Genomic DNA, 72,089 nt, shown 5'->3' with positions numbered 1-72,089 from the left:
CTATATAATTTTATATAATCTCGCGAAAAGTGAAAAGTGAAGTTCAACATTTCATGAAACCTAATACGTAGCAACTGCACTAAACAGGAAATGCGATAACTTGACCAAATTTGTAATTTTCGTGACCAAGCTCTCAAAAAATCCATGATAAGTGATTATAACCGATTATAAGGGAGTATGATGGATTCTATTGATATAGAAAAATGGATTGTAACTCTTTTTTGATGGATTATATTCAATTGTTTTTGTAGTTTAGAGACTGACTAAAAAATGACGAAATAATCCATGGAAAATAATCGATAATTATCCATGGAACTCCAGTGCGGGTACTGGGACCACTTAAACTTCATTAGAAATTATCATACAAACCACAATGAATTTGACGCCTTACAGTTAATACTTTGAGTTCTTATTCTTATATCAAGCACCTTCGATTTTTTAAAATATTTCAAACATTTTTGGCATATTGTCCCATGAGTATCGAAAATTGCTTGCTGAAAATTGAAGCTATGTTTAGCATGTTTAGCGTTTATACTTTACATTTGAAAACCTTTACCTGTTGCACCGTGAAGATGATGCTGATGTGAGCTTGTGTGGAAGCTCTTTTTTGACTCCATTTTCAGTCCTCCATTTCTGATATGTCCGGTAGGTCAATTGTCCTGAGCTTAGCAATCTAATGCAAGGTAAAAATCGCACCGAGCGGCCATGGATTATGATTGATTATATTGTCATAATTTAATCAGTATCTAAAAATTTACCAGTCAATCAGTTTTAATCCACTAAAAGCGGTTTATAATCATGATATTTTTATAATCATGATCCAATATAATCATGATCCAATATAGTCAATCATATTTCATTAAAAATGGATTATAGTTTTTGTATTTTTTATGCCAATATAATGCATTATAATCGATTATTTATTCATCAGTCGTTTTTTAAGAAATTAACAAATTTTTTCAAATTTATCTCATTTCCTGTTTAATGCAGTTGCTTCATACATTTTATAGTATGTTACATTTCACATTAAAATTTGTATGTTTTTTTTCTTTCTATACTCATTGAACCGCCCCCTCCCATTTTTTTTATCCAACCCCAACCCCCCCCCCCCCCCAAATTTACCACAACTGTCATTCACTACCCTTATAGTTGAACACGAAGGAGCGGGGGGTTATTTTTTTGGTTGATTTTGAAGAGGGTTGTTAATGATTGACAAACCCAGTTTAACGCCCCCCTCTTTAGTGAGACGTGATTAAAAAACCTTGAGGGCGAGACGTTGTGACATGGCGTTTAGTAAAAGGTATAGCATACACTTGGCAAATTTCCTGTAAAATTTGTAAAATTTCTGCAAAATTAATCGAAATAATCAACAATTAATCGAATGGATTATAATAGGTTTTAATGGATTATAATGAATTAATTTTTTTTCAAAATAATCGATTCTAATAATTGATTTGGTGGTCTGAATTTTACATCTGTAATGGATTATAATTTTTTTTGTCTCGGGATACCATTATAACCAGTTAGATCTTATGAGCGGGCGGTGCGGGAAACTAACATAACCCGAGCTAAGATTTTTCATCTAATTTGAAGCAAGACTTGAGCGGTTTGAGTGGATTGAGCGGTTTTTTTTAGACAATTGCGCTCAAACTCTTGCTTAAAAATGAGCGGCTTGGAGAGTTTTTGAACGTTTTATCTAAAAAAGCGCTCAAAAACCGCGCAAGATTTGAACGGTTTTGAGCGGCTAAAAGAACCAGATAGCGGGCATTGAAGATTCTCTAACAAAACCGTCGAGCAATTTTTTAACGTTCCAAAGTTTTTAAAAAACATTCAGCGGACTGAAAAAAAAAGAAAGAAATTGATAGTTGAGCAATCGCATGCAGCCCAATTCAGCACAGCGCGGCATAATTTTTCCAGCACTAAAGCAATATGTTGTCAGGCTAAAAGCAATAATGCATAAAAAACGTTATTTTACGATCAAAGCTACATGTTCAAAATGCCTTAAGAAACAGACGATGTATTTTTCTGCTATTTAGCTGGAAAATTTGTATAGCTTAAAAAAACGCTCGTAAATGCTCTTTCGAATTTTGGTGAAAACACACCGGTTCGTGTCAATTGCTCAACCGGGATTATCAAACAGAACCTTGAAGCTGCAGTTTTTTGAGTTCGGATAACGATCTTTTTTTAGAAATTTTAGCGCATTGAATTTTAAAAAATATATAGAAAATCAAGCGCATGCAACATACTCTAGTACAGAATGGTATAATTTTTCTCATCACTAGCCTTTTGATACCAGTATAAAAGCAAAAATGTTTAATTTACGTTACATTACGATCATAGCTACATATTCAAAATGTCTTAAGAAACAGACGATTTTTTCTGCCAATTAATCTGTTTTTTTTATTAATTACAATAACGCCTGTAATTGCTCCTTTAAAATTTTAGCCCAGTAAAAATCTCGGTTGGCATTTGCCCAGTCGGGAATTTCCAACAAAACATCGAAGCTGCAGTTTTTTTTAACTTCGAATATTTACTTAGAACTTTTAGCAAACTGAATTAACCATTGAAAAGTGGTCTAGACATCGAAAAAAATCTTGCTTGAGTTGAGAACGGGTTCAGCTCATTTTTTTAATTGTAGATAGTACTTCAACTTCATCTTAGCGTCACATTACCTTTCCAGGCCTTTTGATGGTTTTAATCGGTTTTCTTCATATGACCGCTCAAAAACCGCTTAAGCAACGCCTTTGTACATAAAATTACAAGACGAAAATTATACTCAATTATAGTAATAATTGTTTATTTGAGGTAAGGTTTCCAAAGAACAGATTTAAACAGTTCGAAAAGTACTGATTTTTTGAATTATTTCTGAAATTTGAAGTCTGTGCCAAAAACTAAATGATGCAACTTTTGAAATCTAACGTTTTTGATTTTGTAAATTTTTTTTTACTGCTTCTTCGCATATCAGCAATTGTAGTGTGTGGAAAACAAAAACAAATTGTAAAAATTAAATGACAACCAAAAATAGTCTGTTCCAAAGAATTAAGCCAAAATTTAATCATTATTTTTTTTTCATTTAAAAACTTAGTCGGTTGCGATGCTGTGCAAAAGATCAGAAATTTTTCATTCAGAGTAATGAGCGCCAAGAAATCAAACTAAAATTTTTTTTGTTCCGAGTGTTTATTTTTGGAAATTTTTGTATCTTTTTTTTATGGAAATTTGAAAAAAAATATAAAAAATGATAGAAATGATAGAAAAAATCCATGGAACTTTATCATCGGAGAAAGACGATGGTGCCGAAATCCTGAGATCAAGGGGAAACCAAAAACAATCGTTTTCATGATCAATAAAAATTGAATGGACACTTTTGACCCAAATTTTCGTTTAAAAAAATCAAATTGAGGATTATGAGTTAGAACCGATGTGGTTAACTCATAGAGTAATTTCGGATAGGGTACACCGTCTGCTCGTCACGCTATCTTATTTTCGGCCGGATAGATTCGTGCAACTTCTTAGTCTAATACCGATCCTAATCTTACTCTTATACTATCTAGTCTCAGGTTGTTTAACTAGTCTCTGCTAGGCTCAATAGATCTAGGGTATACTGGTTTATTTCGGCTGCTGAAGTTCCTTTGGAGAGGCAACTAATTTCTAAGTTAAATTCAAATCTCTCTCTGGTGCTGAAATTACAAGTAATTTCAGCACTTACAAATAAGTGGGTTGTTAGTTAGATTGATCATGATTGGTTAATATTAAATACTTTACAGTGGTAAAATATCTAATTTATCCAATCATAAAATGTAATTTAGATCAGGTTCCACCCATCCGGGTTTTACAGAGTTTTTTAGAAAAGTCTTTCTGCAATTCAAAGGATGGATGATGGACGTTGGTATTTGGCGAACAACATATTTCTTCTGGGTTCTCTTGTTAGAGAAGTTCCAGGTTCAATCGCTGTGTCTTCTCATGACAACGACTGGGTTTTCGCAACAAACTCAAATCTGATTTCAGAATGGTTGGCTTGACAGGTTTTTCTGTTCCATGTAGAGAACTTCTTTTGGGTTGACCTTGTCTGGGAATGGCGTGGAGATTGTGCGTGGAGGGGATGCCTGGTTACCCGGATCTGTACGTATACTTGGACATCGAGGTGGTCATTGTTCTAGTTCAATGAAGTCCTTTTCTGCGAAGTCAAGTCGTACTCTAAATCCTTTGAGTTGTGATTGTGGGCGGCATATTGATTGTGGTTGGCCATTCTTTTTCGAGTGTAGTGGGGTCATTTGTCTTTGGATGTTCGTCTTTGGTGTTGTATGCTGATTTATATACTGCAAGGTGTAATTTACATTTTATAAAATTTTTATTAGTTTGGTGTTTTAATTATGATTTTGTTTAGTTGTTTTCACAAAAGCTTTTTGTTTTAGTTCGGTTATTTTGAAGAGTTACTCACCCTTGAGTACCTCTTATTAAAAATAGGAGTGTGGTCACAAAGCGTGGATGTAGCGCGGTGGGTTAGGCCGGCTATAGAGCATGCTCAGGACGTCCTCTCTGGTGGGTTAGGCCAGGAGTGGGAGTATGATTTCGTGCGTTTTCTGTGAGAGGTCCTGTTATGTGATAACTTTTTATGTTGGGTTTATTGTGGTTTTTCTTATGTTTCGTTGGTTGTGTCCTTTTTTCTAAAATCAAATTGTTTTTGGTATGGGTTTGTCTTTCGACTTTTTTGTGTTTTATTATTTCTTTCTTAGACTTTATAATAGTCTTCAAAAGAATAAATTATCCAGTTTTAAACTGGGTTAATCCGGTTTGGGTACCGTTGGTTTCCTTTTCTTAGTCATGCTGTTTTTCTATGTGTTGTGGTGTTTAGTAAGCTGCGTTGGTTTGTTTTGTTTAGTATATAATTCCTTTCCAACCGGGTTAAAGAAAAGTTTGAAACTTGTTATCGTGTGTTAGAGTTGTTGAGAGTGAAAGCTTGAAACTGAAATTCATTATTTAAATAATTCTTCGTGGGCGAGCTGTGCGAGTTTGGATAGAATTCTTGTGCGAGTGAATGGAAATATCAAAAGGTTAGTACTGCATTTTCGTCTTATCAGTTTACTACATAGAATTTCAATTTTACTGCTAGTTTTGGGGAAAAATTAAGTTACAAATTTTCATCATTATTAGAATTACTGCTTTTAGGGAAATAATTTATAAATTAATTTACTACATTGGTATGAATTTTATTTAATTTAGCTGGTGCAAAAGATTATTAGAGTTTGGAACAATTTGAAGAAGTTTTCTATTTTTTATTTTTCTTTTGTGTATTTTGCAGATGATCGTGAGATGAAGACTAAAAATCTAAATGAGACATGGATAAAGAATGGTTAGTTTTTTAATTTAAATTTATTAGTTAAGAATATGTATAAATTATACTTACCTGTAAGTCGTCGGGGAAAAAACCGTGGGGGAAGATGTCGTGTATTATGTCGGAATTAGTTAGTAATTTTGCTAGTAAGCGAATGATGTTTTTAGTTTGAAGCAGTGGCCAAAGCAATTGAAGTGCTTTAATGGTTTTTAGTTCTTCAGTGCCAACTGTAAAATCATAAGGTGTGTTTTGGATGAGATTATATAGTTTGTGATTGTATTTAGTGTTGTGGATGAATTCTAATATTGGGATTTCTATAGGTTGAATAAATTCATGTGGGATAAGGAAGGGTCTGGATTTATCTGCGTTGAAGGTCTTCGTGATGGGACAAAAAATATACATTTGGATTATGGGATCATAATTGCGAAGAATACCCTGAAGGTTAGTATCTTTGATGCAATATGTGAAGTTAAGAAAAAATGGTGAAGTGTACTTAGAGTTAATAAATTGAAAACGGTGGTGTGGTTGTCTTGATGGAGTGTGTAGATCAAAGTGATTTTGTATGAAGCGATAATATGTATATGTGTGGGTTTGTTTAGTGCGTAACATAATATCGTGTGAGCAGTGCAAATCTCGTTCATGTGGTGCAAGGAAATGAAAGGTTACTGAAAATAATTGAAATTTTTCTTTAAAACTTTCGTAAGCTTGTGTGTCGGTTAGTGCTTCAGAAATGATGTGATCGAATTTGCGATCAAATATATTGAGTGTAAATACATATGGTGTTTTGATGAAGAATTTTTCTGTGATTTGTGGGTTAGCGAAACGGTCATCATCTAAAAATTGGTCTTGGTTAGCTCGGATGATGTTATGATCGTAATATTCTAGCGTATATTCGTTAGCTCGGGGTGCAGTGTATGTTTTAGTGGTTTTTTATATCCTATATAAGTAAATTGTCTATGTGTTAGTGGTGTGGTGAGTCGATATAGCATATCTTTATTTCTTTCTATATCGATGTGAGTATTAGATAAAGGTAGGCAAAGGGGGTTAGTAAAATGATAATATGATGTCCAATGAAGTGTAGGCATTAAAACTTGTTCATCTACAAAACTACGTGTGTCGTTAGTGTTGTTAGGAGTGTTCAAAGTATATTGTGGAAATGAAGGTAGGGTGATTGCTAAAAAATCTTTCGTGTTAGTGTGATTTGGATGATTAATATATTCACGGGCTGTTCCTGGTTTTGTTGGAAATGGATGGTTCGGGAATTTTCTTTTGAAAGTGCGATAAGCTCTATTAGTGCTATTTGATGATTCGGTGGATGTGGATGATGGTGCTAATGATGCGGTATAAGCTGAGGAGGGTGTAGGGATAGGTGGGTTTGATGATTCTATTGTGGATGAAATCTGATTTATAGTGGGGTTTTCAAGGTGGAAGGGTTGTTGTTGTAGGGTGATAAAATTATCTAGTTCCTGGGAGATTTGGGGAGTATCTGGAGAATTGGATGATCGGTCTGAATGAAATGAAGAGTAGGTTGGGGTGACTTGTGAAGCATAAGAGGGTGTAGAAATGGATGGGAGTGGGTTATTTGGCGGGATTGGTTGAAAAGGGGGTTTTGAAAAAACTGAGGAGTTGGTTTGAAAATTATTGGATGGAGATGGTTCAGAGTCTGCAAATTCATCAGGGGTTTCAATATTTGGGTTATTGAGTTGTGAAAGGGAGTATAAAACTGAGATATGTGAATTAGTGTCTGAATTCATGCCTGATGTTACATTATTGGTTGGGAAATCGGGTGGCGGGAAAGCAAAAAGTGGAATTATTGTAATTGGAGTGTTGAGGTTGGTTGGGTGGGAATTTGAGCGGTGTAGGGATCCAAGTTGTCGGCTCATCGTGGGCTAAAAAAATTATTATTTTGAGACTGAAAAGCGGTGGTATGGGGTTGTTCTATAATTTGTTCATATGTATTTTCATCTAGTGAATGGTGTGTCATTATATGTTGAATGGGACTTTGTGATATGATTGGTCTAAAATTTGGATTATGTGTTATTGCTAAATTTCGAAAATTTCGTGGGACTAGTGATAATGGATGGTTAAGTGGTAGGGGTGGTAACTGTGGTGCTGTAGGCGTTATGTCTACATTGTTATGTTCTTCGTCGTATGTGTTCTGTCTTGTTGCTTTTTTGTGTTGTATTCTTTTATTTGTGCGTCTAAAAGAATTTTGTTTATTGATGATGAAAAAATTCAAAAAAATCCTGCAAATAGTATGCGTGCTACACTTGCTTGTCTATTTACTTTTGTGTGTATAGCGCATGTATTGTAGATTCCTTTTAAGAGTGAAAAAAGAAATCCTATAAAGTTAAACATTGCGTATAAAATAGTCAATTTTTCTAAGATGTAGTAGGGCCATCCTAGAAAATCGAGAATTTCATTTTTTAGTGTAAGAAAGCTAAAAATATTTATGGGTGAAATATCTTGTGGTCTGTATTTTTCACCGTTTAGATATATATAGTCTTTAATGTCTTTAAAATATCCGCTATAATCTTGTGTATAAATATCTGCAAATCCTGCGGTTTCGGCAAGTTTGCGTAAGTTTTGGTCAATTGATTGTCTTTGTATAGTGTCCATTTGTGTTAATAATTCTTGGAATTGTTGTGTTCTAATGTGATGTTGGATATCGGATTTTGAATATATTCCAATTGATTGTAGGTCAATATTTGGGTTTCGAGCAATAGCTCTTATGCTTTCAGGTGAACATTTTTTGAGTGATTGCATTAATGTGGGATATGGGGTAAGAAGGTAATATTTATCTTCATCAGGGTTCAGTTGAACTACATTGTGGCTATTTTCTGATCCACATGGGACTGCGGTATCCCAGAAATAGGTTCGTCTTGAAAGTGTGTCAACGAAATGTACTTTATTCTTATAAAAGATAGGGATTCTTTTATAGCATCGTTTATCTTCAAAAACATATAATGGTGATACTTTTTTGGTACAGGTATAAAACCATAAAATGTTTCCTTCGTAGTCTAAAAAATTTGATCTATTTCCTGATAGTAAATATCCTGCGTAGGGTATTTTTAATACTGCTAGTGCAAGTGATTGTAGGATTTGTGTCCTTTCTAATTCGCATAATTGGTGAAGTGTTTCTAATTCAGCGAGTGACATTTCTTGAAAAATGCGGCTAATTGTGTAGTCTAATTTCATATCTAGGTGAATATCACAGTGGATATTACCGAAATATGTACTATTCATTAGTGATAGTTCTTGTAAACGTGTGCTTCTAGTGTCATGGGGTTTTAGATGTCCAACAGGTTGACTTTTACTTTTTTGAAAGTCAACTGATATATATATGATGTTCCTTCGTTTATAGGGTGACTTGTGGCGTATGGGTCGATTTTTACTTTTCCAGTCGTCATGTCGAATCCTTTTTCGTATTCAACTAATATCTCGGAGTATTGTGTTTTGTGAAGTGGATTTCTGTATTTACATGCAAGTTCTGTTTCTTGATATATTTGAAAACGTGTCAATTTATTTTCTATATTGTGTATGTTTCTAAAATTAGAACTTTGTTTTCGTGATGGATGGACTTGTTCATATGGAATTGATTGTATAAAATATTTTTCGTGAAATTTTATCATACGAGCGTGTATTTTTGCTACTTGAAATGTTGTACATGTGTCTTCGGGGAACCAAACAATTGTTGCTTGTGTTCGTGTTGTAGGGTCACATAGCCTTGATCGTTTTTACAAGGTAATCTAATTCCTTGATAGATCATGGTGTTGTCAGATAAATCGCGTGTGAGTTGTATTTTTTCGAGTTGTATTTCCCAATCGAAAAACATTATTTCTTGATATCCTTTATTTTTCGTGTCTGCTTTGCAGTTTGATGGGTTATTTATACCAATATGTGGTATCCAGTGTTCATCGTGTATGTCATAAGTTAATCTTCCGTGTGCGCCGTTTTATGGGTATTTTTCATCTAATTTTATATGTCCTTGATATCTTTCAAGTTCTGCTTGATGTACAGAATCTGCAAAAACTTGGAAATATACTAATTTTCTATCTGTGTTTTTATTTCTTGTGATATTTAGTCATAGTAACTCGTTTTTACAATCTTCGGGATTGAGATGTAAAAGTCGTTCGATATTACTCTGGTAGAATGATTCGTGGTCAAGTCGGTTTTTATTTCCATTTGAGACTTGTGAACAATGTACTTTCTTTTCAGAAAATGTTGCTGTGAATTTATATCCTATAACTGTTGTTCCTCGGGCTTTTGAATAAAGTGTCGCTATTACATTTGTTTTTTCTATAGCTTGTGGTTCTGTTTCGCATTGTGATACTTGATTTATTGCATATTTGTGTAGTGTTTTTTGTTCGTTTTCTTCACAATCGTAATGTGTTACTAATAAATCTTGGGGTCCTGTGCGGGGGGAAGGGTTTATGTTTTCATTGGAGGTTACTAGAAAAAGGAGTTGGAGAAAAATTAAAATTTTTAGAATATACATGTGTATGACAATCCTGAGTATGGGTTATAAAATGTGATGTAACCAATTGTCTTTTTGGTATATCTGTCGTATTTGTATATCACTTCAGTTGTTATAAATGGTGATGGTAGGGATTGACCTGTTATATTTTGTGGGTTTAATGAATAGGGATGTTGAGTAATGTTGTTTAATTTAACCGTGATTTCAAATTTTAATTGTAGACTATTTTGTTGGAGTATTTGGATGTTATGATCACGAATGTCTTCGTGGATGTCTTGTCTATATTGTAGTCTATTTAGTGCCCAGTTGTGGAGTCGGTTACTTTCTGGGTGTTGTCCAAATAATGGTGGAGATGCTGTGAATGTATTCCAGTCTAGTCTTAAAGGAATATTTGTTGATGATTGTTCTCGATATCTAGCGTCGAGGTTTTTTGGGAAATTTAAGTTAAAAGGCGTTGGTGAAATCTGGCTTATTGATGGTGTTGATGGTAGTGATAATGTTTCTGGTAGTGATGAGGATGTTGTTGTATCCGTAGAAATATCTATTGGATCATTGATTAAATATTGTTCACCTTGTGTGAATGAATGTGTTGTCCAATATGGTAGTCGTGATGTTTGGTTTGTGGGGTTAAAGGGGTTTTCACGAATTTGTTCAGATGTTGGTGTTGAACCTAAGTAATCTGAGTGCAGGCTTGAGGTGCTACGTTGTGAAAGAAGCGTAGGGGTTTCTGGTAATATACCAATGGGGTTTTCTGGAGTACTTTGTGATGGGGATTGAGGTATATCAAAATGAACTCGGGGAGTTTGAAAATTTCTGTTTCGTCGAGGATGTATAATTTGTCTATTTATTTCGACTGTATTTTGGTTTTGACTAGGATTTCGTATTCTACTTAATTCTTGTGGTAGTGTTGGGTATAAGTTATATGTTGGTTCGCTTAGAGGTGCTTGTCGTTGAACTGGTTCAAGTGGTTCAGATAAGCGAGCGTGTCGTTCTTCAAAGGTATATGGGTTATCTTGAAAGGCAATTCGTGTGGATGTTTGGGGGTTTTGGGTAGTTGAAGATGGTGTTGGGTTATCTTGGGATGATGTCGGTGAAGACTGACTGAGTGATTGTTGGTTAGCAATTTTTGATGGTTTTTTATTTATTCTTTTAGTGGAAAAATTTATGTTTATTATAGTATTCTTCTAGAAAAAGAATTAGGAGGATTGTTGCTAGGGCGAATGTGATGATTGCTTTCCTTATACATTTGCATATTGTCAAGATGAGGGATGATAGAAATGTTATAAAAATTACAAATAGTAAAAAAATATCCGTTCTACTAAAAATGGTTCGTATCATTTAGATAAGTTTTGTGAATCGTAACTGTGGATATAGTCAATAGCTTTCGAAAGCTGGAGGTATAGTTCAAATATGGAATAGAAAATTAAAAAAATATTGCAAAAAATGATTAAGATTATTACAAAAAATTCAAAGGTATCAAAAAGAAATATGATTAAAAGTTTAAATATCGTTAAAAAGTTTATGAGAATGTTAAGAATTATGTTGACTGGTCGAGAGAAGAGCATTTAAGAAATGGCTTCTCGATCGAATATTTTTTGTTGTTCGAGGCAATTTTCAAGTGTGGTCGAATTATTTATTGGTTTTTTGACAAGTGGGTTGAGTTTTGTGAAAAATTGTTGGGGGCGAATTTTATGGTGATCGGGAGGTCTTCTTTGTCTTTATTTTTATTTGTCAAGTGATCTGGGGTTTTTTTGAGATTTTTATACTTTAGGCTAATTAAAATGGTCGTTCTTTTACTTTAGGCTAATTTAACATATTTGTTTGGGGGGTATTTGAGATCGGAGTTGGGGAAATATTGTTGATCTTTGGGTTATTAGATAAAGGAGGGTTATGATATTATGGTGATATTTATTTTAGTTGTCAAGTTGGAGTGGTTTGCTTATTTTTTGACCTGGAGGTCGCAAAGTTATAGTTATAGATATGCCTGGAGTTTAATATCGTTCGTCTAGTTGGTTTGTGTTAGAGTTAGAGAAGGTGACGGATTGGATGAATCCTATTGGCTAATTTTGAACTAGAATCGTTGCTTGTTTGTCAGCATGTTATTTTGAAAAATGAAAGTTCAAAATATTTCAGAGGTGCAAAAATTATTAAATATAAAACTAAAGCTGTTTTTGAAATTCGACTTTCTTTAATATTTTAGATTGTGGAATGAATGTTTTTTTATAGTTTTTACGTGGTTGATTTCTAAGTCGTGATGACTCTCTATGTTCTGATTTGTCGATTTGTTCTTGGGGTATTATTTTTTTGTCAATTTTCTATTTTTTCTTTCTTTTTGAGGTATATTTTGATCTAGCTTTTTTGTATTGTTTTTCGTTATAGTTGATTTTTTATTTTGGTTCTCGAGATGAATGTCATGTTGTTCCTTTGTTTTATTCTCCGTATGTGGGTTATTTTGAATAACTTTTAAACCTGTGAACGAATATAATTGAGTTAGTTTGCGTAGTGCGTATTCTTTTGCATTGTGCGTTTTTACAAGGTAATCTAATTCCTTGATAGATCATGGTGTTGTCAGATAAATCGCGTGTGAGTTGTATTTTTTCGAGTTGTATTTCCCAATCGAAAAACATTATTTCTTGATATCCTTTATTTTTCGTGTCTGCTTTGCAGTTTGATGGGTTATTTATACCAATATGTGGTATCCAGTGTTCATCGTGTATGTCATAAGTTAATCTTCCGTGTGCGCCGTTGTATGGGTATTTTTCATCTAATTTTATATGTCCTTGATATCTTTCAAGTTCTGCTTGATGTACAGAATCTGCAAAAACTTGGAAATATACTAATTTTCTATCTGTGTTTTTATTTCTTGTGATATTTAGTCATAGTAACTCGTTTTTACAATCTTCGGGATTGAGATGTAAAAGTCGTTCGATATTACTCTGGTAGAATGATTCGTGGTCAAGTCGGTTTTTATTTCCATTTGAGACTTGTGAACAATGTACTTTCTTTTCAGAAAATGTTGCTGTGAATTTATATCCTATAACTGTTGTTGCTCGGGCTTTTGAATAAAGTGTCGCTATTACATTTGTTTTTTCTATAGCTTGTGGTTCTGTTTCGCATTGTGATACTTGATTTATTGCATATTTGTGTAGTGTTTTTTGTTCGTTTTCTTCACAATCGTAATGTGTTACTAATAAATCTTGGATTGCTGTGCGGGGGGAAGGGTTTATGTTTTCATTGGAGGTTACTAGAAAAAGGAGTTGGAGAAAAATTAAAATTTTTAGAATATACATGTGTATGACAATCCTGAGTATGGGTTATAAAATGTGATGTAACCAATTGTCTTTTTGGTATATCTGTCGTGTTTGTATATCACTTCAGTTGTTATAAATGGTGGTGGTAGGGATTGAGCTGTTATATTTGGTGGGTTTAATGAATAGGGATGTTGAGTAATGTTGTTTAATTTAACCGTGATTTCAAATTTTAATTGTAGACTATTTTGTTGGAGTATTTGGATGTTATGATCACGAATGTCTTCGTGAATGTCTTCTCTATATTGTAGTCTATTTAGTGCCCAGTTGTGGAGTCGGTTACTTTCTGGGTGTTGTCCAAATAATGGTGGAGGTGCTGTGAATGTATTCCAGTCTAGTCTTAAAGGAATATTTGTTGATGATTGATCTCGATATCTAGCGTCGAGTTTTTTTGGGAAATTTAGTTTAAAAGGCGGTGGTGAAATCTGGCTTATTGATGGTGTTGATGGTAGTGATAATGTTTCTGGTAGTGATGAGGATGTTGTTGTATCCGTAGAAATATCTATTGGATCATTGATTAAATTTGGTTCACCTTGTGTGAATGAATGTGTTGTCCAATATGGTAGTCGTGATGTTTGGTTTGTGGGGTTAAAGGGGTTTTCACGAATTTGTTCAGATGTTGGTGTTGAACCTAAGTAATCTGAGGGTAGGCTTGAGGTGCTACGTTGTGAAAGAAGCGTAGGGGTTTCTGGTAATATACCAATGGGGTTTTCTGGAGTACTTTGTGATGGGGATTGAGGTATATCAAAATGAACTCGGGGAGTTTGAAAATTTTTGTTTCGTCGAGGATAAATAATTTGTCTATTTATTTCGACTGTGTTTTGGTTTTGACTAGGATTTTGTATTCTACTTAATTCTTGTGGTAGTGTTGGGTATAAGTTATATGTTGGTTCGCTTAGAGGTGCTTGTCGTTGAACTGGTTCAAGTGGTTCAGATAAGCGAGCGTGTCGTTCTTCAAAGGTATATGGGTTATCTTGAAAGGAAATTCGTGTGGATGTTTGAGGGGTTTTGGGTAGTTGAAGATGGTGTTGGGTTATCTTGGGATGATGTCGGTGAAGACTGACTGAGTGATTGTTGGTTAGCAATTTTTGATGGTTTTTTATTTATTCTTTTAGTGGAAAAATTTATGTTTATTATAGTATTCTTCTAGAAAAAGAATTAGGAGGATTGTTGCTAGGGCGAATGTGATGATTGCTTTCTTTATACATTTGCATATTGTCAAGATGAGGGTTGATAGAAATGTTATAAAAATTACAAATAGTAAAAAAATATCTGTTCTACTAAAAATGGTTCGTATCATTTAGATAAGTTTTGTGAATCGTACCTGTAGATATAGTCAATAGCTTTCGAAAGCTGGAGGTATAGTTCAAATATGGAATAGAAAATTAAAAAAATATTGCAAAAAATGATTAAGATTATTACAAAAGATTCAAAGGTATCAAAAAGAAATATGATTAAAAGTTTAAATATCGTTAAAAAGTTTATGAGAATGTTAAGAATTATGTTGACTGGTCGAGAGAAGAGCATTTAAGAATTGGCTTCTCGATCGAATATTTTTTGTTGTTTGAGGCAATTTTCAAGTGTGGTCGAATTATTTATTGGTTTTTTTACAAGTGGGTTGAGTTTTGTGAAAAATTGTTGGGGGCGAATTTTATGGTGATCGGGAGGTCTTCTTTGTCTTTGTTTTTATTTGTCAAGTGATCTGGGGTTTTTTTGAGATTTTTATACTTTAGGCTAATTAAAATGGTCGTTCTTTTACTTTAGGCTAATTTAACATATTTGTTTGGGGGGTATTTGAGATCGGAGTTGGGGAAATATTGTTGATCTTTGGGTTATTAGATAAGGGAGGGTTATGATATTATGGTGATATTTATTTTAGTTGTCAAGTTGGAGTGGTTTGCTTATTTTTTGACCTGGAGGTCGCAAAGTTATAGTTATAGATATGCCTGGAGTTTAATATCGTTCGTCTAGTTGGTTTGTGTTAGAGTTAGAGAAGGTGACGGATTGGATGAATCCTATTGGCTAATTTTGAACTAGAATCGTTGCTTGTTTGTCAGCATGTTATTTTGAAAAATGAAAGTTCAAAATATTTCAGAGGTGCAAAAATTATTAAATATAAAACTAAAGCTGTTTTTGAAATTCGACTTTCTTTAATATTTTAGATTGTGGAATGAATGTTTTTATTATAGTTTTTACGTGGTTGATTTCTAAGTCGTGATGACTCTCTATGTTCTGATTTGTCGATTTGTTCTTGGGGTATTATTTTTTTTGTCAATTTTCTATTTTTTCTTTCTTTTTGAGGTATATTTTGATCTAGCTTTTTTGTATTGTTTTTCGTTATAGTTGATTTTTTATTTTGGTTCTCGAGATGAATGTCATGTTGTTCCTTTGTTTTATTCTCCGTATGTGGGTTATTTTGAATAAGTTTTAAACCTGTGAACGAATATAATTGAGTTAGTTCGCGTAGTGCGTATTCTTTTGGGTAATAAGGTAATAGGTTGTTTCGATGTTGAACAATTTCTTTTTTGTCTGAGTCGGTGATTTTATATGTGACATCAGTGGGTTTGGCAATTATTTGGTATGGTCCTTTACGAAGGGGTTGTAATTTTTAGAGATTCCTTTTTGAGTGTTAAAATTGGGTATTAAAACAAATGTTCCAATTTTTAAATCGGAGGCTGGTGTAAAGCGTGAATTTATTTGTTCATTAATGTTTTGTCTTTGTAACAACTTTTTTGTTACTTTTTGGTAAATTTCATTGTGTTTTTTATCCATTCGGTGTGTGTAACGGAGGCTAATTTAAGAATTTGTGGGTGATGAAAATGATCTTCATCGTGTGTATTTAAAGGTAAGTTATAACAAATTGAGTCTTTATTCGGTTGACAATAACTTTGTGCATTTTTATGAGAGTTTACTGTAAACATAATTGGTTTGCGTGGCTTTTGAAATAAAACCATTTCATATGGTGACATTCCTAGAGTTGTCGTGATTTGTGAAATATATGCTAAGGGAAATAGTTTTACATCTGCTGACCATTCGGTGTATCTTGTATCATTTCCATTGATGATACATCTAAGATATTCTTGTAGTGAACGGTTCATACCTTCGACTAAGCCGTTTGTCCAAGGTGCGTGAGATGTACGTGGTTTGTGTTTGATGTTATATAAATGACTAGTGTGATGATTTCATTATTTATGAATTCTGTACCGTTGTCTGTAACTAAAATTTCTGGTAGTCCGAATTTGGCTATCCAGTGTTCATAGAGTGTTGTGTAAGCGTAATAAGCGTTACAATGTGGTACTGGGTTAAGTGCTACATAATGTGTAAACGCGTCAACAATTACCATAATGTAGGAGTTTCCTTCGGATGAGGGTGAAATTGGTCCTTTTGTATCAAATGAAATACGGTGGTTAAAGTACAAACTTTGTCCTTTAAAATCTTGTTTTTGTGCTATTTGTTTTTGATTTGGATAAGGTTTATTTAGCTGACATACTATACAATCATTGCATAGTACTTTTATCCAAATTGGTGCATTTGGAAAATAAAAGTTTTGTATGAAATTTGAATATGTTTTCTCTGATCCAGAGTGTCCTTTAATGTTTTGTGTATGTGAAATATTAAAAGCTATAAGAATCATACTTAGAGGGAGACAGGGAACTGTAGATTCATTTAATTGGTATTCTAGAAGGTCTGTGTTTTCTTTAATTGTTGTATTATTAAATTTTCGAAAATATCGGAGGAGTGTTTTATTTCCTAAAACAGTTGTATCTGCCTTGACGGGTTTAGTTTTATATTTGTGCCATGATTTTAGTTGTCTAATTACTGGGTCAAGATTTTGATATTGTTTCAAAGTATTAATTATAACTTTATTTGTTGGGGGGAGAAAAATGTTTTCAATTTCTAATTTAGATAAAGGAATTGTATCAAGTGGGTCATGGAGGTCAAAAACTTGATTTATTGTGTATTTTGAATCGTTTGTTTGTGGTCCTGATAAATTTATTTTATCAGTTAGATTTTCTTTTTCAATTAATGGAAAAAGGTCTTTTTTATGCGGGTGTTGTTTTACTCTTTTTTGTTGGGTGTTATTTTTTTATCCATTGTGAGTATGGAATTGGTTTGAAAGTTGATGTTCCAAGTAGATCAACTTCGTAGTGGTTATTTTGGCAATCTAAATAAAGTGGGAAGTGTTGTAGATTGTTTATCTGTGATTGTTCAACGTCAGTTTTTACTGCATATTTGCATTCTAGTCGGGGTGATGTTTCGTTTTCTGCAAGGTAGAATTTTATATTTTTGGGTATTTCAACTGTAGTTTTACGTGTAAGTAATTCAGGTGGTGTATTTCGACTTAAAGTGTCTGGTAATGCAAGATTCTTTCCTGCTGTCCAAACTATATGTAAGTTTGGGAATTTCATGAGAATTAGTTGAAACCTATAAACTCGGTGATTTGGATTGGATTGGATTTTTGTGTAAAGAGAAAGATGATTGGTTTGTGATCTGTAAATAGAACTGTTGGATGTTTTGATCCAAGTATCAGAAATTCATATTCTGTTAGTGTATATATTATGGCTGTACATTCTCTCATCAGAGTTGAGAGTCGTAGCTCTGCTTGAGTGAATAGTCGAGAATTTGCTGATATAAGGTTCATTTTGTTTGTACCATTGTGTGATTGTAATAATGCTGCGCCGATGCCAAAATTTGAAGCATCGCACATTGCATAGAATGGTTGATATGGATCTGGAATTGTATTCGAAATTTGTTCAGTTAAGAGTTTTTTAATTTCTTCAAATCGTGCTTGATGTTCTGTGTTCCATTCAAAACTATTTTGTTGTCTAAGTATATTATAGAATGGTCTTAGGTATAATTGCATTTTATGGACATATTTGCTTAAAAAATTTAACATATCAAGGAATTCTTGGATTTTCTTTTTGTTTGTTGGTGGTTGGAGCTTTTGAATAGCATCAATGCGTGATTTTAATGGAGTGATTGTTTTTCTTTCTATATTGTGTCCTAAGAATTTAACTCGTGTTAAAAAGAAGTGTGCTTTATCGGGGGCGACCTCGTTCTGAAGTATTTTGTGATAGTGTTCTAAAACATTGAACATTTCTTCTTTTGTCTGTGATTGCATAAAAACAACGTCTAAATAGGTGATTGCGTTTTTCTTGAGTATTAGTGGTCTAAAAATTTTGCTCATAAAAGCTGAAAATGCTGCTGGTCCTATGGATATTCCATAGAATAGGCGGTTGAATTCATATTGCTGATTTCCAATAACAAATTGTGTTAAGCGTCGCGATTGTTCATCTAGTGGCATTTGATTATATGCACTATTCATATCTGCGGTTGTAAAGTATTTTCCGTTTATTTTTGTTAAAATAACTTGTATTGGTTCAATAGGCCAATTGCATTTTGATTCGTCTATTAGTGAATTAAGGTATCTAGCGTCTAGAACTATTTTTAATGATTCTCCTTTTGCTAGGATGATAACAGGGTTGATAAATGTGTTACCTTTTGGTTGTTCTTCTTTGTTTACCGGTGAGATAATTTTGTATTGTTCTAAAATATCAAGTAATCTGTTTACTTTATCGTGTAAGTGAATTGGTACTTAACTTGCTCTTTGTTTTTTGAAAACTGCGTCAGGTTTTAATGGGAGATGTAGTGATGAGCTGATTTTGCCAACATCAAATTTGGATGTTGCATAGACTGATGAATATTTTATTAGCTGTTTGGCTAATTTATCAAATTCGTCTTGTGTTATTTGTGAATGTTGGAAGTTAAACATTGTTAAAAATTTCTGTTGATTCTCTGTATAGTTATTTATGTTGAATGTAGGTTTGAAATATGGGGTTTTTGTGAAATAATCTGTATTTCTTTTTCCATTACTTATCATATTATTTATGGATAATTCTTCATTAAGAATTGTGGATTGACAAATATCTAATAATTGGAGTATATTATTTACGCGGTATGCTTTTTCGTGTATTGGTGATATCGTAGCGTTGGTTTCGCAATAGCCTAAAAGTCCTAAAGGTAATGTTACTTGATAGGGTGTATTGTTGTATACGTGTAGAGAAATAATATCTGAATTCGAGTTTTTCAAATATTTTATGGATGAGATTGTGATTTTGAAAAACTTATGGATAGGTTTGAATTCAAAATCTGACATATAGAGTTGTTGTTTATTTTGTTTTTTATCATATTGGTGAACTTGTTTTATTGAAAAATTATATATGTTTCCTGATAGTGGTTTCAGGTGTTTTCTTTGTTGATTATATATTGGATAAAATTTTGAAAAGAATGGTGGTTGTTTATTTAATCTTTGAAAAAATGTTAGGGATGTGTCTTTTGTTTTTGTGTATTTATCTTTGATTAGTATTTTACTATTCAAAATGTTGATTGTTGGTATATATTTAGAGATAAATGGTATTCCAATAATATTGTGTTTAATATCAGTGATATGAACTATTTGTTTAAATGGTTTATTTAAAATTTTATTTTGCTCTATTGTTCTTGTGGGGAGAAGAAATAATTGAATTTTTCCATAGTTTACCAATGTTGATCCTTGTGCTGTTGCTAGTTTACTGGAGGTTTCAAGAGGCGTTAGTTTTGGGTGTAATGTTTTTATCTCATTCCATGTGGGAATGTTTATTATGTTTTTTTCTGCTCCTGAATCAATTAAAAAATCAATTTCAAGATCTGGTGGTTGAAATTCTTTGTTTCTTGGACTTTCTAAAAGAAATGGTATTGTCCAAAGTTTTTCTTTGGGTTATTCTTTTTGTATATTTTGATATATGTGATTTGTATTCAAGCATTTTGTTTTATTATTTTCATTGGATTGATTTGTAGTGTTGATTTCTTTAGTTTCTTGTGCCGTTTGTGTAGAATGGATGGGTTCAATATAATAATTGTGAAGGAGTTCTAATTGATTTTCATATATATGTGATGAAAAAGGTTGTTCATATATAATAGGTTCGTAGTCATTTTCGACTGCTATCATATTTATGGAGATAGTGTTTTCTGTATCACTTTCTGAATCTGATGATTCACAGTTTATTTGATTTAGTTGTAGTTCGTTATTTCCTGTGTCATCAATACCTGGGGGGTCTGATGTTGTTTCTGGATTTGATTGTACTTGATTAATATGTCTTTGATGTTTAGGTGTACTACTTCTGTGGCGATTGTTAGAATTATTATATTGGTTATTATTCCTGTGTGGTGATTGGGAATAATTTCTATAACGGTTATTATAACTTGAATGTTGATTTTGTGAATTATTTCGTGATCTGTTTTGATAATTATTGTTTGGTCTGTTATAGTTTGATCTATTATATGAGTTATTCCTTGATCGATTGTTCGGGTAATTCTGGTTTCGGTTGTTTGAATAACTTCTATTTCGATTATTGGAGTAGTTTCTATTTCTATTGTATGATGAGTTTCGTGATTGATTGTTTGGATAGTAATTATTCCTTGATCAGGAATTAGATCTAGAAACAAATTGTTTTGTATTCGAATTTGATCTGGAGTAGTTATTTCGACTATTTGGTCTATTATAATGATTTTGTGACGAATTTTGTGTATTTCTTCGTTCTGGTGATCTTCCTCTATAACTTGAGTTATATGGTGATTGAGTTCTCGTGTAATTGGTATTGTTCGGAAGTGGTTTTCCTGAACTGTTGTTGCTGTATACATTTTTTTTCGGTAGATTTTGATCTTTTTTCATGTAATGATAGAATGATTTATTTGGTTCTTTATATTTTTGAGGTTTGTTTTGATTGTCCTGTTGTTTTTGTCTACATTCAGAAATACTATGTCCGTATCGTCGGCAATAATTACACCATTTTTTGAAAGATGGTTTGCCTTTAAAGTTTGGGTGTTTTTCATAAATATTGAGTATTTCGGTGATTTTTTCAACGAGGTCTGTATCTGATTCCTGTATATTATTGATATTTGTGGTATTTGTTTCAATTCGGTTAACATATTGTAATTTCAGATTTTCTGTTTCTTCAAGTTTCATTGTGATTTCCGCTTGCTCTAGTTTGTCTACTAGTTTTCGAAAATCTAAATCGGGCTCTCGAATTGAGGAGGGATGGGATGCTCTCTTTTTTATTGCTATTTTCCTTAATTGAGGTGTTAAGGTCATCATTAAGATTTCTGTCATTTTTGTGTTTTTATAGTCGTGTGTATTTAATGAATATGCTTTTCGAACTAGTGTTTCGATACGTACTGCTAATTGTTTGATGGTTTCATTTGGTAATCTGCGAATTTCATTACATAAAACTCTTTGTTGTTGTTTGTTTCTCTCGGAGTCAAACATTTTTGAAAATTCTTGTGTAAATCTTTTCCAATTTGATTTTATTTCTATAGGCAATACTGAAAACCATTTTTGGGCTGCGCCGTCTATGGTTGTCTGTATCAACGCTGTGCGTCGATGTATCCAGTTTTGATGTAGTGGCGTATTAATTGGTTCAGGTCCTATATTAAAAATTAAATTAGCTGTTACTGCATTTAAATAATCTTCTACAGAATATTCAGGGTCTGTTCCTGTGAATACCATTAATGGTTTGTTTGATGTTATTGATGATCCACCCATAAGGTATGGATTCATTGTCATTTGTAATGATTCTGCTGCATTTGGCATTTGTGAAAAATTCGAAAGTTGATTTTTTGTTATTTCGTGTTGTTGAAGGTAATATGGAAGTGGTATTTCATTTTGCATTTGTGTTGGTTGATACGAGTGTGTAATCATTGGGTTTTGTGGCTGAATTGGTTGAAAAGATTGTGTATTATTTGGGTTTTGCATTTGTATTGGTTGTTGATTTTGTGTATCTATTTGAGGTGGAGAAAAAATTCTATGATATGTATATGGTTTCTGCACTCCTTGTCCACGATATTCTTGAGTATATGGTGCAAATATATCTGGTTGTAAATAGTCATCATCAGCATCATCAGAGGATAGGTAATCCGTTTGATGAGGTGCTTGTTTTTTATTTTTATTCTGTTGAAAGAATGGGTAGTTTTCACTACGATCCTGTGGAGGATGTGAATTAGTTTGAAAGTTTACTGAGTTGGTTGTTGCCATTGGACTATCCCAATATCGAGATCTTATCTGATTATTATTATTTTTTCGGGGGGGATAGTTTGTTTTTGATGAATGTGTGTAATTATAATTGTGTTCCGCAAAATTGTTTCTTGTGAACGTTCTGCGTGTTTTTGACGGTAAGTAATGTCATGGGTCTATATGTTTGATAATCCATTTGTGAATATTTTGGAGCAACCGAAGGTTTAACGGTTGATTGTAAGGTTACCTGTGCTAGTGAAGTGTTTGTATTTCTTGGTGTTGTTAAATTTGGACGTATTGGTGAAATACTTTGTTGTGTAGTTGTTGTTGTTTGGACATTTTCTTCATTTATGAAGTGTGATGGTGTCTGAATATCTTGTTGAGTGAGATTCCTAGTTCCATTAAGGTTTTCATTGTGTATGACGGTCGAGTTTAAGCTGTTATTTTGCGTATCAGGTAGAAATGTATTGTAGTTTAATGGTGTTGCATCAATGGTTAATGGTACTACTCTTACATAATCTCTTGTATAAGATATTGTACTTATTGCTTGACTTGCAATTGATTGTGGGATATTTATAAATGCATAATGAGACCATTCGGGGTCCCAAACGTAGTCTGACTGTTCTGTGATGGCGGTATCATCGTTTGAATTTTGAGGTCTGAAATTTTTTCTTGCTTGTGAAATTAAATCTATATTATGTGTGAAATAATCTATTATAAACCATGCCAAAATTTTTTTGTCAATCATGTTTTGTATGTTGTGAAACTTCATCTTTAGTGAAATTTTCTTTAATTATATGTAGGAAAGTTGAAAATAGTGTGATTTCATGTCGTACCCTTATATGTTTAGATGTCTCTGTCGGTGAGACACTTGGGATTGGGATTTCGTTTTCTAATATTGAGATATAACTATATATTATGGCAAAAACTTCATTAGTAAAAATGGAGTTTGCTCTTTGTGAGTTATGATATTGTATGCTTTTTATATATTCTGAGAATACTTTTGAAAATTCTAAATCAAGGTCGTCTGTTTGAATTACATATTTGCGGCGATTCGGGTTTGGTGAGCTGAATTCTATGGTGTAGATTCCGTATTGTTGTGTCAAATTACATATATCTTTCAGATAGTGATCAATAATTTGTCTTTTGATCTTTACATCTGGGAACTCTGCTTTACATGGGCTGATTCCGGGTTCAAATAAATTTAGGAGTAAATTCTTGCAAAATATATGCTGCCCTCTATCATTGGGTGCATCTACGAGGAATGGGTAGATATCGTCATCATCTGGACTATCTTCACTTGGAGTGTGTGTTTGGCTCATTTTTTCGTTTAATGACTGTTAATAGGTAATTATCGATATGTCTAATTGGTTGATTTCAATTATATAAATGTACTGGTTTGTGTTTATATTGCTTTTTTGCTTTTTTATTCTTCTTTTTCCTCTTTTTGATGAATTTGAAGTTGTTTCTGAGTCGGAAAAATATAATTGATCGTGAATGGGGCAATTTTTATCTATAGATTCTTTTAATTTATAAAGTTCGTCTAAATTGCTGGCTTCTGATTCTGAAAATGCGTTTCTATTTTTGGAAATTCTTTTTCGTGTTATTTGTCTTTGTTTGTTTATGATTTTCCTTTTTAGTGTTTGTCGTTTTGTTCTAATATATCCAACTATTAGATATATTTGAAAATCTTTTTCGTGTTATCTGTCTTTGTTTAGTTATTATTTTTCTCTTTAATGTTTGTCGTTTTGTTCGGATGTATCCAACTGTTTGTGTATGAGGTGTGATTACAAGGTCGTTTTTGTTATCTATTTGACAGTTGTGTAAAACGATTGTTTGTTTGTTTCCTAGATTTTTAAATGACATAAGGTTTAGGATGACGGATGCAAAAATTTGTTTGATGATTTCTATTTTCTTAAATTGTTAGTCCTTACGATTTTTTGGTTAGCTTAACCTGAGTCTATTTGTTCAGGGTTGGAGAGAAAAGTATATCGATTCCGAAGAATGATTTTTTACTTTCTCGTGGCTAGTATAAGCTAAGGTGTTAACTTACTTAATCTTACTTAAGGGTAGTGATTGTGTTCAAGGGTTGGAGAATAGTAAATCGATCCACAAGGTTCAGGTATAATTAGAACGCGAGTAGTTCGTTAGATACTTTTTTAAACTTACTAAGTCTACGATTTATCCTGGGTCTGATAAGAGGAGGGTTCAAGTGAAGGATGAATAACCGAAGTTCTTCACTGTTTATCCTAATTTGAATGATTAGTTTTGTTCAAAAATTTCTATTAGTCTTGGGTTTTTTGAAAGGGGTGGATAGTGAATCGACGTTTGAGGTCGTTAGACACTAGCTAAGTGGGTGGGGGAGAACAAAATTGTTCTTTTTGATCCAAGGATAGGCCTTGATGATCAAGTTTTGTAAATTTAATTAAATAGAAAATTAATTAAGATCCAAGGATAAGCCTTGATGATCTGATTTTAAGATTAAGTGAATTTAAGTTTAAAATGGTTTAAATTTATTTAAGAAAAGGTTTAGTGTTTTAATGATATTAGTGAGCTTATGATTGCTGTTATGTTTTAGGTGATGAAGCTGGGACAACTGATGATTTTATGATTACTAACAGTTTATTGTCATGCTACTAATTTTTATTTTGATTTTCAATAAATATTTTCCAAACATGTCTTATATAATACTGCAGAATTTTAGGAAAACGATCTGAGATCTTTTTATCAATCGTTATTGTATAATAATAGTTTTGTTTAGCGCCTGAAATGATTATGAAGATTGACTTCAAGATTTTATGTTTGCAAATGAAAATCTAAATTCATTGCTAATAAAATTCTAAATATAAAAGTCTGTGTTGGCTTTTGCCGTACTATCATATAACTATTTGGTAAGTTTCTATTTTTTCGTATGTCGTCTCTGGTTCGAGGTCTTCTTGCAATTCCGGGTAGTTCTGTTATCGTTCAGAATATTGGCTCTGATCTATTGAGTCGTAGAGACATTTCGATTAAATTATCGTCGTATAACATTTTAAAAATGTTTTGTCTAAATTCTAATCTATTTTTGGTTAATTCTAAGCTATTAAGGTCTTTTTCGATACTTATGGTCGCACCAGATGAGTTAGAACCGATGTGGTTAACTCATAGAGTAATTTCGGATAGGGTACACCGTCTGCTCGTCACGCTATCTTATTTTCGGCCGGATAGATTCGTGCAACTTCTTAGTCTAATACCGATCCTAATCTTACTCTTATACTATCTAGTCTCAGGTTGTTTAACTAGTCTCTGCTAGGCTCAATAGATCTAGGGTATACTGGTTTATTGCGGCTGCTGAAGTTCCTTTGGAGAGGCAACTAATTTCTAAGTTAAATTCAAATCTCTCTCTGGTGCTGAAATTACAAGTAATTTCAGCACTTACAAATAAGTGGGTTGTTAGTTAGATGGATCATGATTGGTTAATATTAAATACTTTACAGTGGTAAAATATCTAATTTATCCAATAATAAAATGTAGTTTAGATCAGGTTCCAATGAGGTGAATAAATTACAATGAAACAAACGATAGAAAGCTAATCAGGGAGTTTCATTCAATATTTATTTTGAAAAAATCAGCGAAAAAATGGATTCTCACACCAAAATTCACTAACTAACGCAGTTATTTTTTACATAATTAAATAAAACTTTGGAAACAATACATCTTAACAATTCTAATTTAAAAAATCAGGCGGCTGCTATCTTAATGTTTATAATGGAATGTTTATAATATCGAAGCAGTTTTTTTGAAATTAAACTTCTTGCCATGGCAATTTAATACGATGCATTCTCTTATCTAATATAGTTTGTGGGTTAGTCCAGAAAAGGAAAGTTTTTCCAATAGATTCATCAAATATTAGGATATTTTGACGAAATTCCTCAACTTGAAAATAATTTTTACCTTAGCGTCTCCTGATCTTTGAGCCAAAAAGTGCCCATTACAGATATCAAAAAATATCAATTTTAACATAAAGTAATCTCGAACCATAATGAAATTTTTCAAAACGATTGATATTCTGCAAATGCTGAAATAAACAAAATAAAACTGAAAATGATCACTATAAGAGACATAACGGGAATAAGCATCGAAGTTGCTCTAGATTATTATAAAGTATCTTACAATGTAATTCAGAAAATCAAGGACTTATTCAGATTTGCAAATCAAATTAACCAGATCACGCAAAAGAAAAGTTTGTATCAAAACTCGAACTGATTGAACCGATTAGTCTCCTTTAAGAAAAAAAAACATCCGGATCTTTTGATCTATCTATAAAAATGAGTGATTGTTTTGCAAAGCACGCTAGCTTGAACGTAGAAACGTTTCTTGAAGAAAAATCAAACGACCCAGTCATTACAGAGGTCAAAGTTTTGCTAAAAACAGGCAAAGCACTTATAAACTAAACCTAATTCATCGTATTTGTCATGATAAAGGGCTAAAAGCCTGTCTACGTTGATGCGAGTTACTGTTTCTTGGAAAAAATGGAGATAAATAGTTATCAATGACCACAAAAGCGATTGCACTCAAAGTCCAAAAGCCTGCCTATTCTTATAATTATTCTAGTTTGCTTTGAATTTGCACATAAACGTCCACTAATTTTCAAAAGGCGAATTCGAAATTTTGTAAAGCATTAAAAGATATTTTTATGAGCCAGGCCTATTTAGGTGGTTTAAAATGTTTCTTCATGATTAAATTGATTGTTAGAAAAATACACCAAAAAAGGTATGAATGAATGAGCTAATGTACAACTTAGGGGACAATTAGAGGCAAATAAAAAAAACAGTACACTTTGACTACAAAGGTCCACTTAGATCAATCCACATAAAACACCGTGGACTAACGGAAAAATAGAAAAAAAATCGAACCAAAAATTTCGTAACTTTGTGTGATCATCCTTTCATTTTGTATCCGACTCAACACCAGTCTATGCTCATAGCTTCTTATCAAGCTTTTAATATGATACCGGTATACAGAAAAAACCCTCGCCCAATACAAGTGTTTCTCATAATACCGGTTAACCGTTTATAAGCATGTAAACACGATTCTGATATGGATACGGATATAATGAGAAAAACTTCGTCCAGTACAAGTGTTATTAGTTATACTGTTAAAACCCACGGCACTCCTGTTACATACTTGAACTCCAGTGCAAACTTCACATTGTCACCAAGTCTAACAAGCAACAAAACACACAAAGGACTCAAACGTGATTAAAATTTGTGCAGACAATTACATATAGATAAATTTTTGTTTATTAAAACTTGATATGTTTTTTTCATGAACTTGATATGCATTTTTCATTTCTCTTTTCATTCATTTTTGCAATTGCTTGACGTTGAACGAAAAAAAATCGCTGGCAAAATTTCCTTTTTGTGTCTCAAACGTAAGCAATGCTTAGTTTTTCAACAACAAATCTAAAAATGATAAGCTAATTTTTTTGTTAGGACCCAAAGTGTGTGCTAAGAAAACCTAAAATTGTAAAAAAAAAGCTACCATAATTAATTGTTGAAAGATTCAAAATACAATTTTTCTTGCTATATACAAAACGTTACGTTCTTTGTATTTATTTTGTGGGACAGTCTAGAAAAAATTTCTTCATGGCAAATCACCGAATGCAGTGTACCTGTGCGGTAACTGCCACTTAACTGCGTTTTTGTGTGCTAGAAAAGCTTGGTACATACTTTTCCGGACTAATTACCAAACCTCGAATCAGGTAATTTTTGTTCGTTTTTCGAAAAGGCCCTGGTCATATAATTTAAGTTAAAAAAAGGTATTTAACACTTTCGTTGTAAAAAAAATTCCGTGTCCCTGCCATAAACTTTTTGTAATAAAGTCGCTGGCTTTTTAATTACAGGAAAAGGAAAAATTATAATACAGAATTTCTCTGTAAGAAAAACTAATTCATTGTCCGACCGTTTGAAAAATGGGCGGAATCTTGTATTCGGGTGTGTTTAACTCGTTTTGATTTCCACGCAAACTCATGTACCACAAATAATCATTGAATGAATCGAGTGCAACATCAATTTAAAACTTCATCAGTTGTGATTCCAACGACATTAAACACATATAAGAAAATGACCCCTTACCGAAAAATCACAGGTTCAAAATTTTTGATTTTTCGTCAAACTTTTATCAAGAAAAGCAAGGGAGAAGGCTTATTTTGTTTTTCAACCCTGAGAATTTCCACAAATGTTCACTAAAATTCTAATATTGATATATCATCAAATCAAAGCCTTTCGGCATTGATTTGAACAACAATGGAAATTTTTCAATCAAATGTCCCCGAGAAAAATTGCTTTAAACTTTTTGTTTTGAGTTTCGCATCGATTCCGATAAAGTAAAGTAAGCAAGCAGACTTTTTTATATAGAAGAACAGGCCCGGCATTGTTAGTTCGGTTCTAGTTAATTTCTTTCAAAAAAGATTGTTCAGCGCGGTCTTTGGAAGGAAATAGTTAACAATTTAAAAATCTGCAAAAAAACCAAAAAAATTAAATTTTTTGGAATAATTTTTTGTTGTCTTTGTTGTCTTTCTAGTCATTGTTTGACAAAGTTTAAGTCCAATTTGCCGGGAAAAATTGTTTGTAATTTTTTGTTGTCTTTGTTGTCTTTCTAGTCATTGTTTGACAAAGTTTAAGTCCAATTTGCCTGTTTACTGTGACTGTCCTATATGATTAAGTTCTAGTCTTTCGTTAAAAATTGTTCATCAAATCGCGCACATTCTATCGCTTTGCACTTTATATGGCGTGTTGAGTTTTACAAAAAATATCTAATTTTGAGAAAAAAATGTTCGTTTTGCTTTACTGCATTTAACTTTTTATTGTTTTTACTGCTTCGTAGACCTTAAAAGGCAGTCGGAACATTCAAGGTTTTGCCCTGACACGAGCAGTCCTGTTTTGTTTTCAACAGCTTAGTTTAGGGACTGCGGCGATGAGCATATTGCGAGTTGTCTTTTAATGCGAGTTGTCTTTTATTGCGAGTTGTCTTTTCTGAGGTGTGAGTGTCTGTGTTTGTAAGTAACCTTTGTGTTAAAGGTTTGCCTTTGTTTGACATTTCAAGAGTAGTGACTACTCTTATAAAGTTCTTTGTGTTTTGTTTGTGTGTCTTGATATGCCTAGTTTTTTTCAATGTTTTTCTTTTTTTTCCGACTTCAGTTTTTGTTTTACTTCGAATGATGCGGAGCTCTGCTTCACCTTTGTGTTCTTTACTAACTTGCTCTCTATCGGCCAAAAATAGTTTTGAAGGTCATCAGAGGATACGTATCTGAGAAGAACTAGTCGAAAGTCAGCCAATCGATGGCATCCAGATACACGTTTTTGCACAGTTTTTACCTTGCAAATCGGTACAATTTGGTGTTTATGTGGCCGACTTCTAAGTGCATCTTCTCATACTTGATTCCAAAAGTGATCTCAAATTTTGATAATTCTCACATGGGAATAATTTAGGATTTTTATGATGTTTGAATGTTTGTTGATGTTTAAATGTTTGTTTCAATTTTTCAACTTATGTGTCAAAAATTGTGTGTTTTATAGGGAACTATTTCAGATGTTGATATCAGATGTGATTGGAAGAGATGAATTCCAGAACATTGATGCCTCTGGTGGACTGTTTCTTGTTTTGGATTCCTCAGCTAGCTAACAGGCTTTTTTTCTGACTTTTTCTGAGGCAGTCTCTCCTGGTTTGGCGTCCACCTAGGATAAGATTAAGAAATGCTCTGCTTTTTCAGCGTGTGAGGAGAATTGACTATGCGAAAACAAGTTTTTTCTGGTTTTCACTGTTCAGAGACTGCTCGTCGTATGGGATGGGAATTAAAGTAGCTTTTTGCCTCATTTTGCTGGATTTGTAATTGTTAAAAAATGCTAGTCATTAAATTTTCAAATATGAATATTTTCTATTTTTACAATTTCTATATATGAAAAAATGCTAGTCATACACTTTCCATAATTTAAAAACACTAGTCATAGAATTTCCACAAATGAAAAAATACTAATCATAGACCTTTCATGCTATTTTCTGTACGTATGGAATTGTATGGAAAGTGTAAGACTAGCATTTTTGGTCAAAATGGATGAAGTAAATAACCGCAACAAAGAAAATGTACCAAAGAAAAACTATATCAATTTGAACAGAAATCTGAAAACACAATTCAAAAGCCAACTATAAAACTTCGTCTTATGAAACTATGTATGAGTCGACTGAATTTGTTACAATTTATCGATAGCATTTCACACATTAGTGAACTTAGGACGGGCGCCCCCATCCATTCAGTGATTCGACCCCCTGACATCACAAAGGATCTCCATTTGATTCTAGTTTAAGACCTCCATTTTTAGCCGCTTCAGCCTAAAAATTCTCTACAGGCACGTTCTTGGCCGATATATTAAAAAATGAGGGGGGATTTCACGCCCAAAACAACGCGGGTTTTTGGTCAACATTATCGTAAAAGCGCCTATGAACGCCTGTTTTGTAACAGTTTGCCTGCGGCGCTAAATTTTGACCAAAACAGGATCTTTTCAGTGCTTTGGGGAGAGCTCGGAAAATCTATTTGTTCGACCTAAAAAAAGGTCAACAAAGTTTTCGAAACCACCATCCTCGCCCTACTCGAGAAAAAACGTAGATCTGCTCCTGCATTTGCAAATGACGTCTGATTCGCATACTGAAATGTATTTAAGATGATTATGTAAAACTACTTTTATGATGTGTGCAACAAAAGTACAACGTCCCGGGTTGACAAAAAATGCTTATCATACAATGTTGATGTATGAAAAAATTGCTTATCATACTCTTTCGTACAATTTCATAGAGCAAAAGTAAGTGTATGAAAAGAGCAAAATAAGCATTTTTTCGACAAATGAAATTGTATGACAACGATTTTTTTCCATGAATGAAAATACAAAAAGTTTTTGTTTCGAACTTTCGTGTTTCATCCGAAACACTAACAAAGGATTTTTTGTCATAAGAAGACCCAGAGTGTAACTGGCAGTTATCAAGCATATAAACTGCATTTGGTGATTTTAGCTATCAAAATATGTTTTAACATTTTCACATGAAATTATGTACCAAAAGAGTAACTTTGCGAATATGCTTAGATATTTTTCAGTTTAAAAATTTGATGTTTGAGAAAAAAAAGTCTGTTTTTATATAAATTTATTTTTATTTTAGCAATTGAAACAAAAGAAAATAATCGTGTTCACAAAAAAAACACTTCCTTGTGATTTTTGGATTTTTGTGTGAAAAACTCATCCTGGACTACGTTATAAACACAAAAAGTCAAATTTTTTTTCGGAAACTTTATCTTTTAGCACAAAAACAAGTTTGCAACTAAAAAAGGGATTAAAATTTTTCTAACTCAAATTTTTGTTTTTGCTTTTCAAAAAAATGGATATCATACAATTTCCTATATGATTAGCATTTTTCTGACCGACTTTAAAATTATGTTTTTGATTGTCGAAATGCCTTCTATCATAGATATAACTGTTCAAATATATTTGAAGTTTGTTACCCAGACACGTTTTTTAGTGATTTTTAAAAAATTTTATTTTTTCAATGACAAATTGAATATCTTGTAATTTTCATACATAAAAACTGTATGAAAAGCATTTTTAATAAAATATTTTAAATCATTTTTTAATGACCAGAAAGCTTGAAAAGAGGCAATTAGACCAAAAAGTATCATTAAAAATTTTTAAAACACTTTTTAAATTTTGTATGAATTTTCTATGATAAGCATTTTTCCATAGACTTCACATATGAAACTGTATGATAAGCATTTTTCTTCTCTGGACGTCAACCCGGGGTGTTTTTAATCAATTTGATACAAATGTATAGCGGATTCAGCACTTCCAGCTTATTTTGGTGGTATATGAATAAGCCAAAGTATAAACCAGGCCAAAAGTCAACCAGCCAAAAACACGTAGTATTATGTAATAGTTACATATCAGCTAAGAAAGTTATGCAAATTCAATCAAATGATGTAACTTTTTGTGCTGGCTTACATACTCTTCGCATTTTCGGTTGGTTTTCATTTCGGCTGGTTTATACTTCAGCTGGTTTATATACTTAATCAAGAGCAAGTTCGAGTTTATTCAAGTTTTAAAAAGTAGCATACATAAGTCTTATAAGTCTGAAGCAGTAAAAATTTTATGTACAAAATAAAACATTTATCTTTATACCAAACTTGAAAATAACCAAGTCAGCATCAGACCAGTCGGCATTGTATAATCAAACCAACATCAGAAACTCATATAAGGCCTCCACTTAACAGAAGAAGAAACGGAAGAATTGAATAAATGTCTTCCCGTATCGCGAATGGAACTAGAGTAGTCAATGGTGAAGGGAGAGGTGGAGGGGATTTTGGAGAAGGGACATGCATTCTGGTGACTGGGGGTGCTGGATTTATCGGCTCAATTGTGACCTTGGAGCTTCTGGTCAAGGGCTTACAAGTGGTCGTCGTTGACAACTGCTCAAACTCATACATTGCCAGTCAGTATATATATATTACGATCTTCAAAAAAAATTTAGGTCTTCGATCATATATTTATGCTGATGTATTTCGAACGTTTATTTTTTTAAAAAAGTTTAAGCAGTAAAATTTAGTTCTTGCAAACTCTCATGGAGGATTTGGTTTTTTTCATTTTTTGTCGAATAAAAACATTGAAAAGTTTCGAATCGCTTTCAAATAACTTCAGAAGAAAGTGAGAAAAAATAATATTTTACTTCTTCATAATCCGCAAGAGAAAGAACCAACATACGAGCTATGTTCAGCTCATTACGGAGAATCACTGTTGTGCCACTGTTCAAGAACTATATATGCAATTTTTTGGGTGTTTTTGGGCTGTGTATTGTTGCCTCAACCTGAAGCAACGAATACGGCTCATTGTGAGCCTCCTACGTCACACCTTTCGATTGACTAACGCTCCACTTGATAGTTTGTTTTTCACGAGATCTTAGTACCAAAATCATTTATGCCTCACTAGTATAGTCTAAGCCCTTTTGGGTTATGATTTGGATTTCAGATTAATACGAGGAGTTTAATTTTATTGCACAAGTAGTTATTATCTTTTGGTCTTCGTATTGGAATTTTTTTGCTGATTTTAACAAAATTGGCAAGCTTACTTTTAACTTTCTCCCTGCAATCAAAACCACAAACACTTCAGAATTGACAAAAACAAAAGAAAAAACATTACGAGACTAAACTGTGCGTTTTTTGGATTGTAAGAGGATTCCGCGACAGGCCAAACAACTGAACACTTGCGGAGATCGCAACGTTGATACTTGTATTTTATCTTCAGTGCTGTTTTGGATTCCAGATACAAACACCTAAAATACTGTATTGCTAAAAATCTCTCCAAAAACAGGCAACTTTGCGGAATCCGCAACAAAATATGTGGAATGCGCAACAAAAATTGAGGAATCCGGAACACTTTGTAGAATCCACAAACAAAAATTATTTTACGTATTTAGTAAACTTGAGCTGTCATGGAATCCGCAACTGTTAGTGGAATCCGCAAATTTTAAGTGGACTCCACAAATTGAAGGCAGAATCCGCATAAATTTGCGGAATTCTCTTACATTTGGGGAGTCCGCTTACGGTTGCGAAATCGGGAACATCTACCTATATTCATTCGTAGCGGAATCCGAATCAAAACTAGTGCCCACAAAAATAACTTTACAGATATTCGAACGCGGAATTCACGGAAATGTTCTAAGTTTTGGAACAATTTCAAAAAATTCTCTGGAATCCAGAATAATGCACACACCAGATTGTGCGCCTATCCAGTGCACAGTTTGGCTGTGCTCGGAACTTTCGGTGCGACTGGAGTGGTAGTGTAAAAGTGGCTAACAAAATGACCGCTTTTGCTCTCTCTTTTTTTTCCGATGTTCCGTTGCAATGACCTTTTTAAATCCCCAAATTGGTTAAAACTCCTACTTTTTTGGGCACATATGTTTTAAGGGTGGTTAAATTTCGTTTTTTCCCTGGCACTCTATGGAAACAGGAATGGAATTCAGTTCCGGTTGGTGCATGTTTTCCCTTGATTTTGACAGTTCATATTTCAGCGTGTTATTATCAACCAGTCTAGAAACTTTTAGTTTGATTTGGAACTTTGCTCTATCTATGCAAAAAGAAAACTTGAAAAAACGGTTCATTTGTCAAATGATATTCTAAAAACTTATTTGACTTCTTGCTCGACTTTGACACTAACTGATTGAAAAAAGCACAGATTGAAAAAATAGTTATTGTAAGAACAAAATGTTTTAAAAAAGGCTGATGGTCTGATCAAATTTATATCACCGAGTTGTATATATCAGCAAATAGCAAATGAAATTGGAAAAACGTAGATATACCTAAGCGGACTTGGAAATCATTCATGAGAATTATTTGACTGTGAAAAAAAAACCTTTCTGAAAAATTCCGACCGTGGAAATTATTTTCTGGCGCGTGTTTTTTGTTTTTCTTTTCTAAAAAAAATGATTTAAAATATTATGTAGCCATCAAACTTAGACCAAATGGAGTTGTTTTTGGCATAGAAGACTTTTCCTTGAACAATTATTAAAAAGGTTCAAAAAAAATGAGGTCTGCATGCAATTTTTCGTGATGCTGCAGGTTTTGTTTACAACACAGGTCCCAGTTACTGCTGTATGCTACCCTGGAAGTGTAACAGCATTCTAATGGGTCATTCAAGCAGTATTTTTTCTGTTTATTTGTCAAACTAACCAGATCAGAACTGTATCAATTGTTAGAATGTTGAGTGAACGATCAGTCGTGATAGATTTGGAAGGATTTCGCTAAAAAAAACCTTCATAGTTAAAGAATTATCATATCTTTTTTTCTCAATAAGAACTGGGTGTTATAGATAGAGAGTCAGAGAGAACTAGATAAAGAAATATAAAATGAACAGCTGAATGTGTGAATTAGCAATGATGAACCTAATGCGACTATAATTATTGATTTTGTTTATGATCAAAGAAACACTGAACAAAAATCTTGGAAGTTTTGTAATGATGTTACCGTCCCAAGATCAGAAATGGTTTTTATGTCTCAAGTGATTTCATTTTTACCTTCTTTTTGTTTCTAGAAAATTTCTTGGACGCAAATACGCTGTAAGGAAACATCAGTTTGGTTTACAAAATTGTCTGGTTCAGTTGGGTACTGCTACCAAACCTGCTGCTGAATAAAATTATTGATACGTCGGCAAGACTGTTTATGGCAGTTGTAGGACCTTCGGCATCCAGAAAAACAGAGTTGAGTTTCAGTCTATTGAGCGGAGGAAGAACCTTTTGTCCCGAAATTGAAAGAGTTTTATTTTTCATAAAGATATTCAACCTGTTTTTAGGGACGAGTTAAACGCTCGCAGAATTCAAATAGAGTTTACGAAGTGTGACTGATTTGATTGTTTGAGAAACCTTGAAAACATTCTGTTAGTGTTTGATGACTCATGCGAGGAATATACAATGATAAAGAATTAGTTAAACTAGAATTAACAGGAAGACACAAGGTCTTAGATGTTATTTATGTTAAATATAATTAATTCCAACAAAGCCGATGGTCACGAGCTATTGACTTGAATACAACTCACATCATTTTATTCAAATCACCTCGTGATATTCAGCAACTTGATCAACTCGGAAGGCAACCTAAATTACCTAAACTCATACGACAAATGGAAGAACTGGCTACAAAGGACAGCTTCGGACATCTAAAAATAGATTTAGAGCGCCGAACATCAGACTGTCTCAGGGAGTGTTCAAAAATAATACCATCTGGACCGTCAATTTCCTATTTAGTTTAGATAAGACAGAAGTGACAGCCATTACAAAAAAACCCAAAAAAGTATCAATTCTGCAGCACATGGTGCAATTGAACCCAACTCAACCACGAGGCTTCATTCAAAAAACAAAACATCAAATAGTCAAAAATATCAGTTGATTGTGAGTGCTTGCTCAATGTAGTCAACTGTAATGTGCATGTCAGTATACCAAAACCTCAATGAATTCGAAAGAGCATACAAACTTTTAATCAATCCAAAAACGAAACCTGAAAAGGAATGAGCTTTTATACTGAGCAAACAAGGACTCAATCTGATCAGACATATACTTTATTTTTGAGTCAAGTACTTGACAGCGTAGAAATGGCAGCAGAAGGATCTCTTCTAATTCCGAAGCATATGTATATCAGAGATCAACCACATGCAATACGTATTTTGCTTGACAATTCCATCAAACATACGTAACCACAACTATCATATTTGAACCTTTTGGGACCCCTAAATGCATCAACATTTAGGGGTCAACATCAAGCGACATTGCCTCACTTCTCGGGACATTACAGACTGCAGGAAAGTGGCGTCGGTGTTGTGGATTTGGGTATTGGACTAGTAGCACTTCCGTTAGCTCGGAAATTTATAGTATCAGGAGCAAAAGGTATTGGAAAAGAAGTACTTAATCAAGCAGCACCAAAACTAATAAATGTAGCAACCAGTAAGGAAAAGTCGAAACAAGCCTTAAACAACACAGTGAGAAATAGAATTAAAAAGTAGGTTGGAGCTGGACGCAGCAAGTCCCGTATGAGCTGGAAAAAGAAGTCGGCAACAAAAACAACGGTAAAAAAAAAGATCTCATTCCAATGGAACGAACTTTACTGAGAAGTCGCTTCACTTTTTTAAACCAAAATACAAATTGCCTCCTAATTTATTACCAACTGCAGCAACTCAGAGCTCATTCGATTTATTTGAAAAGCTCCAATCGATACATTTGAAAATGTATTCACTCAAGTAATTGGTCCATCTTATTCACCTGATGGTCCCATGCTCGAAATTGAAGTTTTAGGAGATAGAAACAACTTCATCGGACTTCAACGAACGTGCTTGTAGATTGTAGCACGCATTGTCCAAAATCATGGTAATGTAGTGCGAACTCATGCTGCAGAGATAGCACAATGAGATACCCCATATTTGGTTAGTAGTCCACCTCATCTTCATTTTCCGAATGCACAATATCCCTGAATGGAGCAAAAAATTTCATAAACTAATGCCAATTATGCCCATAAGGTTTTCATTGAGACCGAGTTTTCAAACGGTAATGATGCAACGAAAACATGGCTTGCTTGTCAAGGTTTTTAGTATAAAGATTTTTCATCAGGTTTTGGTGGTGCTAATGGGCGAGCTGAAGAAGTCGCCGAAGGTAAGCGAATCGTAGCTGCATCAAGAACATTCCGTTTATTTGGTAGAAATTGCTTGCGAGTTCTTATCATGCGAAAATTTGTTATCAGAGGTGTTAAAACTAAATTTTCTCTGAGACGATCTTTTAATGATTTCGTTATAATTTCTGAGCATCGAGATAAACGTCACCAAGTTGAGATCAGTGAGGTTAACCTATATGAGCGCAAAATGACAGTAATATAATTTGTACTATCATCTGTAGAAAAAACTCTGTTAAAAACACCCGCAAATTACAGTTATATTGAAATTTTACAACAAAATTTTTTGGCCACAACTGTTGTGCAAAACTGGCGACAAGAAGACGACGTTTTTGCCAAAGAGCCAGTCGAATGATTTGGTAATGAGCTCGAAAACAGCATACTTGAGTACTAACCAAACAGACCCGTTCCAAAGTTTCAGCTGATCAAAATCATTGTTTACGGAATCAGTCTACGCATTGCAGGCACTCATGTGTCAAAGACTTATAACTAAAGCGAGCGAAAAAAGTTCTTGAATTTATAAAAAATCAGAGCGAGTCAAAATAAAGTTATTGAAAAACTTCACGGTGACAAATTTCCAACCGGTCTTAAAGCATCAAACTTTTTGGTAAACAACAACAAACTAAAAAACTTTACAACCCTGCTTTTATAATGATTTTGAGGTCACTCAAACTTGACGAACAGATTGTTATGAACAAGTATGTCAACGTAGCGGTTCAGTCAACGAATACGGAACAAGCTTAACAAAAGCAAAGGAACAGAGACTCCACAAATTCCCATTCAACATCTACACCCCTCTTTTCTCCCAAGAAACCGTCTACAAGTTCCAGCTTAAAAAGCATTAATATACGCAGAATCAGAAGGTCTGTTGCAGACAGTGGAAGAAAACGGGCAGCGCAAAAAACCAAACGAGAAGAGGGAGCAACGACCCCAATAGCAACGACCCCAATACCAAACATCTTTCAGATTGTTTGCATTATTGAGAGCGCATTACTTTTGATGCCCACAAATTCCTAGTGTTATAGGTTTTAAAGTTATAAGAGATAGAATGGGCTGCCATATCGGCTATAAAGAAACTAGTCATATCCACAGCAGTCTCACATCACAAAACCTCATCTCCGTCTACACTGTTAATATCTCTGCTGGAACCCAAAATGTTTAACTACATGGACATAATTCATTATCTGGTTGTGGGTGACACCAAAGCACCATTCCTTAGAGTCATTGGTACTAACCGATAGGTGAAAAACGATTAAGCTTGCAGCATTGAACCAAATCATCGCAAACTTTTTAGCATCATAGATTATAATAAACTCCTCGTGAATAAAATCCAGAGCGTTGCGGTAAACTAACGAACAGAAACCGGTAGACTTGCATCTTTTCGAGGAGGAGGAGAATATTTAATTTTGGATTTAAATTTTCAGAAGTTTTCTGATTAGGGTTTTGGAGGCGTACTAGCATAGTCAAGCGACCATGCCTCACTTCTCGGGACATTACAGACTGCAGGAAGGTGGCGTCGGTGTTGTGGATTTGGGTATTGGACTAGTAGCAATTCCGTTAGCTCGGAAGTTTTTAGTATCAGGAGCAAAAGGTTTTGGAAAAGAAGTACTTAATCAAGCAGCACCAAAACTAATAAATGTAGCAACCAGTAAGGAAAAGTCGAAACAAGCCTTAAAAACACAGTGAAAAACAGAATTAAAAAGTAGGTTGGAGCTGGACGCAGCAAGTCCCGTATGAGCGGGAAAAAGAAGTCGGCAACAAAAACAACGGTAAGAAAAAAAAAAGGTCTCAATCCAATGGAACGAACTCCACTGAGAAGTCGCTTCACTTTTTTAAACCAAAATACGAATTGCTTCCTAGTTTATTACCAACTGCAGCAACTCAGAGCTCATTCGAATTATTTGAAAAGCTCTAATCGTTACATTTGAAAATGTATTCACTCAAGTAGTTGGTCCATCTTATTCATCTGATGGTCCCATGCTCGAAATTGAAGTTTTAGGAGATAGAAACAACTTCATCGAACTTCAACGAACGTGCTTGTAGATTGTAGCACGCATTGTCCAAAATCATGGTAATGTAGTGCGAACTCATGCTGCAGAGATATCACAATGAGATACCCCATATTTGGTTAGTAGTCCACCTCATCTTCATTTTCCGAATGCACAATATCCCTGAATGGAGCAAAAAATTTCATAAACTAATGCCAATTATGCCCATAAGGTTTTCATTGAGACCGAGTTTTCAAACGGTAACGATCTTCTAATGATTTCGTAATTATTTCTAAGCATCGAGATAAACGTCACCAAGTCAGATCAGTGAGGTTAACCTATATGAGCGCAAAATGAAATTAATATAATTTGTACTAACATCTGTAGAAAAAACTCTGTTGAAAACACCTGCAAATTACAGTTGAATTGAAATTTTACAACGAAAATTTTTGGCCACAACTGTTGTGCAAAACTGGCGACAAGAAGACGACGTTTTTGCCAAAGAGCCAGTCGAATGATTTGGTAATGAGCTCGAAAACAGCATACTTGAGTACTAACCAAACAGACCCGTTCCAAAAGTTCAGCTGATCGAAATCATTGTTTACGGAATCGGTCTACGCATTGCAGGCACTCCTGTGTCAAAGACTTATAACTAAAGCGAGCGAAAAAAGTTCTTGAATTAATAAAAAGTCAGAGCAAGTCAAAATAAAGATATTGAAAAACTTCACGTTGATAAATTTCCAACCGGTCTTAAAGCATCAAACTTTTTGGTGTACAACAACAAACTAAAAAACTTTCAAGCCCTGCTTTTATACTGATTTTGAGGTCACTCAAACTTGACGAACAGATTGTTATGAACAAGTATGTCAATGTAGCGGTTCAGTCAACGAATACGGAACAAGCTTAAAAAAAGCAAAGAAACAGAGATTCCACACCCCCCTTTTCTCCCAAGAACCGTCTACAAGTTCCAGCTCAAAAAGCATTAATATACGCAGAATCAGAAGGTCTGTTGCAGACAGTGGAAGAGAACGGGCAGCGCAAAAACCAAACGAGAAGAGGGAGCAACGACCCCAATAGCAACGACCCCAATACCAAACATCTTTCAAATTGGATGCATTTTTGAGAGCGCATTACTTTTGAGAGCCCACAAATTCCTAGTGTTATAGGTTTTAAAGTTATAAGAGATAGAATGGGCTGCCATATCGGCTATAAAGAAACTAGTCATATCCACAGCAGTCTCACATCACAAAACCTCATCTCCGTCTACACTGTTAATATCTCTGCTGGAACCCAAAATGTTTATCTACTTGGACATAATTCATTATCTGGTTGTGGGTGACACCAAAGCACCGTTCCTTAGAGTCATTGCTACTAATCGATAGGTGAAAAACGATTAAGCTTGCAGCATTGAACCAAATCATCGCAAACTTTTGAGAGCGCATTACTTTTGAGAGCCCACAAATTCCACTTGCATCGAGATAAACGTCACCAAGTTCAGATCAGTGAGGTTAACCAATATGAGCGCAAAATGACATTAATATAATTTGTACTATCATCTGTAAAAAAAACTCTGTTGAAAACACCTGCAAATTACAGTTATATTGAAATTTTACAACAAAATTTTTTGGCCACAAATGTTGTGCAAAACTGGCGACAAGAAGACGACGACGTTTTTGCCAAAGAGCCAGTCGAATGATTTGGTAATGAGCTCGAAAACAGCATACTTGAGTACTAACCAAACAGACCCGTTCCAAAATTTTAGCTGATCGAAATCATTGTTTACGGAATCGGTCTACGCATTGCAGGCACTCCTGTGTCAAAGACTTATAACTAAAGCGAGCGAAAAAAGTTCTTGAATTATTAAAAAGTCAGAGCGAGTCAAAATAAAGATATTGAAAATCTTCACGTTGATAAATTTCCAACCGGTCTTAAAGCATCAAACTTTTTGGTATACAACAACAAACTAAAAAACTTTACAGCCCTGATTTTGAGGTCACTCAAACTTGACGAACAGATTGTTATGAACAAGTATGTCAACGTAGCGGTTCAGTCAACGAATACGGAACAAGCTTAACAAAAGCAAAGGAACAGAGATTCCACAAATTTCCATTCAACATCTACACCCCTCTTTTCTCCCAAGAAACCGTCTACAAGTTCCAGCTCAAAAAGCATTAATATACGCAGAATCAGAAGGTCTGTTGCAGACAGTGGAAGAGAACGGGCAGCGCAAAAAACCAAACGAGAAGAGGGAGCAACGACCCCAATAGCAACGACCCCAATACCAAACATCTTTCAAATTGGATGCATTATTGAGAGCGCATTACTTTCAAGAGCCCACAAACTCCTAGTGTTATAGGTTTTAAAGTTATAAAAGATAGAATGGGCTACCATATCGGCTATAAAGAAACTAGTCATATCCATAGCAGTCTCACATCACAAAACCTCATCTCCGTCTACACTGTTAATATCTCTGCTGGAACCCAAAATGTTTATCTACTTAGACATAATTCATTATCTGGTTGTGGGTGACACCAAAGCACCGTTCCTTAGAGTCATTGCTACTAATCGATAGGTGAAAAACGATTAAGCTTGCAGCATTGAACCAAATCATCGCAAACTTTTGAGAGCGCATTACTTTTGAGAGCCCACAAATTCCACTTGCATCGAGATAAACGTCACCAAGTTCAGATCAGTGAGGTTAACCAATATGAGCGCAAAATGACATTAATATAATTTGTACTATCATCTGTAGAAAAAACTCTGTTGAAAACACCTGCAAATTACAGTTATATTGAAATTTTACAACAAAATTTTTTGGCCACAAATGTTGTGCAAAACTGGCGACAAGAAGACGACGACGTTTTTGCCAAAGAGCCAGTCGAATGTTTTGGTAATGAGCTCGAAAACAGCATACTTGAGTACTAACCAAACAGAACCGTTCCAAAATTTTAGCTGATCGAAATAATTGTTTACGGAATCGGTCTACGCATTGCAGGCACTCCTGTGTCAAAGACTTATAACTAAAGCGAGCGAAAAAAGTTCTTGAATTATTAAAAAGTCAGAGCGAGTCAAAATAAAGATATTGAAAATCTTCACGTTGATAAATTTCCAACCGGTCTTAAAGCATCAAACTTTTTGGTATACAACAACAAACTAAAAAACTTTACAGCCCTGCTTTTATACTGATTTTGAGGTCACTCAAACTTGACGAACAGATTGTTATGAACAAGTATGTCAACGTAGCGGTTCAGTCAACGAATACGGAACAAGCTTAACAAAAGCAAAGGAACAGAGATTCCACAAATTTCCATTCAACATCTACACCCCTCTTTTCTCCCAAGAAACCGTCTACAAGTTCCAGCTCAAAAAGCATTAATATACGCAGAATCAGAAGGTCTGTTGCAGACAGTGGAAGAGAACGGGCAGCGCAAAAAACCAAACGAGAAGAGGGAGCAACGACCCCAATAGCAACGACCCCAATACCAAACATCTTTCAAATTGGATGCATTATTGAGAGCGCATTACTTTCAAGAGCCCACAAACTCCTTGTGTTATAGGTTTTCAAGTTATAAAAGATAGAATGGGCTACCATATCGGCTATAAAGAAACTAGTCATATCCATAGCAGTCTCACATCACAAAACCTCATCTCCGACTACACTGTTAATATCTCTGCTGGAACCCAAAATGTTTATCTACTTGGACATAATTCATTATCTGGTTGTGGGTGACACCAAAGCACCGTTCCTTAGAGTCATTGGTACTAATCGATAGGTGAAAAACGATTAAGCTTGCAGCATTGAACCAAATCATCGCAAACTTTTGAGAGCGCATTACTTTTGAGAGCCCACAAATTCCACCTGCATCGAGATAAACGTCACCAAGTTCAGATCAGTGAGGTTAACCAATATGAGCGCAAAATGACATTAATATAATTTGTACTATCATCTGAAGAAAAAACTCTGTTGAAAACACCTGCAAATTACAGTTATATTGAAATTTTACAACAAAATTTTTTGGCCACAAATGTTGTGCAAAACTGGCGACAAGAAGACGACGTTTTTGCCAAAGAGCCAGTCGAATGATTTGGTATGAGCTCGAAAACAGCATACTTGAGTACTAACCAAACAGACCCGTTCCAAAGTTTCAGCTGATCGAAATTATTGTTTACGGAATCGGTCTACGCATTGCAGGCACTCCTGTGTCAAAGACTTATAACAAAAGATTATAGTATAACACAATGGAAGCTCTAGACTTTCTTGTTAACAATAGTCAAGGAATCAGTTTGGCTAATTCTCCCGATCGGTGTATTATGGTGTTTTATCTGACATCTACTCACAAAATTTCAACTCAATATATTCATCCTGAACTGACCAATTTCACAATTTAAATAGAACTGCAGTTTGATGTACTGCTGGGATAATTTGTAGAGATACTTTTCTTTTGAGAACTTTCATCAACAGTTTACATGCGTTCCGATAAAAAAAAACAGCTAAAATTACACTAAATTATTTTGAATCAGAAACTGAATTGGACAATTTGCGGATTACTGAGCTTCTTAACCGATGCAAGCATTTAAAACATCGATTTTGCGGCCTTTTTCCGCTAACTTAGCATTTAATACAATTTTGAAACGAGACAATATTGTCTTGATAGTGAACGCATCAAACTCAGACCAGCCATGAACTCATTGGTTACTGTTTGCTCAAGTTGGTGTTCAAATCTTTTTTCGCAGATCCTCTGGGACAAGGCCTACACAACTATCCATATGTATACAAAAATATGAGACATTCTAACAATGAGGGAAACCAAATACTGATGAATCAGCCAATCCAATCAGCTAACTCAGTCTTGTGTGGACTTTTTGTGTTTACATTGCTCATGTTTTAACTTCATCTAAATTCTCTATAGGTTTCAAATTTAACGACAATGGCATGATGCGTTTTGCTTAACCTATGATGTTTTAATTTTGTGATACTGATGCCTTCTTTTTGTGATTTATATTTGACTATTTTTTCCAAAACATGATTTTGTTTGCTAGAACCAATACCGCTGGTAATATATCCGGCTCTTAAAAAATAATCAAAAATTGATTTTTTTCTCCATTATAAAATTAACAAAAAAGTAATTGAATCAATCTCTAAGCGACCATACCCATTCAAAGTAATATGAATGATTTTTGAAAACTCAGCAGCAAAATTTCTATTCAAAATTGTAATAAAAAGTTTAATTGTTATATTAGTTTTTAGGTCAGTTTGAGTTCGAAAAGATCATTTCCGTGATTCAAAGCAAATTTTCAGCAATCGTTTTCGCAACGAAGTTCCGGCAGTGTTAAGTTTGTTAGTCGAATTGTCGTAAACAGCCACTTTCAAATTTTCCATCAGTGGTCCTGGTAGATGATATTTGTTGCACCCCATAATCAGTGATTTCTAGGAGAAAAGAATGCAAGGCACAATAAGGTCATTTTAAGGTCATCTTGTTGACTGCTTCAAAAAATCCGGCAATTTTTTATACCTTGCTCCACCATTTTGATAATTTAATCATAAAACTGATATTTTTCAATTTATTCTAGTCACTCGAATTTTTTTGCTAGAATAATTTTCTTCATTGTCTTCGTTTTTACTGTTACAATCTTTTTCGGAGTGAACCGACCATTTTCCTTTGTGTCGTCTTTTTTGAAATTTATCGTTTCCTGTTGTGGAAGTTGTAACTCTTTTACAATTTTTTTAGGAAAAAATGACAAAGAAGTGATCAAATTGTATCAAGAAATTACTTTGACGACCATTGAATTTGATTCTTCAGCAGATATTATTCAAAAAAAAAATGCAAATTACAGTTATATTGAATTTTTACAACAAAATTTTTTGGCCACAAATGTTGTGCAAAACTGGCGACAAGAAGACGACGTTTTTGCCAAAGAGCCAGTCGAATGATTTGGTAATGAGCTCGAAAACAGCATACTTGAGTACTAACCAAACAGACCCGTTCCAAAATTTTAGCTGATCGAAATCATTGTTTACGGAATCGGTCTACGCATTGCAGGCACTCCTGTGTCAAAGACTTATAACTAAAGCGAGCGAAAAAAGTTCTTGAATTATTAAAAAGTCAGAGCGAGTCAAAATAAAGATATTGAAAATCTTCAAGTTGATAAATTTCCAACCGGTCTTAAAGCATCAAACTTTTTGGTATACAACAACAAACTAAAAAACTTTACAGCCCTGCTTTTATACTGATTTTGAGGTCACTCAAACTTGACGAACAGATTGTTATGAACAAGTATGTCAACGTAGCGGTTCAGTCAACGAATACGGAACAAGCTTAACAAAAGCAAAGGAACAGAGATTCCACAAATTTCCATTCAACATCTACACCCCTCTTTTCTCCCAAGAAACCGTCTACAAGTTCCAGCTCAAAAAGCATTAATATACGCAGAATCAGAAGGTCTGTTGCAGACAGTGGAAGAGAACGGGCAGCGCAAAAAACCAAACGAGAAGAGGGAGCAACGACCCCAATAGCAACGACCCCAATACCAAACATCTTTCAAATTGGATGCATTATTGAGAGCGCATTACTTTCAAGAGCCCACAAACTCCTTGTGTTATAGGTTTTCAAGTTATAAAAGATAGAATGGGCTACCATATCGGCTATAAAGAAACTAGTCATATCCATAGCAGTCTCACATCACAAAACCTCATCTCCGACTACACTGTTAATATCTCTGCTGGAACCCAAAATGTTTATCTACTTGGACATAATTCATTATCTGGTTGTGGGTGACACCAAAGCACCGTTCCTTAGAGTCATTGGTACTAATCGATAGGTGAAAAACGATTAAGCTTGCAGCATTGAACCAAATCATCGCAAACTTTTGAGAGCGCATTACTTTTGAGAGCCCACAAATTCCACCTGCATCGAGATAAACGTCACCAAGTTCAGATCAGTGAGGTTAACCAATATGAGCGCAAAATGACATTAATATAATTTGTACTATCATCTGAAGAAAAAACTCTGTTGAAAACACCTGCAAATTACAGTTATATTGAAATTTTACAACAAAATTTTTTGGCCACAAATGTTGTGCAAAACTGGCGACAAGAAGACGACGTTTTTGCCAAAGAGCCAGTCGAATGATTTGGTATGAGCTCGAAAACAGCATACTTGAGTACTAACCAAACAGACCCGTTCCAAAGTTTCAGCTGATCGAAATAATTGTTTACGGAATCGGTCTACGCATTGCAGGCACTCCTGTGTCAAAGACTTATAACTAAAGCGAGCGAAAAAAGTTCTTGAATTATTAAAAAGTCAGAGCGAGTCAAAATAAAGATATTGAAAATCTTCACGTTGATAAATTTCCAACCGGTCTTAAAGCATCAAACTTTTTGGTATACAACAACAAACTAAAAAACTTTACAGCCCTGCTTTTATACTGATTTTGAGGTCACTCAAACTTGACGAACAGATTGTTATGAACAAGTATGTCAACGTAGCGGTTCAGTCAACGAATACGGAACAAGCTTAACAAAAGCAAAGGAACAGAGATTCCACAAATTTCCATTCAACATCTACACCCCTCTTTTCTCCCAAGAAACCGTCTACAAGTTCCAGCTCAAAAAGCATTAATATACGCAGAATCAGAAGGTCTGTTGCAGACAGTGGAAGAGAACGGGCAGCGCAAAAAACCAAACGAGAAGAGGGAGCAACGACCCCAATAGCAACGACCCCAATACCAAACATCTTTCAAATTGGATGCATTATTGAGAGCGCATTACTTTCAAGAGCCCACAAACTCCTTGTGTTATAGGTTTTCAAGTTATAAAAGATAGAATGGGCTACCATATCGGCTATAAAGAAACTAGTCATATCCATAGCAGTCTCACATCACAAAACCTCATCTCCGACTACACTGTTAATATCTCTGCTGGAACCCAAAATGTTTATCTACTTGGACATAATTCATTATCTGGTTGTGGGTGACACCAAAGCACCGTTCCTTAGAGTCATTGGTACTAATCGATAGGTGAAAAACGATTAAGCTTGCAGCATTGAACCAAATCATCGCAAACTTTTGAGAGCGCATTACTTTTGAGAGCCCACAAATTCCACCTGCATCGAGATAAACGTCACCAAGTTCAGATCAGTGAGGTTAACCAATATGAGCGCAAAATGACATTAATATAATTTGTACTATCATCTGAAGAAAAAACTCTGTTGAAAACACCTGCAAATTACAGTTATATTGAAATTTTACAAGAAAATTTTTTGGCCACAAATGTTGTGCAAAACTGGCGACAAGAAGACGAAGTTTTTGCCAAAGAGCCAGTCGAATGATTTGGTATGAGCTCGAAAACAGCATACTTGAGTACTAACCAAACAGACCCGTTCCAAAGTTTCAGCTGATCGAAATTATTGTTTACGGAATCGGTCTACGCATTGCAGGCACTCCTGTGTCAAAGACTTATAACAAAAGATTATAGTATAACACAATGGAAGCTCTAGACTTTCTTGTTAACAATAGTCAAGGAATCAGTTTGGCTAATTCTCCCGATCGGTGTATTATGGTGTTTTATCTGACATCTACTCACAAAATTTCACCTCAATATATTCATCCTGAACTGACCAATTTCACAATTTAAGTAGAACTGCAGTTTGATGTACTGCTGGGATAATTTGTAGAGATACTTTTCTTTTGAGAACTTTCATCAACAGTTTACATGCGTTCCGATAAAAAAAAACAGCTAAAATTACACTAAATTATTTTGAATCAGAAACTGAATTGGACAATTTGCGGATTACTGAGCTTCTTAACCGATGCAAGCATTTAAAACATCGATTTTGCGGCCTTTTTCCGCTAACTTAGCATTTAATACAATTTTGAAACGAGACAATATTGTCTTGATAGTGAACGCATCAAACTCAGACCAGCCATGAACTCATTGGTTACTGTTTGCTCAAGTTGGTGTTCAAATCTTTTTTCGCAGATCCTCTGGGACAAGGCCTACACAACTATCCATATGTATACAAAAATATGAGACATTCTAACAATGAGGGAAACCAAATACTGATGAATCAGCCAATCCAATCAGCTAACTCAGTCTTGTGTGGACTTTTTGTGTTTACATTGCTCATGTTTTAACTTCATCTAAATTCTCTATAGGTTTCAAATTTAACGACAATGGCATGATGCGTTTTGATTAACCTATGATGTTTTAATTTTGTGATACTGATGCCTTCTTTTTGTGATTTATATTTGACTATTTTTTCCAAAACATGATTTTGTTTGCTAGAACCAATACCGCTGGTAATATATCCGGCTCTTAAAAAATAATCAAAAATTGATTTTTTTCTCCATTATAAAATTAACAAAAAAGTAATTGAATCAATCTCTAAGTGACCATACCCATTCAAAGTAATATGAATGATTTTTGAAAACTCAGCAGCAAAATTTCTATTCAAAATTGTAATAAAAAGTTTAATTGTTATATTAGTTTTTAGGTCAGTTTGAGTTCGAAAAGATCATTTCCGTGATTCAAAGCAAATTTTCAGCAATCGTTTTCGCAACGAAGTTCCGGCAGTGTTAAGTTTGTTAGTCGAATTGTCGTAAACAGCCACTTTCAAATTTTCCATCAGTGGTCCTGGTAGATGATATTTGTTGCACCCCATAATCAGTGATTCATAGGAGAAAAGAATGCAAGGCACAATAAGGTCATTTTAAGGTCATCTTGTTGACTGCTTCAAAAAATCCGGCAATTTTTTATACCTTGCTCCACCATTTTGATAACTGTCACTCGAATTTTTTTGCTAGAATAATTTTCTTCATTGTCTTCGTTTTCACTGTTACAATCTTTTTCGGAGTGAACCGACCATTTTCCTTTGTGTCGTCTTTTTTGAAATTTATCGTTTCCTGTTGTGGAAGTTGTAACTCTTTTACAATTTTTTTAGGAAAAAAATGACAAAGAAGTGATCAAATTGTATCAAGAAATTACTTTGACGACCATTGAATTTGATTCTTCAGCAGATATTATTCAAAAAAAAATCATCAAAGCCCCAAGCTTTGATCATTTTTTTCTATTTTCATTAATTATCTGCTAAAGAATCAACTAAGTTTTTTTTCTCGTCAAAATAACTTCCTTATAAATTTTGAACACTTCTCTGTCACTTTTTAATACATTTTCAGTGTAATATAGGTGCCTGTTTTTTCAAATGTTTTTGTTTCATCTCTGACTATCCGTTTTTCTCCGGAAGAAAGATCACGAAAATCATCGAAAAAGTCAGTATCGCCTTCAAGCGTATAAATAGTTGATTAGCTGTAGTTCAATTCAACCGTATCAGTCAAGAGACAATTTATCAATGATTTAACCAGCCGGCGTACAGCTAAACTCGCGCGATTTGTTTGACGGTATCCCTTAAGCTTCAGTGTGACTTTTAATTTGTTTGCATTTGGAAATTTATGAGTTTTAGTTACTTATGTCAAATCTTTCTGGCAAATTTGCCTTTTAGCTTATATATCTTAACTTTTTTACCCTGCCGGCATGCATTTTATCTCTTGAAGTGTAAAACTTCATGTGATATTGTGCTGAGAATATGATAAAAACGGCGCCAATCTGTTTCCTTGAAATTTGGGTCTTCAAAGCCTCCACCTTTCTACTTTTAATTGCATAAGCCCTAAAATCATTTTGAAATTTTACAAACCCAGATTTATGGTATTTGAAAAACTTAAGATCAACAGCAAAAACGAAACTTAAAGTGGTAGTTCAAACTAGATCTATTCACTATTTTCATTCAATCTCTCAAAATCAATCTGAACAAAAACTTCAATGATAGCAACTCCACTGCAAATCATTTTAATTATTCGCTTGAGAGCGCTATTTTATACCAAACTTATTCAAGAGATTCTTTAGTAGTGGTTCAACAGGAAAGAAAAATGCGTCATGGAAAAGCAACTCCTTTGAACGATCTTGATCTAGGAAACAGAGAATTCAACGAATGGGTCACTAAAAACCACTTGATGTTTTCCAATTTATTGCTAGATCAAATTTCTGTCCTCATACAGAGCAGAAAACGTGTATTCGAGAGATGTTGTGTGACTGGAAACTAACCTGCGCTAGATCGCACTGATATTCAAGACCCCACTTACTGAAAAAAATACTGTTTGAGTACGATTGACAACCGATGCCTTTCTACGAAAACCAGGAAGGATCCATTAGAGACTTAGTAGAGCGAGAATCCTACTGGAATATTGAGTCGATTGAATCACCAGATTCAATAGAAAAAGATGTGGACCAGCAGACGCCCAAAACTTCAATAGAACCAGATGTTTTTTCAATCAATCAACAGCAGCAGCAGACTTCTTCTTCTCCTTCTAGCAGTCAAAGTCCCACTGCACTAAACTTAGTATCTGCGACGTCGCCGATCAAGGCTTGCTATGCGCCGAAAAACGCAAACTGCAAATAAGAGATCTCTGAAAACTCAAAAACTTTGTTTCCACCGAAAGTGCATCACTTTGGAAGTTCTTGATTTAGTTTGATATATATTTTTTCAAATCTTTAAGACTTATTCTTTGTTTATGTCTTGTTCCGGATTTGTTTTTCTCAGTTAGTGTTTGCTTGGTAATTTTTACAGAAATCTTTGATAGAATAAGACTTCCAAAAAACATAAATTTTGAAATTTTTTTGTGTTTTTTGAAAAAAGTCAACAGTCTTAAATTTTTGTTTAAAAACAAGTACTGGTATCAAAATACCCCTGGTTTTGAACAATAGTAGGTGAAAATTTTAGCTTCTGAAAGTTGGCCATCATATGCAACACATAACATGTTGTTTCTTTTCCAATCCGAAACATGAAGAAAAATATATCCACATCTTTTTTTTGTAAATAAACTGTCAAAAATTGATTTGTTGAACTGCAACTCATACTGTTGCTATAATGGTATTACGGCTGTTGAAACCCGCAGTAACATGATACAAAGCTTTTTGAGAGGTAATTTTTGAGATATTCAAAAATTGCTGATAATCATAGTTGGCTAAGTGTCGTTCGCTATGAAGACGGGCTCAGAGTTGGATGAAACAAATTTCTTTAGACTCAGCGGTCACGTTTCAAAAGATGTTTGGTGGTTCTTGAAGGACTGCAAATCCACTGAGTCGAGGGCCCAAACACCCTGCAGTGGAAACCAATAAAAGCAAAAGCTGAAACACTGCAAAGGACCAAACAGGTACCTGAATCATTGAAAACAAACCCTGAATGAAATTAGTTTGAACAAAAAAAATAAAACAAACTGACGTGTGGTTTTTTCAATTTTTAGAAGTTTGATATAGGAAAACCCTAACCGTTTTTTTTTCAAAAAAGTTTGAAATGGTGGTTTATCACTTCTATGCGTTCATCAATAGGTGGACAACATAAACAACAATTTTAGTAATTAGCTTCAGCCATTAATCAGAACTATCAAATTTAAAAGTTACCACAAAATGCACAACAAGTTGCAATTTAATCAAAAATTTTTTTTATTATTATTTGATCATTTTTTTTAATTCTTCGTCAAAAACCGCCTATCCGTTACAGTAACGACTTTCAATCATCACCGTGGAGTCGCTCCCTGCCGTTCCTAGTCTGAGATATGTTTACAGCTCAATGGTTGATTAACCACATTCGGTGCAAGGCTTTCATTTCACTATGCCGGGTTTAGGCCCACTCATGTGAATTCTTTTGAAGTGAGTGCCGATGTATTTTTTGAAGCTACAAAACTTGTTTAGGATCTTCTTGGTTAACTCTGAAAATTTGGTTGATTTTTGAGACTACTTATAAGTTTATAAACTAAGCTCAAGTTGATTTCTTTGATGTAAGTGCTTGCAATTTGTGTGCACCATCTCGGCTTTATTATTCTTAGCTTTACCTTAAGAAGCCACTCCTAGTTTGGCTTTTAAGCAAATGATTGAAAACGTTTAGAAAACGATTGAAAATTCTAAACAGCTTTAATCGCAGTCGTGAAACAAACGGGAAACTTTAAAATCCTTTTGATCTATAAAACAGTATCTGCTTCATTTGAACTATAAACCTTGCTGTCCAAAATTTCAAGTTTCTCAACAAACAACCACGCAATGTCTACAAAAGTCGTACCTTGTAATCTATGCCAAAAGAAACTGAGCGACCCGAGAAACTGAGCCACTGGCTGTTCACAAGATCGATGCTGTCAAAATTGACTCTATATGTGGTCACTGTGAACTGGAGATTAAGTCACTTCGTGTCTTTTGGGAACATGTGGTAGAGCGTCAGAAAACAATCGATGAGTCTGAACAAAGAAGAAATTGACAACGCGACATGAATGTGTTCAAAAAAGACATTGCGCGTAATCTGCGCATATGCGAAGCGGACGCAGTCTGCCAGCTTGGGATGTTTGTCGAGAAATCCTCACTTCTATACAACCTGTTTTGACATCTTTTGATGGAGCACTTAGATTATACGAGATAGTGCCCATGGAAAGAAGTGGACATACTTGCGCTATTCGTGACTAAGCGAGCGAGACGATATCGAAGAACTGATGCATCAAAAAACTATGTATGATCCTCAAAAAGCTCAGTTGTCGGCAGAAGTAACTTTTGAAAAAGAAAAAGCAGATGGCATAGAAGAAATGTAGAAGTTTAGGGATGGACCCAGGACCAATTTTATGATTGCTTTGACCAAAAAGTGTCTACTGTCCATCAAATATGCTTCTCATTGTAGCGACTGGAGAAATCGCAGGATTGATAAGGTTGTCCTATCCTTCAAATGGTAAAGTCTGCGCCGATCACGTGTTCATCGTACTTGCCACTACCAGCCGATCTTCTGAAACACAAACACTTTTTGTTGAACATTCGCAATTATGAAGACGATAGATGTTTTGAATACTCTTTTCTTGCTGAGTATCATCGGCGGAACAATATCCCGCTTACTCTTTGTACGATGCAGAGTAGAGAAAAGAAGAAAGCAAGCTTCTACGATTATCTCAGAAAACCAAGAGCGCAAGAGCTTGTACGATTTTCTTTACGATTTTTTTAGTTGGTGCAAACCTGTGTCTAAGCACATCAAGACTAATGGTTAGCTGCACATTCGTTGAAGAACTACTAGTATGATGGCTTAAAATTAATAGAAACTTACTACTCAAGTTTTTTCTGGAATTGCTAAGAGGAGTTTTCCAAAACTAACGCACAAATATTGGACCATAATCATTTCGATGGATCATTCCTCGGATGGGCTCACAACAGATGCAACTTAGTGAGACGTACCATACATTTCACCCCTGTCTTTGCCCACAATCTCCGAAATTACGGATGACACCATGTACTGAAGAGTCTGCATGATACTAAATCAGAAAAATCTTTTCGGTCATTCCACTCAATGACGAAAAATTTGGTTCATTGACAAACAAAGTGTGGATCAGATCGTACACTAACGAAAAAAAAGTCTACGAAGAAATCCTTTTTGTAAACAGTTGTAAGTTTATGAACAGCTCACTAAAGGAACTGGCTCAGAATCTTACCAGATAACCACTTTGGTAGCCGATCGGAAGAACCTAAAGCATTGATTCGACAAAAAAGGCTACTTCCCTTACTCGTATGTTGACAGGTATGCAAGATTTACATTAGATGGACTACCTGCTCGGGACAAGTGGATCCACACGCTGCAGGGAGGTGCTGCTGTTAGTATCAGTGAAAAAGAATACCAAATGCATGGTTAGTGTACACTCGTTTCGGTTGTCTGACTTTGGGCGACTACAGTGGTTTGTTTCTAACGACTGATGCCTTGATCCTTGCATGCGTGTTTGAAGAGATTAGACGAGCGTGTAATGAAACAAATAAGCTAGGTTGCGCTCAATATTTTACGGCTAGCAATCTCTCAGGGGATGCATTTTTGCAAACATGCAAGGCTGACCTCCATTTGCTCACTGATAGGGAGAATTCGGATATGGCAGAAAACATGATCAGGTGAGGCATTGTCAGTGTTTTTGAAAAAGTTCTGTTTTTAACAACATTAAATCTATGAAAAAATACGAATCTAAACAGCCGAGCACTTAATTTTTAATGATAGACGCGAACAATTTATATAATGCGGGATTATGGATAAATTTCCTCTTGCAAAAATTTGATTCGAGTTTGATGGCCAAGTAACTATACCGGATACATCGGATACCTTTTGCACGTTGATCTTTTACACCCCGATTATCCGCACGATGGCCATCTGGATTAAACACTTGCCACAACAAAAGATATTGTGTCGAAAATGTGGCTCAGTGAGCTTCAATTGGACATGTTGAAAAAAAGGAAGTTTCAGATAAAGTGAGAACAACGCCCAAGCTCAAACAAAACTTCTTTCCAAAGAAAAACTATACTAAACACTACCTAATACCTTGTGTCACATTTGGTTTGAAAATGGAAAAAATATATCGATTTCTGCAGTTAGAGACAAGAAAAACTTATTGCGCCATATGTTCAGTGGAACACTGAGCTCCAAAAAAAAGTTACTACAAAACTTGCACCGGATTTCTCCAAACAAGTTATAAATAATGCGTTTGGAAAATTCTACAAATCAAAAAGTAAACGACCAATTGTAGATACTGCTCGGAATCCCGAAGAACTGCAAAACTTAACAACGAATAAAATGATTTAGCAGTGCAGAAATTATTGACCCAACCGTTTGTATCTTTAACCTCAAAACCTGTGAACATTAAAGAGAATAAGCTCACAATTATCTGTGGAAAGATATTAGAAATGGCAAAATTTTACATGTTCCAGTGTCATTACAACACAACCCAGAAAATTTTCGACGCAACTTTTTTTTATTCGGACACTGGTTCATTCCTCTATGAAATCCGCAGCAAAGATCTCTACAAGGAAATCGAGAAAAACCATGAACTGCGTAATCATTTTGATTTTTCAAATCTACCAGCCACCAACCCCTCTACAACAACAAAAATTTGCGGTTCACCCTCAATCTCAAGGACAAGTTTGCTGGGGATAATATACAGGAGTACTTCGAAATAAAACTCAAACTGTACAGCATTATTTTTTCCAGTAAATTTCTTTTTTAGTTTCCAATTACAATTTAGAAAAGGGCAATAAGACAATTCATAAGATTATGTAGCGGGGGAGTTTATCTGGAAAATCATAAAAACTGTCAAAAACTTGATTGAAATTGGTTGTCTTTTTGTGTAGAAAATGACAAAAGAAACGCCGAGGGTGTCTTCACATATACAAAACGGGAGCTAATCCATAATCAATACAATCAAACCTTGACTTACTATTCGCTGACCCGGTCAGAAAATATGCGGATAAGTTCCTGTAATCACAATTTACTAACCATACTAACAAACAAAATTTCCCTAGGCGCATTTGACAATAAGAGCTATATACATGCAGGCAGAGTAACTACTAGTCCTTTCGGACATAAACGTTTGCGTGAGGATATGTTCATAAAAGAAATTGGGCGCAACATGGACTGGGGCGAATACGTCATAGACGTGGTTGTCACTCCCACCGATAACGGAAAGGAGGATTTGGCTGCAGCTATAGAAGCGCAGGGTGGATATAACGTGGATGTTTTTACACCGCCAGATATGGGCTTCAATCATCCCACACACACTGCTTAAGAGTTAGAACAGGATTTGGCAGATGTCGACCAGCTAAGTGGGCAAAGCGGTTAAAAAATAGCAGCGTACAATTGCCTCTATTTGGAGATTGAGGCTCGAAACGAAAGCGAGCCGGAAGAAACAAGACCATCCAAATGGCGGTGCTTAAATCGACGCGTTTTACTATTAGACGGTTCTGAATAAGTTATGATTATAAATGATTAGCTTGATAGTACTTTTCATTCAGGATATAAAGCTTCTCAAAATTGTTATTTTTACCGAAAACTAAAAAAATCAACTCCAATCGTGAGGGGGTAATCAAAACAACAATATAAAACTACCAATTCAATCTAGTTCCACACAAAATAATCCACAATATAACAGTCACATTGAGGATGCATGTCGGATATAAGGCTGGTGCTGATCCTGACTCTCTGGTGGTGAAGGAGCTCTGCCTCAAACCGCGCCAGTGAGCTAAGAGGAAACCTCTTCCCCGGACTAGTGTCCCTGAGTCAGCTGAGTCGCAGTTACTCACTGAGCAACTCAGGGACGTAGTCGTCCTCGGGTTCTTGATTGAATCCAGGGCTTCTGATCTGCTTGGGCTAATGCACAGCCCAGCTGTTTCCATTACTCCCACCTCTTCTTATAAAGAAGAGGTTTTTTTATACAAACTTTGTTTTTTAGTTCCCTCTTTGCTTTATTTTTATTCCCTCTTTATCCACTCGAGTCTGCATTCTGCAAGATCAACCTTCGGGTAAGTGTATACAATTTATAGATATTAATCCTTAATATAACGCGCGGTGCGGTGAAATTTGAGCTGTCAAAGTCAAGGGAAAACATGCACCAACCAAAACTTAATTCCGTTCCCGTTTCCGTAGAGTCACCGGAAAATAACCAATTTTAACCCCCTTTAAACATGTGTGCCCGAAAAAGTAGGAGTTTTAACCCCTTTTGGGGGTCGAAAGTGGTCATTCCAACAGCAGGCCGAAAAAGGGGGTTAAAAAGGAGTTTTAACCCCTTTGGGGTTTAAAAGTGGTCCTTGCAACGGCACACCGCAAAAAAGGGGGAGGTTAAAATTGGTCTTTTTCCTAGCCACTTTTACACTACAACTGACTTGTCAAGCTACCGGTTAAAACCCTTGATTTTGTTTTCAGAGGGTGCTGAAAAACCGGAGAGTTTAATTCGAGTTGAGAAGCTGGCCAATGGGAAGACAGGGAAGAAAAAAGAAGTCACTTTCTACCTGATGGACATTCTGGAGAAAGATAAACTACTCACAATTTTCCAAGAGGTCACAACATCTCAGTTATTACAAAATAACTAAAATAATTATTTTTTCTAAGAATCGAGACAGTAAAAAGTGTCGGGACTTTCGAATAAACACAGACCAAAAAGCCGTTTTTGAGCACCTTTTGGAATGAATATATCGTCAAAAAAACTACTTTAAAAGCTTGAAAACCATTTCAAATTTAGTTTAAGTCAGCGCACAACCCCCTATGAAAAGTAAAACCAGAACGTGAAGAAAAAAAGCGACGACATAACAACTATGTTTGATTATTTAAGATAGTTTTGTGTATACTTTATAACATTATAGGCATCTGTTTAACAGAGTATGTTAATGTTGCAGCACAATTTTTTCTGCGTGATGCATCTAGCTGGTCTGAAGTCGGTGGGGGAGAGCGTGAAATATCCCCTGAAGTACTACGAGGTGAACATGGGCATAGCCACTAATCTGCTCAGATGTATGGACCAAACTGGCGTCACCAACTTCGTATTCGCCAGCAGTTCCACAGGTGTGTGACTTCCCGCGTTGACCAAAAAAAGCTTATCATACAATTTTCATCTATGAAAAAAATGCTTATCATACTCTTTCATACAATTTCATAGAGTAAAAGTGTATGTATGAAAATACCAAAATAAGCATTTTTTTCTTATATGAAATTGTATGATAAGCATTTTTTCCATACTATGAAATTGTATGATAAGCATTTTTTCCATAAAAGAAAATCTAAAAATTTTTGTTTCGAAATTTCGTGTTTCAACCGAACCACTAACCAAGGAATTTTTGTCATGAGAAAACCCAGAGTGTAACTGGCAGTTACCACGCTCATAAACTGCATTTGGTGTTTTAGCTATAAAAGTTAATTATAACTTTTCACATGGAATCATATACCAAAAAAATAACTTTTTGAATATGGCTAGATATTTTTAGCTTGAAAATTATGATGATTGAGAAAAAAGGCCTGTTTTATTTTTATCTTAGCAAATGAAACAAAAGATAATAATCGTGTTTACGAAAAAAAAATATAATGATGTAATTTTTGACTTTTTGGGTGAGAAACTCATCCTGGACTACGTTATAAACACAAAAATGTCAAATTTTGCATGCAAGTTTTTGTTTTCGTAAAATTTAAATTTTAGCACAAATGCAAATTTGCAGCCAAAAAAAGAATTTAAAATTTTTTACCTCAAATTTTAAAATTTGTTTATGAAAAAAATGCATAACATACAATTTTCTTATATGAAAACTTTTTTATAAGCACTTTTTTGACCGAAATTAAAACTATGTTTTTGATTGTCAATAAGCCCTCTATCATAGATATACTTATTTAAATCTATTAAAAGTTACCCAGACACGTTTTTTGGTGATTTTTTGAAAATTTTGTTTTTTTTTCTATGACGAAACGACTATTTTAAATTTTTCATACATGAAAATTGTATGAAAAGCTTTTTTTCCATAGACTTCATATATGAAACTGTATGATAAGCATTTTTCTGTGTACAAACACAGTGCTAACGAATAACGAGCCAAAACAATCGAGCAGCAGTTTCATTTAGAAAAAAATATGAAAAACTGGGTCTTTTCTGGGGTCTTCTTCATCAGCCCAAAAATCAATATTTCAACGTCTTGAAATGAAACTACCATGTTTCAATCTGATTTGCTAGAATTAGCCAATCAAATTGTAGTTTCAACTCAAAATTTTTTATTCACCATTTTAAGTCGAATTCAAATTAGCCGAATCGGCGAAAAATATTGAATATTTTGTTACATATTCAAGTTTGTTTCAAATGCTGCAAAATTTTTACAAGATCAGAAAAAAAAACGCAAAAAAGAGCTCGAGGAAAAAAATGAAAAACTTCACATCTGCTCAAAATTCGGTCTTGTTAGAAATTGGCTAAAGAATACAAGAATACAGTGATTGTTGCAAACATCCACCCGCTATGACAAACATCCTCTGTGTCAAACATCCGAACTTATATGATAACTAGATAATCATATGACGTTAGAATTTCAAACACGCGACATAGTTCTGTTAACTGACTCCAATTTAGCGAAGTCTCGGTTTCTGGTCACGGGTGGGTGCGCTACGTAGGCCACATTGGCTCTAATTTTCATATAGAATTCTACCCTCTGTTTGCGAATCTTAATACGATGGCTCAAGTGCGGTATATTTTAAGTATATTTTAAGCGAACGGTAGATATAGGATTTTTGCCCAACTTTTTGAATGTCGAATGTCTGTGCTGCTAAAACTGCTTATCGAAAGTTTGCAACGCTTTTTTGTTTTTCGAATTTTAGCTGCATCAGAATTCTGCACAATGCCCTACAATAAATTGCCTTTCGATAAGTTCGTTTTGTAACTTTGTTTTTTGGGAGCGCATTTCAGAACTCTAGTGGCCACCTCTATCTTCATTTTCGGCGCTGTTGAACAAAGTTTTCATTTTCGGCACTGTTGTACTTCGGCACTGTTGTACTGCCCCGTCTTGGAGCAACATCATGTTTTGTTCAGTTGTTTCTGGGTTCCACCGCCAGTGAAAAAGAGAAAAAATTATCAGAGAAAAAAAAGTACTTCACATTTTTGCCAAAGAGCAAAAGAGACGCCTATTAATGTTCCGGTTTCATAACGACGTACAGAAAGGGAACATTGTGCCCTGGTTTTTTTCGACTTTTTAACAACATGTTTCGATTTCAATTTTTATTTAGCCATTTTTGATGGATTTTTGAATTAGCATTCAAAAGGTATTGTTTCTCAATTTGAGCCTCAATTTGAAAAAAATATATATATTTCACTTGTGATCATTTTTCGTAATGTTATAAAGGTTTAAAAATTGCCATTTTGGCCAATCTGCGACAATTAACGCGCGATATATTTCGCGCTATAAATTCGTAAGCGGAGATTTGATACGTCATAGAAATTGTTCTAAATTGTGAGAAGGGAGCTTATTTCACATAACTGATTGGTTAATAAGGGGCGAGAAGGGGCAGTACAACAGTGCCGAAGTACAACAGTGCCGAGAATGAAAACTTTGTTCAACAGTGCCGAAAATGATAATTTTGTTCAACAGTGCCGAAAATGAAAATTTTCTTCAACAGTGCCTAAAATTTGAATAAATTTCAACATATTAAGTGCAGCAATCAAAAATTAAACAGCGATCGTTAACAATGTTGAGTAAAACTTTAAAATTTTGAGCAAAAAAATTTGCAATTTAGACGTTTTGGCGCCAAAATAATTGTTTAATTTGCAGTTGCAGACAAATTGGCGCCAAAATTGGAGTGATTTTCTTTGATAATTAGCGTCAGTAGTTTCCCGCTCTTTAGAAATTGCGTGTAAATTATTCTGAAATTTTCCCGCCTTTTTCGGCTTTGTTGTACTTCGGCACTGTTGACGCCCCCTCCAAGACTAGTTCAAGCTGCAAAGTTTGTGAAATCCAGAGCAGCTTGCGGAATAGAAAAACAAATACTGTGATAGTACACTCGAGGAGGAGGATTACATTTGATTTTTTTAAGGGGAAGAATTTAAACTTGATCATTTTTAAGACAAGCAGCAGACACGTTATTTTTTTTAAGTAATATTCATCTTTTTGATTTGTCGATGCCGCCAAGTAAAAATACATTTTCAGCTTTGGGCTATAAGAGCTCTAAATTCATATTGTAGTCGTTAATAATTCTAAACTTTGCGAACTATTTAACAAGCTAGATAGCCTTCAACTTCCGATCAAAATGGTACTTTAAAATAATCTCTACAATATTTACGCACAGTCTTTTGCAATGAGTGAAAACGTAAAGTAGGTACTTTGGATCTACTTAACAATCTCCACCCCTTTCAAGAAAGGTGTGAGATTGTTAACGAGATCAAAATGATCAATTTTTCGACAATCAGATTGCAGCAAATTTAGAAATTAGGGTTCTCAAAAGAAAGCTCGGTGCTAATGTGCTGTATTTATTTACAGGGGTGGAGATTCTCAAGTAGACCATTGGGGGGGGGGGGGATTGTTAAGTAGATCCGTTACTTTTTATCTTGTCTTTAAAAACAAAACTTATTGTACCAAATTTTTTATTAGTACTCATAACAAGACTGACTGCTCGTATCAGGGCGAAGCCTTGAATGTTCCGACTGCCTTTTAAGGTCTATGGAGCATTAATAACATGAAAAAATTAATGCAAAAAAAAGTATTTTTTTTTAATTAGAGATTTTTTGCGAAAATCATCCCCCCCCCGCACACCATATAAAATTCAAAGTGATAGATTTCGCTCCTAGTGACAACTCAATTATGGCAAATAAGCTTACTTCAACCAATTTGGAGCGAATTCTAAGCCGGATTAAACCTCCGCTTACGCGTTATTAGCGCAAAATATATGTCCCAAATTGGCCTAAATGGTAACCTTTAAACCACTATAACTTAAAATAAAATAATCACAGGTGAAATATCTTTTCAATATTAAGCTCAGGACAACCATATCTTTTGAATGATATTAAAAAACTGTCAAAAATGCCTAATTAAAAAGTCGAAATTTGTCTGAAGAAAAAAACCCACCCCGAGCACAAATATTCCATTACTTTCGTTACAAAAGTCGGAACAATAATAATGATAATAATAGTAAATTCGTAATCAGGCCAATTTTGTAGGCAGCTTACGATATTGGTAATAACTATATTCCAGATATTGGTTACAACTATACTTGTACATTTGCACAGTGTATGGGCCAGTGCCGTGTGAACAACTGCCGATAACTGAGGAGCAGCCGACTGGCAACTGCACGTGTGCATATGGGAGAACCAAGTACTTCATTGAAGAGATGCTCAAGGACTGCTGTCGGGCCAACCCGGTGAGTCGAGTATAACATTGCAACATGGATCAAGTTAACATCGTCCTCAATCCTCATCCCACGATAGACCAAAATTAAGATCTTCCCCGCGCCGAAGTTTCTCCGATTATTATCTATTATCTGGCGATTTTGTGGTCGAATCAAAAAATTATTCTTCTATTTTCTTTCTATTCTCAAGTAGACCATTGGGGGGGGGATTGTTAAGTAGATCCGTTACTTTTTATCTTGTCTTTAAAAACAAAACTTATTGTACCAAATTTTTTATTAGTACTCATAACAAGACTGACTGCTCGTATCAGGGCGAAGCCTTGAATGTTCCGACTGCCTTTTAAGGTCTATGGAGCATTAATAACATGAAAAAATTAATGCAAAAAAAAGTATTTTTTTTTAATTAGAGATTTTTTGCGAAAATCATCCCCCCCCCGCACACCATATAAAATTCAAAGTGATAGATTTCGCTCCTAGTGACAACTCAATTATGGCAAATAAGCTTACTTCAACCAATTTGGAGCGAATTCTAAGCCGGATTAAACCTCCGCTTACGCGTTATTAGCGCAAAATATATGTCCCAAATTGGCCTAAATGGTAACCTTTAAACCACTATAACTTAAAATAAAATAATCACAGGTGAAATATCTTTTCAATATTAAGCTCAGGACAACCATATCTTTTGAATGATATTAAAAAACTGTCAAAAATGCCTAATTAAAAAGTCGAAATTTGTCTGAAGAAAAAAACCCACCCCGAGCACAAATATTCCATTACTTTCGTTACAAAAGTCGGAACAATAATAATGATAATAATAGTAAATTCGTAATCAGGCCAATTTTGTAGGCAGCTTACGATATTGGTAATAACTATATTCCAGATATTGGTTACAACTATACTTGTACATTTGCACAGTGTATGGGCCAGTGCCGTGTGAACAACTGCCGATAACTGAGGAGCAGCCGACTGGCAACTGCACGTGTGCATATGGGAGAACCAAGTACTTCATTGAAGAGATGCTCAAGGACTGCTGTCGGGCCAACCCGGTGAGTCGAGTATAACATTGCAACACGGATCAAGTTAACATCGTCCTCAATCCTCATCCCACGATAGACCAAAGTTAAGATCTTCCCCGCGCCGAAGTTTCTCCGATTATTATCTATTATCTGGCGATTTTGTGGTCGAATCAAAAAATTATTCTTCTATTTTCTTTCTATTATAATAGAAAATGTTGCTTAAATTGGTTACACATAATCTATTATAATGGCAATATTTTCGGCAACATTTTCTCAATATAATCTGTTTTTATCCGAGAAACTTTGGTGCGGGTCCACCCCTACATTCACTTTAAATTACATTTTTTCAGCTCTGCATGCAAAATTCTATCTATTCTGATTGGCTGAAAGTTCGAACTCAGAACCAACTTAATCCATTCTCCCCCCTAAATCGCTCTAGGGGGGATGCTGTTAATTTGGTCCTGCAACACCTTTTGCTGCATATGAAGCGTTGCGACACTCGCCCAGCGTTAAAAGTATTGCAGAGTCCTCTTAGCACTAAAACTACAAATGAGTTTTCGAATGTAAGTCATTGATTAGTTGGTTTTATTAATTATAAATATGGCTTAGAAACTTTCTACCAAAATAACATCATTCCCGAAGTGATTTAAGGGGAGGATATTAAGTTGGTTCATAGCTGGAATTTTCTGCCAATCGGGAGATCTTAATTTGGCCTAGTTAGGGGAGAGGATGGTAACCCGGGTTGACCTCCATACACTGAAATTGCTTATCATACAATTCCATACAACAAAATTCATTATCATACAAATCCATACATCATGTGTATGGAGAAAATGCTTGTCATACAATTTTCTTACTTTTTCGAAAACAATAGAAAAAAAACCATTTCTGCGTCTTTTTGAGAACAGAACAGTTGAACAGACTGGTGAAAAAAAAACTGATTTTTTGAAGAAAAAAAATACTTTCCACAAAATTTCAATTTATGGAAATTATATGACTGGCATTTTTTGATGGCGACACAGAATTTTTTCAAGCAATTTTGAAAAATTGCCCCAAAATTTTTTCGTTTTTTTTTCAACCGCAAATCGAATTTCGTACGGAAATATTTTTCGAAAATTTTTTTTGCATGCAAAATTTAGTTTTTTGCTGTATAACGCAGTCCTGGATACGATAATATTGTCTTTTTTTCACCTAATTTTTTTTCTTCAAAAACGCTGAAAATTCCTATTTCTTTTGTATGGCGAGTTTATGTATGCCTGATCAAAGTCTGATAATTTGAAAATTCAAAAATTTAAAATAATCATCATTGGAAAATTTTGCCAAACCTTAAAAGTTGTTACTTTTGCTATCCCGCACCCAGTTTCAAGCGTTAATAATCGATTACACTACGATTTTAGTACCAGTTTCACTAAAACTGAGAAACAATCGATTTTAATCAATTAAAAATTGATTATAATCTCTCTTTATAAAATCAAATTATTATTAATTTATAATCTATTATAGTCAATAATAATCGATTATTTTTTCGTCTATATTTCGATACAATTTCAATCGATTATAGTTGATTATAATCCATTATTTATGTTCAAATTTCTATTTCGTTAGTTTTGCACAAAAATCCATTATAATCGAGTATAATTGATTATAATCCCTTTTGTTTGTCCATTTTTGTCTTCACAGTTACATCTAAATTGCTTATACTTTATGCTTTATGTGGACGTTGATTTCTTTAAAAAATGAGAAAAATAGTTTTAAAATTTTCCAATTAATTCAAATTTTTAAGTTTTTTGCCATTTCTTCCCACTAGAGTTGTTTTGTGATGCATATTTTAGGCTTTTTTTAAACACCAAAACATCAGAAAATTGATTTAGTTCCCTGATTGATTCGGAAATTTATTTTTCATCTACCGCGAGAATCTTTCCACTCATATGAAAGAATCTATTATAATAGAAAACGTTGCTTAAATTTGTTACACATAATCTATTATAATTGGCAATATTCTTGGCAAAATTTTCTCAATATAATCTTGTTTTTATCCGAGAAACTTTGGGTGCGGGTCCACCCCTACATTCATTTAGAATTACATTTTTTCAGCTCTGCTTGCAAAATTCTATCTATTCTGATTGGCTGAAAGTTCGAACTCAGAACCAACTTAACATCCTCCCCCCCCCCCCTAAATCGCTCCAGGGGGGATGCTGTTAATTTGGTCCTGCAACACCTTTTGCTGCATATGAAGCGTTGCGACACTTGCCCAGCGTTAAAAGTATTGCAGAGTCCTCTTAGCACTAAAACTACAAATGAGTTTTTGAATGTAAGGCATTGATTAGTTGGTTTTATTAATTATAAATATGGCTTAAAAACTTTCTACCAAAATAACATCATTCCCCGAAGTGATTTAAGGGGAGGATATTAACTTGGTTGAAAGCTGGAATTTTCTGCCAATCGGGAGATCTTAATTTGGTCTAGTTAGGGGAGAGGATGGTAACAAGGGTTGAACTCCATACACTGAAAATGCTTATCATACAATTCCATACAACAAAATTCATTGTCATACAAATCCATACATCATGTGTATGGAGAAAATGCTTGTCATACAATTTTCTTATTTTTTCGAAAACAATAGAAAAAAATAAACCATTTCTGCATCTTTTTGAGAACAGAACAGTTGAACAGACTGGTGACAAAAAAACTGATTTAAAATAATTTTTTGAAAAAAAAATACTTTCCACAAAATTTCCATATATGGAAATTATATGACTGGCATTTTTTGATGGCGACACAGAATTTTCTCTAGTAATTTTGAAAAATTGCCCAGAAATTTTTTTTGTTTTTTCTTTCAACCGCAAATCGAATTTTGTACGGAAGTATTTTTCGAAAAATTTTTTTGCATGCAACGTTTAGTTTTTTGTGTGCATAACGCAGTCCTGGATACGATAAAATTGTCTTTTTTTCACCTAACTTTTTTTCAAAAACGCTGAAAATTTCTATTTTTTTTGTATGGCGAGTTTATGTATGCCTTGATCAATGTCTGATAATTTGAAAATTCAAAAATTTCAAATAATCATCATTAAAAAATTTTGCCAAACCTTAAAAGTTTGTTACTTTTGCTATCCCGCATCCAGTTTCAAGCGTTAATAATCGATTACACTACGATTTTAGTACCAGTTTCACTAAAACTGAGAAACAATGGATTTTAATCAATTAGTAATTGATTATAATCTCTCTTTATAAAATCAAATTATTATTAATTATAATCTATTATAATCAATAATAATGCATTATTTTTTCGTCTAAATTTCGATACAATTTGAATCGATTATAGTTGATTATAAACCATTATTTTTATTCAAATTTGTATTTCGTTAGTTTTGCACAAAAATCCATTATAATTGATTATAATTGATTATAATCCCTTTTGTTTGTCCATTTTTGTCTTCACAGTTACATCTAAATTGCTTATATTTTATGCTTTATGTGGACGTTGCTTTCTTTAAAAATGAGAAAAATAGTTTTAAAATTTTCCAATTATTTCAAATTTATAAATTTTTTTTTCAATTCTTCCCCACTAGAGTTGATTTGTGATTCATATTTTTGGGCTTTTTTAAACACCAAAACATCAGAAAATTGATTTAGGTTCATGATTGATTCGGAAAATTTATTTTTCATCTACCGCGAGAATGTTTCCGCTCATATGAAAGAATCTATTATATTGAAAATGTTGCTTAAATTGGTTACACATATTCTATTATAATGGCAATATTTTTGGCAACATTTTCTCAATATAATCTGTTTTTATCCGAGAAACTTTGGTGCGGGTCCACCATTACAATCATATAAAAATACATTTTTTCAGCTCTGCATGCAAAATTCTATCTATTCTGATTGGCTGAAAATTCGAACTCAGAACCAACTTAATCCATTCTCCCCCTAAATCGCTCTAGGGGGGATGCTGTTAATTTGGTCCTGCAACACCTTTTGCTGCATATGAAGCGTTGCGACACTCGCCCAGCGTTAAAAGTATTGCAGTGTCCGATTAGCACTAAAACTACAAATGAGTTCTTGAATGTAAGTCATTGATTAGTTGGTTTTATTAATTATAAATATGTTTTAGAATTTTTCTACCAAAATGACATCATTCCCCGAAGTAATTTAAGGGGAGGATTTTAACTTGGTTCAAAGCTGGAATTTTCTGCCAATCGGGAGATCTTAATTTGGTCTAGTTAGGGGAAATGGTTTATTTTTTTCTATTGTTTTCGAAAAAATAAGAAAATTGTATGACAAGCATTTTCTCCATACACATGATGTATGGATTTGTATGACAATGAATTTTGTTGTATGGAATTGTATGATAAGCATTTTCAGTGTATGGAGTTCAACCCTTGTTACCATCCTCTCCCCTAACTAGACCAAATTAAGATCTCCCGATTGGCAGAAAATTCCAGCTTTCAACCAAGTTAATATCCTCCCCTTAAATCACTTCGGGGAATGATGTTATTTTGGTAGAAAGTTTTTAAGCCATATTTATAATTAATAAAACCAACTAATCAATGCCTTACATTCAAAAACTCATTTGTAGTTTTAGTGCTAAGAGGACTCTGCAATACTTTTAACGCTGGGCAAGTGTCGCAACGCTTCATATGCAGCAAAAGGTGTTGCAGGACCAAATTAACAGCATCCCCCCTGGAGCGATTTAGGGGGGGGGGAGGATGTTAAGTTGGTTCTGAGTTCGAACTTTCAGCCAATCAGAATAGATAGAATTTTGCAAGCAGAGCTGAAAAAATGTAATTCTAAATGAATGTAGGGGTGGACCCGCACCAAAGTTTCTCGGATAAAAACAGATTATATTGAGAAAATTTTGCCAAAAATATTGCCATTATAATAGATTATGTGTAACAAATTTAAGCAACGTTTTCTATTATAATAGATTCTTTCATATGAGTGGAAAGATTCTCGCGGTAGATGAAAAATAAATTTTCCGAATCAATCAGGGAACTAAATCAATTTTCTGATGTTTTGGTGTTTAAAAAAGCCTAAAATATGCATCACAAAACAACTCTAGTGGGGAAGAAATGACAAAAAAACTTAAAAATTTGAATTAATTGGAAAATTTTAAAACTATTTTTCTCATTTTTTAAAGAAATCAACGTCCACATAAAGCATAAAGTATAAGCAATTTAGATGTAACTGTGAAGACAAAAATGGACAAACAAAAGGGATTATAATCAATTATAATCGATTATAATGGATTTTTGTGCAAAACTAACGAAATAGAAATTTGAACATAAATAATGGATTATAATCAACTATAATCGATTGAAATTGTATCGAAATATAGACGAAAAAATAATCGATTATTATTGACTATAATAGATTATAATTAATAATAATTTGATTTTATAAAGAGAGATTATAATCAATTACTAATTGATTAAAATCGATTGTTTCTCAGTTTTAGTGAAACTGGTACTAAAATCGTAGTGTAATCGATTATTAACGCTTGAAACTGGGTGCGGGATAGCAAAAGTAACAAACTTTTAAGGTTTGGCAAAATTTTCCAATGATGATTATTTTAAATTTTTGAATTTTCAAATTATCAGACTTTGATCAAGGCATACATAAACTCGCCATACAAAAGAAATAGGAATTTTCAGCGTTTTTGAAGAAAAAAAATTAGGTGAAAAAAAGACAATATTATCGTATCCAGGACTGCGTTATACAGCAAAAAACTAAATTTTGCATGCAAAAAAAATTTTCGAAAAATATTTCCGTACGAAATTCGATTTGCGGTTGAAAAAAAAACGAAAAAATTTTGGGGCAATTTTTCAAAATTGCTTGAAAAAATTCTGTGTCGCCATCAAAAAATGCCAGTCATATAATTTCCATAAATTGAAATTTTGTGGAAAGTATTTTTTTTCTTCAAAAAATCAGTTTTTTTTTCACCAGTCTGTTCAACTGTTCTGTTCTCAAAAAGACGCAGAAATGGTTTTTTTTCTATTGTTTTCGAAAAAGTAAGAAAATTGTATGACAAGCATTTTCTCCATACACATGATGTATGGATTTGTATGATAATGAATTTTGTTGTATGGAATTGTATGATAAGCAATTTCAGTGTATGGAGGTCAACCCGGGTTACCATCCTCTCCCCTAACTAGGCCAAATTAAGATCTCCCGATTGGCAGAAAATTCCAGCTATGAACCAACTTAATATCCTCCCCTTAAATCACTTCGGGAATGATGTTATTTTGGTAGAAAGTTTCTAAGCCATATTTATAATTAATAAAACCAACTAATCAATGACTTACATTCGAAAACTCATTTGTAGTTTTAGTGCTAAGAGGACTCTGCAATACTTTTAACGCTGGGCGAGTGTCGCAACGCTTCATATGCAGCAAAAGGTGTTGCAGGACCAAATTAACAGCATCCCCCCTAGAGCGATTTAGGGGGGAGAATGGATTAAGTTGGTTCTGAGTTCGAACTTTCAGCCAATCAGAATAGATAGAATTTTGCATGCAGAGCTGAAAAAATGTAATTTAAAGTGAATGTAGGGGTGGACCCGCACCAAAGTTTCTCGGATAAAAACAGATTATATTGAGAAAATGTTGCCGAAAATATTGCCATTATAATAGATTATGTGTAACCAATTTAAGCAACATTTTCTATTATAATAGAAAGAAAATAGAAGAATAATTTTTTGATTCGACCACAAAATCGCCAGATAATAGATAATAATCGGAGAAACTTCGGCGCGGGGAAGATCTTAACTTTGGTCTATCGTGGGATGAGGATTGAGGACGATGTTAACTTGATCCATGTTGCAATGTTATACTCGACTCACCGGGTTGGCCCGACAGCAGTCCTTGAGCATCTCTTCAATGAAGTACTTGGTTCTCCCATATGCACACGTGCAGTTGCCAGTCGGCTGCTCCTCAGTTATCGGCAGTTGTTCACACGGCACTGGCCCATACACTGTGCAAATGTACAAGTATAGTTGTAACCAATATCTGGAATATAGTTATTACCAATATCGTAAGCTGCCTACAAAATTGGCCTGATTACGAATTTACTATTATTATCATTATTATTGTTCCGACTTTTGTAACGAAAGTAATGGAATATTTGTGCTCGGGGTGGGTTTTTTTCTTCAGACAAATTTCGACTTTTTAATTAGGCATTTTTGACAGTTTTTTAATATCATTCAAAAGATATGGTTGTCCTGAGCTTAATATTGAAAAGATATTTCACCTGTGATTATTTTATTTTAAGTTATAGTGGTTTAAAGGTTACCATTTAGGCCAATTTGGGACATATATTTTGCGCTAATAACGCGTAAGCGGAGGTTTAATCCGGCTTAGAATTCGCTCCAAATTGGTTGAAGTAAGCTTATTTGCCATAATTGAGTTGTCACTAGGAGCGAAATCTATCACTTTGAATTTTATATGGTGTGCGGGGGGGGGGATGATTTTCGCAAAAAATCTCTAATTAAAAAAAAATACTTTTTTTTGCATTAATTTTTTCATGTTATTAATGCTCCATAGACCTTAAAAGGCAGTCGGAACATTCAAGGCTTCGCCCTGATACGAGCAGTCAGTCTTGTTATGAGTACTAATAAAAAATTTGGTACAATAAGTTTTGTTTTTAAAGACAAGATAAAAAGTAACGGATCTACTTAACAATCCCCCCCCCCCAATGGTCTACTTGAGAATCTCCACCCCTGTAAATAAATACAGCACATTAGCACCGAGCTTTCTTTTGAGAACCCTAATTTCTAAATTTGCTGCAATCTGATTGTCGAAAAATTGATCATTTTGATCTCGTTAACAATCTCACACCTTTCTTGAAAGGGGTGGAGATTGTTAAGTAGATCCAAAGTACCTACTTTACGTTTTCACTCATTGCAAAAGACTGTGCGTAAATATTGTAGAGATTATTTTAAAGTACCATTTTGATCGGAAGTTGAAGGCTATCTAGCTTGTTAAATAGTTCGCAAAGTTTAGAATTATTAACGACTACAATATGAATTTAGAGCTCTTATAGCCCAAAGCTGAAAATGTATTTTTACTTGGCGGCATCGACAAATCAAAAAGATGAATATTACTTAAAAAAAATAACGTGTCTGCTGCTTGTCTTAAAAATGATCAAGTTTAAATTCTTCCCCTTAAAAAAATCAAATGTAATCCTCCTCCTCGAGTGTACTATCACAGTATTTGTTTTTCTATTCCGCAAGCTGCTCTGGATTTCACAAACTTTGCAGCTTGAACTAGTCTTGGAGGGGGCGTCAACAGTGCCGAAGTACAACAAAGCCGAAAAAGGCGGGAAAATTTCAGAATAATTTACACGCAATTTCTAAAGAGCGGGAAACTACTGACGCTAATTATCAAAGAAAATCACTCCAATTTTAGCGCCAATTTGTCTGCAACTGCAAACTAAACAATTATTTTGGCGCCAAAACGTCTAAATTGCAAATTTTTTTGCTCAAAATTTTAAAGTTTTACTCAACATTGTTAACGATCGCTGTTTAATTTTTGATTGCTGCACTTAATATGTTGAAATTTATTCAAATTTTAGGCACTGTTGAAGAAAATTTTCATTTTCGGCACTGTTGAACAAAATTATCATTTTCGGCACTGTTGAACAAAGTTTTCATTCTCGGCACTGTTGTACTTCGGCACTGTTGTACTGCCCCTTCTCGCCCCTTATTAACCAATCAGTTATGTGAAATAAGCTCCCTTCTCACAATTTAGAACAATTTCTATGACGTATCAAATCTCCGCTTACGAATTTATAGCGCGAAATATATCGCGCGTTAATTGTCGCAGATTGGCCAAAATGGCAATTTTTAAACCTTTATAACATTACGAAAAATGATCACAAGTGAAATATATATATTTTTTTCAAATTGAGGCTCAAATTGAGAAACAATACCTTTTGAATGCTAATTCAAAAATCCATCAAAAATGGCTAAATAAAAATTGAAATCGAAACATGTTGTTAAAAAGTCGAAAAAAACCAGGGCA

The 72,089-nt window shown here is 34.3% G+C and overlaps 1 protein-coding gene and 1 long non-coding RNA gene across 2 annotated transcripts in view; one reads left to right on the top strand and one right to left on the bottom strand.

Annotated features, from left to right (window-relative positions):
- The first annotated feature begins 32,280 nt into the window (after positions 1–32,280).
- On the top strand, positions 32,281–63,120 carry LOC134839884 (UDP-glucose 4-epimerase-like). The gene is made up of 6 exons (XM_063855512.1): positions 32,281–32,675; positions 57,122–57,255; positions 57,592–57,757; positions 61,941–62,071; positions 62,906–62,921; positions 62,975–63,120. The coding sequence occupies exons 1-6, from the start codon at positions 32,483–32,485 to the stop codon at positions 63,118–63,120; spliced, it is 786 nt and encodes a 261-aa protein (XP_063711582.1). The 5' UTR covers positions 32,281–32,482.
- Positions 63,121–69,916: 6,796 nt separating this feature from the next.
- Positions 69,917–72,089, bottom strand: part of LOC134840737 (uncharacterized) — a 4,936-nt gene continuing 2,763 nt past the window's right edge. Inside the window, exon 3 of the long non-coding RNA XR_010162439.1 lies at positions 69,917–70,041. This is a non-coding gene — a long non-coding RNA (uncharacterized LOC134840737). The remainder of the gene's footprint in view (positions 70,042–72,089) is intronic.

Source organism: Symsagittifera roscoffensis, chromosome 2, assembly GCF_963678635.1.
Source record: "Symsagittifera roscoffensis chromosome 2, txSymRosc1.1, whole genome shotgun sequence".
Taxonomy (NCBI): Eukaryota; Metazoa; Xenacoelomorpha; order Acoela; family Convolutidae; genus Symsagittifera; species Symsagittifera roscoffensis.
Note: the sequence above shows the minus strand (reverse complement) of the source record. Positions and strands in the feature narration are given on the sequence as shown.

Coding starts and splice junctions, on each gene's coding strand:
- LOC134839884 (XM_063855512.1), top strand. CDS start 32,483: ATGTCTTCCCGTATCGCGAATGGAACTAGAGTAGTCAATGGTGAAGGG. Junction 32,676..57,121: donor CTCAAACTCATACATTGCCA/GTCAGTATATAT, acceptor TTTTGTTTTCAG/AGGGTGCTGAAAAACCGGAG. Junction 57,758..61,940: donor ATTCGCCAGCAGTTCCACAG/GTGTGTGACTTC, acceptor ACATTTGCACAG/TGTATGGGCCAGTGCCGTGT.